The sequence below is a fragment of the Notothenia rossii genome (genome assembly GCF_949606895.1).
Source record: "Notothenia rossii genome assembly, chromosome: 11".
Taxonomy (NCBI): domain Eukaryota; kingdom Metazoa; phylum Chordata; class Actinopteri; order Perciformes; family Nototheniidae; genus Notothenia; species Notothenia rossii.
The window spans coordinates 47,440,761-47,512,849 of record NC_136910.1 but is presented as its reverse complement, the minus strand read 5'-3'; the positions used below and the strand labels follow the sequence as shown (position 1 = coordinate 47,512,849).

The 72,089-nt window shown below is 40.4% G+C and overlaps 1 protein-coding gene across 1 annotated transcript; it reads right to left on the bottom strand.

Moving 5' to 3' along the window:
* Nucleotides 1-34,043: 34,043 nt before the first annotated feature.
* Nucleotides 34,044-65,520, bottom strand: LOC307024680 (transmembrane protein 132D-like). Its single transcript, XM_079659005.1, has 10 exons — nt 65,135-65,520; nt 60,254-61,175; nt 53,420-53,566; nt 48,919-49,090; nt 47,012-47,155; nt 43,840-44,048; nt 41,038-41,218; nt 40,401-40,514; nt 40,095-40,286; nt 34,044-36,384 (listed from the first exon to the last, which is right to left on the bottom strand). The coding sequence occupies exons 1-10, from the start codon at nt 65,202-65,204 to the stop codon at nt 34,900-34,902; spliced, it is 3,636 nt and encodes a 1,211-aa protein (XP_079515131.1). The 5' UTR covers nt 65,205-65,520; the 3' UTR covers nt 34,044-34,899.
* Nucleotides 65,521-72,089: the final 6,569 nt, after the last annotated feature.

The window sequence follows — 72,089 nt, the reverse complement described above, 5'->3', positions numbered from 1 at the left end:
TTGACTTTTGACTAAATGCCTGTGGACTGAAAGGGATCAAATGCATTGATAACGTATTACATATAAGCACAACAAAGACAGAACATCACAGCCTCTACATCAACCAGCTGATAACCAATTCCTCTCTACACTCTTCCCTGCCTCAGCCCTTTTGGGATTACCTGACAAAATGGAAGGGCTGGTTAATACTGGCCCTAAACTCACCTCCCCCAAACTCTGCCGCGTTGTATGCCTTAACCTAACCAAGAACCTTCTGTGACACTAACCTTGGAAAGAAAGAGAAAACAGCTCTCTCCCGCCTGTTCTGGTTAGCCTGATAAGGACGGTGAAGTCACCAAAGGTTTGCTCATGTCCCCTACCTCCCATCTTGGTGATTTCTGTAAGAAGCTGAGATCATTGATTAGGGATCTGGATGAGATGCTACAGGATGCTTTTGGAAATGCAGTGCCACATTTATAAAAGTCGGCAGTTCAATCAACATCCCTTATCTTTCCTCTATTTGGCATGGAATTACTGTATGGTAGACCCCATCAATGCCAAGGAATATGCTCAACAAGATTGCTAGAATGTAAGGTCCAGAGGGGAGGGAGGGGGGAGGCTCTGCCGTAAGCTCTGCTGTGATTGGTTGATAGGTCATCAGTTGCCTCACTTTGTCCTCCTTATCTTAACCTTATATTTGTGGCCAGAGAAAAGGCGAAAGGAAATGCAGACTTATTTAATGATTATATCAATATGAAGAACAGAGAAGCACTGCACAAGTGTTGCTTGCTTGCATCTGAATTCCTTTCCACTGAGAAATTCCATGAGCCATATTTAAGGTTTAAGACAAGCCATTAAAAACCCATGCCATTCCAAAACAATGAATTCCCATCTGCAATCACATGGAAACAATAACAGCATAACTGGACAGAACTCTGAAAGAAGTTCTGCATGCATTCTTTTTTATAGTCTGAGGCCTTTTGGTGGTATTTATTATGAATTTCAATTGGAATTCATACCGAGTCTGAGAGTGTATAGGCTGAAGCTGAGAGTCTGGATGGCTCAGATTAAGTCTGTTGGATTCTGTGTACTATGATTGAGACGCCAGCCCTACGCTCATTATTAAATACATGTTGTTGTGACTCAGACTTGTTCTCTCCAATCTCTACAGATAAAGTCCAACAGCTTGCCTTCCTCCAGCAGGGTCAACACTATTCTTCCTGTAAACCCTTAAATTACTCCACTAACCTATGACTTTTTGTCCTTTCTTTTTTCTCTAAACTTTGATAAACTCCACCCTGACATAAGGATGCAACCTATCGACTGTACTTATTACCTTACATTTTTGAAAATATAAACTTGATTGACTTAAACCTCAGCTTTGTGTTGCGTCTTTTATTCCTTTCCAAAAATCCTAACATCTTACCACCATCTCAGTGGACATTCTTATCACACAGCCCACTCTGCTCCATTGAGATTTTTCTCCCTACCACTGAGGCACTCCAAACTGCCCTTCACTTCTCATTCTTGACCCATTAGACTGGTGCCTGCATTATAGGCACACTACGAACTGCCAGGTGCTCGTCTGGCAGAGAGGAGGATCTCTGGATCTGCACTCGTACTCACTAACCAACTGACAGCTGCTGTCAGGTATAATGAAATGGACTCCTGTAACCATTACAAACCATCTCCAGTGACATTCCCCATGCAATACATCACTAGTTATCCTATTTCACAAATTTCCTATATCGTTGCCATGCCATCAATACTCAACACACCCTTTACTTCTTGCCATTTATTTCCTTTGACAGGCTTGGGCGAGCATCACCAATTATACTGCAATGTCACCTATCACCCTTCCACCTGACAGTTGCCCTTCTTCTAGGGTTTACACTGCTCTCATTACCCTAAGGGTTTGCACTCCACAAAAATGATTCTCAAAGAAGAGTCTGTGGAAGCGACAGCAGGGTGTCAATGAGAAACTCAACTCGAGAAAGGTCAATTGCAGATCAATTGTGGCTACAAGTTTGAAAATATACAATGACAGATGTAGCTGTGACCATAATTTCTTCATATTCAGAATGTGTGTGTGTGTGTGTGTGTGTGTGTGTGTGTGTGTGTGTGTGTGTGTGTGTGTGTGTGTGTGTGTGTGTGTGTGTGTGTGTGTGTGTGTGTGTGTGTGTGTGTGTGTGTGTGTGTGTGTGTGTGTGTGTGTGTGTGTGTGTGTGTGTGTGTGTGTGTGTGTGTGTGTGTGTGTGTGTGTGTGTGATGTATGGGTTGGACTGGTGCAATTAAAAGAGGTTTGAATATGGTATTGTTTTCTTTATTCTGCTGACATTGAAACATTGCTTTTGGTGAGGATGAAGAAGGCAGCAGAGGAAAATCTTTGTTTTCTTTTTAAAGAAGGCTTTGACCTGGCTGTTTGTACAAATGTAAACAATTCAGAGGGATGAATCAGACCTTAGAGAATGTCACTATGAGACCTTATGCAGCCCTGAAAAACAACAAATAGTTCATTAAGGGAAAGAATCAAGGCATTGTCAGCTGGCTGATCATTGGAAGTCCCTGTGGTCATGGCCTTATGAGCTCAGAGCGTACACAGGGCTGTATCTGTTGCTATTCCCCCATCCACCAAACATAAAGCTGCACTTCTAGCCTCTTCTGGAATTTCTGTGTTGCTCTTTTTATCTCTGAAGGTATTTTTGTTTTTAGGTCTGTGTTTTCAAGCGTCCTTGGGGGAATGTGTATTCTGGTTCCCTGAAGTGATAATGATGGCTTGCTTGCTGGTTTCTTTGTTCTGCAGCACAATGCCACACTGACAGGGCCAGGGTAAGGGAACGGCTGCTGGAAATAGTCATGTAGAGAGAAAAAGTTCAGGAATCAAGGAAACTACCAAAAAGCTGTGAAGTGCTAAACAGCATACTTTAGTAGACAGTGTTTATGTTTAAATCCATTACTTTTATAAGTTTAAATTATGAAAATGGAGGATGCAATCCCTAAAGTTGACATACACTGTGCGGTAGAGAGAAGACATATCACTCTTCTGGATTTGTTGAAGCTACAGAAAGACTAAGGTGGCTTCACGGAGTAGAGGTTCTTCCATCACAAAACATTTCTGTCCGAGCAAAGACACTAGCTTGCAGCGAGCACAAACATCCAACATTGTTTACCGTCCTTTGGGTTTTCTTACGTAATTAATGATCAACAGCTAACGTAAACTACCAGTGAAAACAATGGTAAGTGAATCAAACACCAGCTTAAATGACAAGCTGCTACCTAACCGGTTTTTAAACTGCTCATTGATTAGGTTGCTAATTAGCGTCATAGCTCATCAAATGTGTGCATTTTTGCAACAATATTTTAAATTTTTCACATTAACACATTCTGCAAAGAATCTGTGCATGCTACAGTCCAGGTAACATTGTTGGGTTTTTTACTTTCCTGGCCTGCGTTCAAACCCCAGATGGCCTGCCTTTGCACAAGTGACACCATCACCTGCTCATGATGCCTGAGCCCTGGCACTTGGCTCAGTTAATCCTACACACACCCCTTGTGCACATGACAATATGTGGATGAAGGAGTGAGGCAAGGTTTAGAAATGCCATGTCAAACTTTTCAAATAAATACACATTAAACCAAATTAAAGTCATCTGCCTAATTATTGGGATAATGTATTTTCAGAGAGCAGAGAATCATTTCGAAAATTCGATTTTTCGATTAATCATTCCCATCCCTAATAGGAGTAGGCTTTTAGGTTTTTTTGTTTATCGGGTCCATCTATCTGTTTGGCACAGTGTCTGTGGAAAGACTTGTGTTCATGAAACCAGCTACAGCAACCAACAGAGCTAAGCCCTTGGAAACCCAGTGCACTGCACCTGGCTGTTTGGATTACAAGAGACAGTGACTGTACTCAATGACTGTAGCACACCAAAAACAAAAGTCTGGAAATATGTGTCTTATTCATTCATTGTTGCAAAGAAAACGTGTTTCCCTTTGTTTGTTATTTAAGAATATTTCATGGCTTAATAACAGAATTACTGACAAAGCAGATAAAATATGTTTTTATGCAAATTGGTTAGTTCTAATGAAGCCACCAGAGAAGCTGCATTCGGGTTCCAATCCTACATTTTAATAGGCAGCAGACAAATAGTTAAGATTTTATTTTATAAGTGGGTTTGGTACTTTATGGCTACAAACATTCATCCTACATTTCTTTGCCGTCTGTCAAAATGTATTTTTCTCTAACACTATTGGCAGTTATGTTATAGGTGTCACGATTCTTGTGTTATGTCACATTTTTAGTTTTGTATGTGTGGTAATGGGTGTTTTGCGGTTCCCCTTGTCATGTTTTCCTCCCTGTGTATTGTCTGGTCTTTCTCCCTGTGTTTTCCTCTCTGTCATTAGTTTCCCTTGTGTTTCTAATTTCCTGATTGTTTTCACCTGTTTCCCTTGTGTGTCTCCTGTGCTCATCAGCGTCAGCCCCGCCCCTGATTGTTTTCACCTGTGTCTTGTTGTCATGTGTTTAAATTCCCCTGTCTCCCAGTGTTCAGTGTCAGTTCGTCTTGTCTTTTGCCTTGGTCAGGTCTATGCTCTTTTGTGCTCAAGAAAAGTCTTGTTCCTCACCACGTGAGCGATTATCATTTTGTTCTCAATTTTTTGTTATCTCAATCTGAGATGAGTTAGTGACCATTTTTTGTTCATCGTGTTTTTGGAAAACATAAAGTATCTTACCAATACTTTACCTCTGTCTCCCGGGTCGTGCAATTGGGTCCTACCTCCTAAGTGTCGGAGTTCTTAACAATAGGAAGTGAACATTCTAAATACTATCACCTTAAGAATATATCTAGGAATAAAGGATTAATGTGACAGCAGGATTTGGAAAAACTTGCTTTTATCTTCAGTAGACTCAACCACTGAAATGGTGTCTTTACAGGTCTCACTAAAAAATCTATTAGAAAGCTGCAGCTAATTCAGAACGCCACTGCTCGAGTCCTCACTAAGTAAGTGGATCACATCACTCCAGTTCTGAAGTCTTTACACTGGCTTCCTGTCCGTCAAATAATTTATTTCAAAAATACTGCTGCTGGTTTATAAAGCATTGAATGTTTTAGGGCCAAAATACATTTCTGATCTCCTGATAAATGATGACCCATCCAAATTGCTCAGGTCTTCTGGGAAGGGTCTGCTTTCCAGAACTTGGAGAAGAAGCGTTCAGTTGTTATGCTCCAAATATCTGGAACAAACTCCCAGAAACCTGCAGGTCCGCTGCGACTCTCACTACTTTTAAATCCAGGATGAAAGCGTTTATTTTTGTCGATGCTTTTAATTGAACCGTTCATTATCTTACACTGCAATGTAACTTCTATTCATAATTTTTACGTATTTCATTCTTGTTGCTTTTTAATGACTTTTTTTAAATGCCATTTTATAATGTGTTTCAACAAAACTATTTCTTAATGCTCTTAATGTCATTCATTTTTGTAAAGCACTTTGAATTGCCTCGTGTTGAAAGGTGTTATATAAATATACTTGCCTTGCCTATCATGTGAAATCATTCTTTTTTAAATATATAACTTTCAAACGGTTTTGCAGAAGACAATATTTTAAACCCTGTATTTGCAGTGTCATCCCATTTGGCACCAGATGTTATAAAGTAGTGTTATTCCCCTGTCTCTGTTTTTATTTAAAATCTTAAGAAAAAGAACTGTCTTTTTACTACCTGTCAAACACTTGTTAATACAAATGAAAGAACATACAGTTTCATATAGTCAGTTGCGCTGTCAGATGCCAAGAACCAACACAACGTGTGAGTTATTTATGGATAGCAGCAGCAAAGTTAAAAAGTATACTGATAAAACATATATTGCTTTTCAGTATTTGCCATTTAAATGTGGACACAAATATTTATAAACCTGATACTTATTTCATTTCTATAGATACAACCTCTGCGGTGCTTTTTAGTCAGGCTTCCCAGGATGAATAAAAGGTTCAAAGTAGTGAAATTGAACTGCAAACAGGTATTTATTTTCCTTCATAGTCTGTCAAAAAGTTGAAATACACTTTTCAGGTTACAGTTTGTGTTGTATGCTATTTAGCATGGTAATTTAGGAATATTTTAAGATATATGAAATATTATTATTATTTAATGTTAAGCAAAAATGGCAAAAAATGCTGTGTTCTGCAGCCTCTCAAATATTGTGTTTTCCTGCTTTTCATTGGTATATACAACAAAAAACTCTATAGGGTTAAGTTCTCTGAGAAACTTGGATGTACATTTATAACTAATTTCTAAAATTGTATAGATGAATCTAGAGCAGAATGATTCATTACAGAAAGGTATACAATGACGTGTATACAAGGATGTCCTGAAAATATTCAGACCAATTTAGCCTCTGCTTAAAGGCCTGCACTTGTCCTTTAATTCTGTAGTGACAATCACAGCCTCTTGCTTTTTAATCCCATGCACTCTTTTCCTGGCAACACAAATTGTTAGAGTGTCTTTTAACATGAAGCCATGAGAGAAAGGGGCTCTATATTGCTGTTAAAAGAAATCAGATGATTGCTGTTGGAGGATAGGAGGCCCCCGCACTGTCAAGCCTATTCTCACTTCATCTCAGACCAGCGATTTATCAAATTACAGAGCTGGCAGGGGAGATTACCAGTAAATGGAGAGGGAGTGGTGTTTCTTCCAAAAAGCCTGAGCCTCTAATCAATGAAGCATCCTTTCCTCACACCTATCCAACTCCCTGTCTTACTCTGAGGCGTCCATTTCTTTAAAAGCTAAATACAAATCTTAAGAGGGTAAGCATGTGGTACACCGGTTAATGCTTGTGTGCGCATTTGTGCAAAGGAGTATTTCTGCATTTCCAAGGGTTTTCTTGTGATTGTGTTTTGGTGAAGTGAGATGTAATAAGGGAGAGGCTCTGGCAGCTCCATTATCCCGCTGGTGTCAGCCTGTCTGCCTGTGTGCACGCTTCCTTTCTTTGGACCCACTCTCCCATTCAACAGTTTGTTTGCTGGGTTGGCGTACCCTGTCAAGCCCCTTCCGCCTCTCTGTCAGTGAGCTGGGCATGCTAACTCTGCAACTTCAAGGCAACCTGCACCTGTATTCCTCTCTTTTCTAGCAACACAAATTACGTTTTCCCCTCAACATTTAAAGGGGACCTATCATGCAAAATGCACTTTTTGATGTATTTTATACATGAATATGTGTCTCCGGTGTGTCAGAGAACTCACAAAGTGTCAGAAAACAAAACCTTCTCTCTTTTCCTCTGTACCCAAATCTCTAAAAACGGGGGTACAACGGAGCTGATCCAGATTTGCGTCCGATATGACGTAACATCGGAAATGTGGGCTGGCTTTACACCTACGGCCCAATCAGAAACGTTGCCATCAGAAACAATGCCCGACGTGTTTTGGACATAATAGTCTTTGTTTACATTAGCAAGCATCGCTAACACTCAGAGCTAACCTGTACTGGAGAGAATATGTGTAAAAAAGCAGGATATAAAAAAGGAACTCACCTTGTGGTAAACCCGCAAGAGAAAAAGCATTTGAGCTCCATACTGTTTCAGAAATAATCCTTGATGTGCTATGGAACATGATATGGCATTTAATCATGGCAGCATTTAGCTGAGTATCTCGTAGAATTCTGAGCAGGCACAAGCTCCAAAGCTTCTTTTTTTTCAAGCTAAGGACCCAGATCCGCCATTCTCTAACAGGGCTTAAACAGAGGGATATGAGGGATGTCTAAAATGCATGATCTGTTGATGATACCTAATCCCAAATTGCTCCCAATGGCATGGCCAACGGTTTGTAAATGAGTGTGAATGTTAGTCTCCCTGGTCAAGTGGCACCTCGTATTGGCAGCCTCTTCCTCTGTATGAATCTGTTTGAGTTGGGGAATGCTAACATATGTATGTAAAAATGCTTGTTTAAAAGACTGGAAGAATTAAATGCAGTCCATTAGCCTGTTTGTAAAATGTAAGCTTATTATACCTATAAGAGTGAGATAGATTGCCTCATGTGCAGCAAATGTTGGTATTCCACTGCCAGTAACTGGGCTGTGATAGCAATAAGTGGTACCTTTCTGCCCGACTTCCACAGTGACTCAGCATTTGATTAAGTCAGTAATTGAGGGCAAAGTGTAAATGGATTACTGATTAAATTAACCCCATTACACGACGAAGTTCAGATCACAGCCAGACGTTTAGCCTTTCCAGTGAAAGCCTAACAAAGCTGCGGACAGCCTTGGATTACAGATGGATGACCAAGACGGAGCCTCAGCGGAAGACGGGAGAAACGCTTTCTGGAGCAAATGGCAGCTCAATTAAAAGTGTTAAATATGGAAATAATTCTGGGTGCCATTTTACCAGCCGCTTGGGAGGAAGCAGCAGCAGAGAAATGTCATTTTACTTATGCAGCAAATGAGAGCATGATTAAGTGACTCTAGAGGCCGAAACAACTCCCTGCATAGCTTGCAAAATGAATAAGGTGCCCAACACTTGCCAGTTGTGGCTTTCAGATAAAGCACTTTTTCAACTTGGCAATATTCAGCAACTTGGCAATATTCAGCAACTTGAACTAGTATTATCGATGGCCCATATAGGCCTGGGTATTAATTCTAGGAAAAGTCTTGCAGGCAATTTCTGTACTTCCACCTTAGTATTCCTTTCACGGTCATTGTGTTTGAGGGTACTAAAGTGCTTCAGCACATGATAATGCGCCTCATATTGCAGCATTAGATTAACTGCTTATTTGAATGTCTAACCCGATGATATAACTGTATTGCCATTGGCAGAATGTTTAAATCATCTCCTGATACACAAAAAAGATTCTGACTATTTTGTGATATATTTAGACATCTACCTGGCACAACATTTGGTACAAAAATCCATGGTGCCAAGATAATTTATCATTATGACTTCATTTCAATCAGGAGAGACTTCATTTTGTACAAGAACATTTATTGACACATGTCACGTGATAAATGTTAAGTCTTTGGTGATTAGACCCCGATCCTGAAATCGTATATCTAAAGGGGGAAATGCAGCTGTGAGCATATAGGGAACCCCCAAAAAAGAGGAAAGTGAATGAAATATAAGGAGATTGGGCCACTTGACGAAGGATCTTAACTTACCAGGTGGCATTTCATTTCATCTCAAACCTTTATTTAACCAGGTGGTCCCATTGAGATCATCGATCTCTTTTCCGACAGGATACGACATGAAAACATGAACGACAGAAACAATAAAGGACATCAAACATCGTATTTACAGGGCTATATTTACATACCTATCGACATGACAAGTACCAACAATATCAAATGGCATTGCACCTATCCGAGCTTAAAGCGTGCAGTGGACCAAATTGCTCGGTTTCAGCAGAGGAGCTGCGCATGTAAAGCTTTCGAGCCTAACTCAGCCCTTGCAACTGGCACGTCTAACAAAATCACATGTGATATCAGCAATAGCTTACCTGCAACTCTCTGTGATCAGAGAGCAGATATAGATGGGAGTTACCCAACGTGGATTATCGATGAACATGTGCCAATGGCTGAGCCTCCGTACAGTTAGTGAAGAAAACCTGCCCTGCAACGGGTTACGGTGACGAGTAAGTGCTTTACAATTAGTAACAAATCTCGGTGCACTGTGATAGGCAGCATCTAACTTGTTCAGGTAATGGGCAGTGCATTCATAAAAATCAGATCACCATAGTCCAGCACGGCGTGGATTCTGCCGAGACATGATTGATCCTTCACTCTCTCCTCCGGAGTATAACTATCTTGATACTTGTGATTAGACCTCATGTGACTCGATGATTAAAAGGGGAGGAGATGCTAGCAAAGTGAACCCGTCGAAATAGTAAATGTTGATAATATGATGATACGAGAAATACATTAGTGAGGTGAGCCAGTTGTTTTACCAGAGTGAAACAAGCCTTGTAAATGAACGTAGGACTTTACCTACGTGATGGCAAATACATCTGATGAACTAATTAATCGAGTGTTAGACAGAGCTTATGCAGAGAGAGCAGGGTATAGAAATAATATAAATAAGGAGCTTGACTGCAGCCGGTATGAAGGCTACTGGACATGAAGATGCAAATCCGAATCCTTTACTGACTTTACTGTCTTCTGAGTTAGTCATTGAGGAGATCCGGATCATACGGGTCCTTGAGTCGTATGAGTCAGCATTGGCAAGCGTAAGATTCTACCGGTGAGATGGGGCTCATAGTATCCAAATTAAAACGTACAGTACATACTGCATAGCGCAACTAGTGAGGGCGGCAGTCCACTCTTTGTGTATTGTGATTTGAATTGCATTTCACGAGCATATTAAACCAGCGTTACATTAACCTCTGCTACGCAAACATGATCTAGCGATGTTTGTATCTTATTGCTTGTTAATTGCAGTATTGCTTCTTTGACTTGACTGAGAAGTCGTCGAATGATCTGTGTACAGAACGCTAACGCTCACTGGGTCTGAAAACCATGACGAGACCACCCGACAAGTTTGCTGTTCCGCGCTGAGTGGAGTAATCCGCTCATTCGGTCCGCTCGGCGAATCTGTGTCTGTGAGTTCCACTGACTCACTCGTCGCTCAAGTAATTAGTTGGTATCGTTGATTCAGAGACTGCTATGTTAGCACAATGAAGGAAGTTACCTTGATTCAGTCAGGATTGCGAATCTGAGTCTGCTGTTGACTCGTGTATGATGAGTCTGAATCTCTAGATCTGCTACGGTACAGTCTGCAGAAGTTCACTGATCTGCATCCCCTGAATCGAACAACACTTATGCAGCTCCTACTGCTGAAGCTAGGCAGATGACTGGGGTACACGGAAAAATGATTTACATGTTATAGGGAGAGTAGCGAGTGACACGATAATTGTTTAATTTGTACGACCCGTGTAGGACTCAAGGACTCAGGTTAGAGAGGGGAGACTCGTTACTCCCAGGTCATACTAGGATCCGGGTTAATGATCCGGATGAATCAGACTCACCCGACTCTAGTGGACATTAGCTGAGGAAGATGTTCCCTGACAGCTCACTATGGAAGAGCTGGAAGGGGGAATCTCTATCCTCAAACCAGGAAAGGCAATTGGACTGGATAATATCGCAACGGAACAGATCAAGCACTTCGGTCACAAGGCAAAGACGTGGCTCCTACAGCTCTACAATGAGTGCTTAACAACACACAAGCTCCCTAACATCTGGAAGAAAGCCCACATTATAGCACTGCTGAAACCTGGGAAAGATCCATCCGCTCCCAAGAACTTCAGAGCAATCTCACTTTTGAGCCACACCTACAAACTCTTTGAACGTCTGATCCTCAACAGAATTGGTGCCTTTGTTGACGAACACCTCATCCCTGAACAAGCAGGTTTCCGCCCTGGCAAGTCGACAACTAGCCAAGTACTCAACCTCACCCAGTACATCGAAGACGGATATGAGGAAGGGATGGTAACTGGTGCGGTGTTTGTCGACCTCTCAGCTGCCTATGACACAGTCAACCACAGACGTCTCCTCAGTAAGATCCTGGAGACCACAAGAGACACCCGCCTGACAGAGCTGATTGAAAGCATGCTTGAAAATAGGCACTTTTTTGTTGAGCTAGGAGGAAAGAAAAGCAGGTGGTGAAGACTCAGGAATGGCCTCCCACAGGGAAGTGTGCTTGCACCACTTCTCTTTAACATCTACACCAACGACCAACCAAAAAGTGTAGACACCCACCGCTTCATCTATGCAGATGATCTTGGCATAGGTGCACAAGCCACTGATTTCAGAATTGTGGAAGACAGACTCTCTAACGCTCTGGCAGAGCTAACACCTTACTATGAAGAGAACCACCTACGTGCAAACCCATCTAAGACACAGGTGTGTGCCTTCCACCTGAGAAACCGTGAAGCCAAGCGCCAACTGAAGGTCAGCTGGTCAGGAACCTCCCTTGAACACTGTGAGCACCCAGTCTACCTAGGGGTAACCCTGGACAGATGCCTCTCTTTTAAGACCCACACTGAGAAGACCAAGTGCAAAGTGAGTGCAAGGAATAACATCATCCGCAAGCTCACCGGCACGACCTGGGGTGCAAACCCACAGACTCTGAAGTCAACCGCACTAGCCCTCTGCTACTCAGCTGCCGAGTATGCCTGCCCAGTATGGGAACGAGCTGCCCATGCCAAGAAGCTGGATCCCGCCCTCAATGCTAGCTGCCGCATTATCACAGGCTGCCTGAAATCAACACCTAAAGACCGTCTGTACATCCTGGCAGGCATAGCCCCACCAGAGATACGACGAAATGCAGCAAGAAAGAAAGAGCGCCAACAACAGTCTGCTGACCAAAGACATCCTCTCTTTGGCCATGTGCCAGCCAAAAGCCGCCTTAAATCCAGGAAAAGTTTCCTGAAGAGCATCCCACCCCTCGGAACACCGAGAACAAGCAGTGAAAGAGTCACTCGGTGGGAAAAAAGACTTGAGAACCTCCCATCAGCAACAACAATGAAGCTAAAGGCGAGCGAGGCACTGCCCCCTGGAGCAGACACCAACTACGCAGTGTGGAAATGCCTAAACAGAATAAGATCTGGTGTTGGACGTGCAAAAGCCACTCTCGCCAAATGGGGATACCTAAATGACGGGGACGTTGTGTGTGACTGCGGCATTGAACCACAAACCATGCAACACCTCCTGATATGCCCCCTGCTGGAGCAACCCTGCACAACATCGGACTTGGCAGAGTTTAATGAGAAGGGACAGCAATGTGTTCAGTTGTGGCTGAACCACATCTAACCAAGCCCTGTACCTGACTGCCTTGTGGACACGATAAGAAAAAATACTTCTATAATCATGTTTGCATGAATGAACTACTGTTCGCTTGTATTGTCTGATGACGCTGACAGGGTAGACATGGAAAGAGAGTGTAAGAGACGTACTTCCTGAAGTGCTTGCGCTGATTTCATTAATCAGAACTTAGTTCGCTAGTGTAAAACATATGTGTTGCCGTGTGAACGAGGGGAAATATATATGTTGAAGATTAGACCCCATCATGTGATGATTTAGGGGAGGAGGAGCCTATTAGGAGAGAGAAACCCCCCCAAAAAAATGATGAATGATCGATGCAATGAATCATTACGATAATATCCGTGAGGTGTTATGATAGTGGAGCTGCACTGAACGTGATATACCTTACCTTGTATGATGCAGCGAGTGTAGGAAAACAACGAGGGTTAGACGGGAATTATGCAGTGAGAGAGAAGGGAAACCGTTAGAATGAAAGTGAGCTGCGGCCAGTATGAGGTGCTGCTGACGCATCTGTTAAGTGTTCTCTGGCCTGATCTTACTGACAATGAAGTTGAGCCGTGTTTAGAGAGAGCTTCTCCCAGCCCGCCTGTGTTACTGATGGAATACTACTAACCTGATACTAACGAGAGAACTTTGGGCCACGTTGGGGAGTACATACTCCTGTTAGCTTGGCTGTGTTGCTGAGGCGTGTTTATAGGGTCTGCCTCCCTGCCCCCTGATGCTTATGTGGCAAGGAGTATAGCTCACTGAGCTTCTGGGCTGTGTTATAGGGTCTGATCTCCCTGCCCCCCCTTGATGCTATGTTGCATGGAGAATAACTTCTGTTAACTTGGCTGATGCTGGGGCATATGTTATAGGGTCTGATCTCCCTGCCCCCTGATGTTGCATGGAGTAAAACCTCTAAGAGAAGCATTGTAACTTGAAGCATACGTCCAAGAAGCCGTGATGAGGTAGGCAGAAATAAGCATACCATATAAACACAAATATGTGTAGGGATACGATTAGTAGTGATGTTACGTACTGTGCCGAGGCTTCGGAGCGTGGTTCGAGTAATCCAGTGAAGCGTGTATCAAGGCTTGTATCGTTAGAAGCCTCGCTGTCCGTCTACGCCACGTGACTGCTTCAGATAGTGCTCAGATCTGTGAACCACTGACGCTTCACCTTTTAAAACACTCATGTTACCCCTCGTGTAGAGCTCAGACCCTCACGTATAGAGGAAGGAACATTCCGCATGTATAACTAAATAAATGCATAAATGAATGTATGAATACCAACGTTAATAATAAGGCGATGAATAAATAAGGCAATGAATAAATAAAATAAGTAATAAATAGACGAATAAATAATGCGTACGATATTGATACACATGTGAATATGAATTTGTGTTCATTGTCGAGGGTTATTATAAGGCTTACTCATTGGGAACTTAGTACGAGAAGATCACGCTGTTGAGATATATCTGCCTGATTTACGCGTGTCGACCAGCAGGGGGATAGTGTTCAAGTGAAGCCTCGTGAGATACCCTTTTGCAAGCCAATTGCTGGAAAGCTTCATCTCGTCATCGCTACGATTAGATTAGGGGTCGGCAACCTTTTTGATACAAAGTGCCATTTTAAAAAAAAAATTGTTATCAGCGTGCCAACGATTGAGAATTATCAACAGGGGGGGGGGGGGGGTTGAGGAGCTTGACGCTCGGGGAAGCAGTGTGTGGACCTGTCAGCGCAACTTACATGATGCCGAATTTAGAAAACACATTTAAATAATTGGTTTAAACGGCATAATAAGGACGATCGTCCGTTCTGTGATTCTCCAGAGCACACATGTTATGATATTAGGGTCATGCAGAGTGAGATGAGATCGCTGTCCCTTTAAGAGAGAGAGAGAGAGAGAGAGAGAGAGAGAGAGAGAGAGAGAGAGAGAGGTGGCTTGTGCATGTGTGTTTGTGAATGGTAGAGCGACAGTAAGAGAAAGTGTGTATGTTTCTGGAAGTGAAACGAGGAAGCAGAAAAACAGAGGCCTGTGATGTATTTTGTGAAACGGAAGAACAGCTAAATAAATGCAACGGCCTCCCAAGAAGAGCTCGCCTCTCTCCAGTCATTTAAGCTAAAGTGGGTTATTGAACCTGAAGCTTGTTGCTTCTGCCCTCCTCGACTACGGTCTGGGAGCCGACAGGAAAGTTCAACACACAGATGGCCAGTCCGCCCCTTTGTAGCATATTGTAACGTTCACAGATGGAGTCGGAAACATGCTTCAAGTTATTAGGCTTTAATAACTCTTCTTAGCTTAGAGGAATACAGGTACAGGTACAGCTTGGGATTTCCACCTTACACTACTATAACTCCCACACACACCTATATATACCAGTGTCTACGTCACAACCTCCCCGCCCTCCCCCGTCCGCTTCCCCAACCACAGGCCCGCACCTAGACCAGCATCCTGTGCAGCTCTGTGATTGGCCAAGAGACGGGGGATGCCGGAGTGACACCCTCAGCCTCCTATACAGGGTCGCTACAATATTATTTCGATGAGAGATGAGCAGATCGCCACTGGGCTTTCAACTAAATACACAGCCACGCAAAAACTGCGGCATTTGTACAGCTCCTTATGGGTACTGCAATTAGTGAAGTGCATGCGTTGCGTGCATGGCTTCCTTCTGCAGGTAACGGGGAGACGCGCTCTGTCTCGTTCAGGATCCGAAAATACAATTTTAATATTTTGCACACTTATTCCACTTATTCCTAGTGTGCCACTAGTTACGGTGCCGCGTTCCAAAGCTGGCACGCGTGCCAGGGGTTGCCGACCCCTAAACCGTTCAAGGAATGCTGATTAATGAATATGTAATGCAAGAAGGTATTCTGCAGATGATTAAAACGAACGCGTGAACGAGTGAGTGACTCATTGTTGTGAGCGTGCACAGTAAGACCACATTGACGTGAGTTGTTATATTGCATCTATTCTTATGTGCTTGATGGAAAAGTGTGCACTGAGACATATTAAAGAACCAGATAGAGGGATCGTATGATCATGTAAAGCAAGAGCACGGTTTGCATCACCACCAGTTATATGCATGAAAGTATGAAGGAGAACCTGTGCATACTTTCTTCTTATATTTATTCATTTTTAAATATGTTATTATCTTATTCTATTCATTTCATTCATTTGATCTATTTTATCCATATTATTCGTAACCTATGAGAGAGGAGGGGACGCTTTAGAGAAACCTTTACAGAGGGAATCAGAGAGACTATGCGCCTCTATCAGAGAATACGGTAGTTGTTAACGAGGTGCAGCAAGACTAAACATGTCTGTAGGCTACCTGCATTTATCCGGAATGGCTCCAACCACGAAGGGGTGCGACTGTGCCTAACGTTACCGAGAAAAGGATAAACGTCACTTATCTGCTGTTTGAATTTTCCCGGGAGGGATTGAATGCGGCGTAGAGGGCCTGCTCGCGTCGGCTTGTGCGTAATGCAACTTCCGTGTTCGCGGATCAGCTGATCCGAGAGCCTCGACTCCGTTCTGATGCCGGATCGGCTCGTTTCACTATGCCGAGACGGCCGGACTGTACCCGTGTTTCTGCCGATGGAGGTCTTCTCCTCTCGCTCTTGAGAGGTTGCTGAGGCTTAGAGATGAGTATATTTTCCCCATTATTTCCGGAGCCACGCTGGCTGCGCATGGACATTATTGAGCATCAGAGAATTATGGTGACCCGGTTTAACCACACGCTGGGTTTTGAATGTTGCTGCGAGGGCTGGACGAGACTTGATATCTGCTACGAAGATCTAGAACGGTTATGGCGGCAGCATGACAACCTGAAATCACAGCTGACTGCAGTAGAGAGGAGAACCATTTTAAAGGTTGGCTGCAGCACGGTGATTGGCTGCTGGAGAAAGAGGTGAATGTAATAGGTTAAAGAGAACGCCCGTGATGAGCTGATTATAAGCAGCTGCGGACTGAATGTATACCAGTCTTCCTGAAAGAACTTACGCTAAGCTTAATTTCTTGTCTTGTTGACTTTTTGGGGTAAAGAATGTTGGCAGGAGATATGAACGAACAATCAGGTTTGATCAATACTGAGAGAAAGTTCATATTATACATGCCTTATTCCAATGTGAAACAATACCAGGGTGAAAGACCTGAAATGTCAGCAAAACAAATGGATGCATGTTGTACATAACAAAAAACATGGAAGTTAAAACTGAAAATGTCGACTTAAATTCAAAGCAGTTAGTCTTGTGTTAGTTTGCTTTGTCCTAAAGTTTAGTATGGAAAGAAAAAACGTTACACCAACTACTTCCTGCTTTTTCACAAAACGTTATCATCAACCATGTGCTACAGGATTGTCCAATATACAGTAAATGTCATTTCTAAGGTATGACAGGAAGTAAAAAAAGATAAATTTGTTGTGGATGATTAAAAATATCTTCCGTCTCCAACAATTCAAGAGATGTTCTACTTTTTTCATGAGGTTTACCGTTATGGCTGTGTGTTCCTAAATTAAAGGATGTCTAACAGTGAGCCCTGGATTCAGAAAATAATCTCTTCACTTTTTTCTATTCCTCTCCCACTGCCCTCCCACTTTTTTCATTCCCCGCTACCCTCCGTCTCCCTCCTGGCTCCAAAAGAAATCTGCTTTGAACCATCTGTCTCCCGGCGCAACACATGCCTCCTCTTGTCACAGGAGGGAGGGAAAAGAGCATGTGAGGACACAATAGCCCCGTTACAGGAGCAAATTGTCTGCCTTCTGCCTCTCAGGCTTCTCCTCCCTTCATCCATCCAGATGCCTGTGCTCCACAAGTTGGGTACTTTCAGAGCAAGTGGGATAAAGAGAACCAGCTGGTGGCAACAAAGACATAATTGAAGTGGAATGTCATTGTACTGTATGGCACCAATAGAGAACCGCAGTGACGCGTCCTAAAACCCGGAAGTAAGTTAGCATTTTTACCACTTCCGGTTCCTTCTACAAAAAGCAATGCAATTTCTCCATAGGATTTTGGAAAATAGCTGTAAATAAGGTCTGTGTTTGACTGTGACGAAGCGAACTTCGTCACTATGGACTGACGGCTTTGGGCCGGGTGATATTGCACTTTATTAGCGTGATTGCACAGGACAGTTAACATTGTATTGGTATTTGCACATCATTTATACGAATGATTGAATTAGTATTTTTTTAACTGATTAAACCGTATTTATTGAAATGTTGTCTGGATGCTGGTATAAGGATGACAGCGGGTGAGTGTAATCAGGGTGCAAATAATATGTTGAATGTCTGTGGCTAATGATTGTGTGCACCTGGGGCCCTGGGTTGTCTCCTCCCCCCCTCATCTGTGTTTAATTGCTCCCCCTCACCTGTGTCTAATTAGTCTGTATATTTAAGTGCTGTTTCTTGTTGTGCTGAGGGTGTGTGTGTGAGGGATCCTTGTGGCTGCAGGATATGAGGAAGGAGAACAGCATGATTGAGGCTGTGAACTTTGTACACATATTTGAATAAATGCCCACGTCGGGTTATATTTTTGGACATTCTGCCTCTGCCTCCTTGCTTGGTCTGGGCCGCTCAACGGTCAGTCTCACATTGACATAAATTGAAGAGACAGATCACGTTTTGTTCTACGACATTAAATACATCAGCAGTGACCCCACTGGTGATTTTTGAAGAGTGTACGTGTCTGAAAAACGATGGTTGGCTGAATAGGACTACAGAAGTTGTCGAGGCCGTTTTACGTCATTACTGTACACTGAATACGTAAACACTCCCGCTAAGTTTGTTTGCCCTGTTCTGCTTGAAAACAATTACCTGCGCTCTTGCAAACTGTTAAAACAAACGCTTCAACTTGTATAATTTTGAATCTGTAGTTTTGAATATGGATCTTACAGTAAGTTGGCGTGACGTTGAAGCAGCGACCCTGCTGTAGTTTGTTTATAGCATAACGTTAGCATTTTGCTTCTGGCGACTAGATTTATGATTAGAAAATTATAAAAGTAGGTAGACATGTGGATATTATCCGGCTGAACAAAACGTGATCCGTCTCTTCAATGTGTCTCAACCACAGACCTTATTTCCAGCTATTTTCCCAAATTCTATTGAGAAATTGCATTGGTTTTTGACGAAGGAACCGGAAGAAGTTTTCTTCCGGGTTTTAAGACACGTCACTGCGGTTCTCTATTGAACATAAGCGCCGGTAATCTTAAAGGTCACCTATTTTTGAAAAATCCACTTTTTCATGTCTTTTATACATAAACATGTGTCTCCTCTGTGTAAAGAGATTCTGACATTTTCAGGAACAAAGATTCACACTTTTTGTCCTGATCCATTTATCTAAAAACCTTTCTGAAATTGCGCTGATCAGATTTTGGCCACTTTGTGATGTCATAAAGATGTTTTGGCTTGTGTAACCATTAGCCAATAACCAACCAAGGTAACCCCCCCCCCACACCTTATCACCTGAATCTCCTCCTAGAGCGCCATTGTGTTTTTTTTAACCAAATATCTTTCAGAGGGGCGTGGGGATTGGCTCCTTATTTTCATCTAAAGTAACAGACAGACAATCAGTACTTTTGAAACAGGGCTGAAACAGAGGGGATTATGGGATGCTACAATGATCTGTTTGGTATTTGGAGCCAAACACTTCAGAGACCTGGGGCCGTATTCACAAAGGATCTTAGGGCTAAAAGTAGCTCCTAACTGGCGAATTTAGGAGAAACTCCTAAACATAATGGGCGTGTCAGTCTTAAATTTAGGACTCCTAATTTCATTCACTAAGAGCAATTCACAAAGTATTTTAGGCCTAAAAGTAGCACCTAAGTTTAGGAGAGCTTAAAAGTCCTCGAGAGGACTCCTAACTCAGTAAGACCTATTCACAAAGAATCTGAAAATGGCTGCGAGACTAAATGTTTTGGAGACAATGGAAGACTGTGAATTGATCAAGAGATATAGGCTAAATCGTGAGGGTATCAAACTTGTTGTGGAATTAGTGCGGGATGCAATAACATCCCCGACTAACAGGAATAACCCGATTAGTCCGGAAATAAAATGTTTGGCAACACAACGATTTAGCAATGTGGGAAAATGCAACTTTGCAATGCCGACGATTTAGGAATATCGCAACCATCAGTCAGCCGTGCCATAAACCAAACCATCAACGCGCTCTCTAGACCACATATCATCCAACAGTTTATCCGGTTTCCTTTGGACAATCAACAACTATCCAGGATCAAAGCCAACTTCATGGCAATTGCAGGTATGCCCCGGTGTGGTCGGTGCTATTGACGGGACGCACATAAAAATAATTGCGCCATCAAAAGATGAGGACGTGTTCGTCAATAGAAAGAAAGTACATTCCATCAACACGCAGATTGTTTTCATTCATCATGATAGGGGGACTTGAACGGCGGTATGGGCTGTTATTGAAAGTGTTTAAGTGCTGGAAATATGCTCATTGGATAATAGTTTGCAGGGTGCTTATAATTGCCGTCTTGATCTAATGCAATTTACGTATTTTTATTGTTTGCTCTCTCTCTTTAACGTGCATATACAACGTCATTATCGTGGTCTGCACAAACTTGTCATCATGCGTGTATTCTGCACTGTCCATAACTATTTGATAGGAATACATTTCTAGCCTAGGCTATTTCCTTGTTTTTCGGTGATTTAGTGGGCTCGTTTGTGGGATGTTGCGGATGAGTTTCACCGAGACCGCCTACTCTGAACAACCAATCACCGTACTGACCGCTTCTAAACTCATGCACGAGAATCGACGTAATCCATAGCAACGGCGCGTCACTCTTAGTTCACTCTTAGTGATTTATCCTTAGTATGAGTAGGTCTCAGCGGCTTTGTGAATAACTTTTAAGAAAAAACTCCTACGTAAAATGTTTTAGCGCGAGTTAGGAGCACTCCTAGCGGTAAGATAAAATGCTTTGTGAATACGGCCCCTGTTTTGTATAGGTTTAGAATACGAGTTCTCACTTCTTCTGTAGTGTAACAGAAGGTGAGTTTGTCGGTGTGTGGACCCTCATTTCTTATTTCAAAAGTGTCTTGATCTCTCTCACCATGGCTCCTTTGATTGTCTGGTGGAATTCAGAACCCTAGACGAGCGGGTCGGCGATCTCAGCAGGACGTTCTTAGGCTGAGATAGAGGATGAAGTCAGTGTGATCAGGCCATGGGGCCACAAGCATGAAAACAGACTCTACAGAGAGACTAGGGTTTGCATGGGTGCTTATTTTTGACTTTGTGATTGTTCTTGGGTAGGGGGTCCTACAGTTTTACATATCAAAATTGTATTACTCTTGTGGCTCCAATTGCCCTGGTGAGTGTCTGGGAACATACAATCAGAGGTTTGCAAAAGTTATTTAGACAACGAATAAAAGGAAGTCTAAAGAAAATATGGAAAATAGGGATTTACTATTTGTGGGGACTTAATGTTTTTGCGGTATATACTAAAATAATTCATACTGAGCATTTACAATGTCATTATTATAAAATTAAAAAAGGACAGTGCCATATGTCCCAGAATCAGAAATCCTTTATTTGTATTGATAAAGCCAATGGGTATTTGTTGCCCTTTTGCACCATACAGTAGATCTTATGAAATAGAACAAATGTTGAGTATATAATGTAGAGGACTCAAAGTAACAGGTAACAATAGTGACTAGGTTTATCACTTCGCTGTCGTATGATATCCCAGCAAGTTGTTTATAACACAAAACTGTCATAAACCGTTTTTGAATGCAATTATTTTCTTATCTCACTACAGTTGACTGAACAAATGCAGAATTGATGGATTTTATATCTGGAGTTATAGAACACCTTTGAAAGTAATCAAATAACTCCAAAAACAAGTATGACATAGGTAAAGAAATAGCTGCAGCTTTAAAATATTGATTAAAAAGAAAACTTACATTTCTTTCCTTCATGACTAAGAAATAAACTGCACTAATTCTAGATGCGCTTACATATTCCTTCAAGTAGTCCTATTTGAACAATTGTGTCATGTGCAGGCAAAAATATAAGCTGCTCAATGTACTGCACAGTAAGCTTCATTACATATCCTGTTATGTTGGTGGCTACCTAGCAACCAAACAAAAATGTCCCTTTGGACTTTCAAAACAAGGAAAGGTGATTATAGTGAGTGGAAAGAGAAAAAACATTAATTTGCAAACTGGTAAGATGTCTGTGTTAACTATGCAGTGACAATGTTTCTGTGAGGAACATATCCTCCATGAATGCTCAAATAAACCATACATTATAATTATATATCATCTAAGGGTTTAGAGCACATGGGGCAAACAAGACTGTGAATGCACAATAAAACTGGACTATGATAAAATACTAAAGCATTTACAAAAGTGATGCAGAGTTAATTTTATCAAGTGAAATGTGTACAATAGCTTAATGACATATAATGATTTTCTTTAGAGTATCGTTTTTGAAAAGGCTTTTCACATCAACACAGGTGTGGTCAGCCATACTCGTTAAAAATGGTAAGAACTAGTCGGTCAAGAAGTCACTTATCTTAAGGCAGTGATTGGAAAAATGTCAAAAGGAAAATGCTACAAGAAAGTGAGGCCTATACCAATCAATATGACTATGTACATCATTATACAGCAGTATCAAATATAGACTAAAGTGTAATGATGACCTTTTTAAATTCATAAGACTAGCTTTAAAAATATTATTGTGTAATATCTCCGGTAATGGTATTAACTTCTACAGTGCTGTTATCTTGCCATCCCTACTTATTATGTATGTGCCTCAACTTTTTGTGCTCCTAGGATGCAATTAAGATGATTATTCACATCAGTACTTAAAAGTATTTTCATAAGACTTGTTTTCCTGTTAAGAACAACAGCCCTCCCACCCACTCTGATGTCACATGTTAAGAATATGGTGTAAATGTGTCCTCCTGTGTAAAGAAATGTCACAATCCAGAGGAACACATTTTTCTTTTAGGCATTTGGCTGACATTGTGATCCACAGTGAACAATTTGGACAAACATGGCTGGCTGCTGTGAAATCAAGACCACCGCTGGTGCGACATGAAGCCCACCTCCTCCTTTGAAATCTGCATCAAATGTACATTCAGCTGCTCTCAATTATCACACAGAGACAGCCATGGTGAATTAAAAGACTGCAGAGAAATGTGGCATAGAATATGAAGAAAAGCAGCAATTACTATCAGTTTTTTCTGTGTTCTCGTTACGTGAACCTCCTATTTCAGCAAGAGAAAAAGAACACTTCCAACTGAAGAAAGCAAAGCAGTTACACAACTAAAGTCAGCTTTATTTCTGACATTCATCGCAAAAACTATACTGCTCCCACTTATCGAGCTTACGAATCCCAAAGTACTAAAGTACATACTGACACACTAAACTTCATAGACTGTTTCGTATGAATATATCCTTGGTACCATTTCTTTTTCTAATTAAGTGCCAAACAAGGTCGACAGCTATACAACTTACTTCTGTTCCAATTCCAAACTTCGCTTTGCCCAAATCCCCAGGAAACATAATGGATGCAGGTTCAGTGGAAGACACATTTCTAGCTTGAATGAATTTGTCAATTATATACCTCAAGTTTATACAAGGTAATTTATATGAAAGCCATCAGACATCAGACTCTTTTAAGTCAGGATGTTTCCAAACATTCACAGTGTTAGTCAATTAACTGAACAAACGGAGCTCTTTATGAGTACACATGAGCAGATGGAGAAAGTCAAAAACGTTCATGAGTGATTTTGCATATTATAACACCTGCCAGCTTGATTCATGTGTTGATCCACAAACATAAATGCAAACGCTGATAATTACAGCTCCCTTCTTACTTTTACAATACTGTGTTTGAGAAGAAAATTAAAACCAATTAAAACCAATATATGATAAGCATTTTCTTAAAAGGGTACAAAATGTGATTTCAATGTAAATACATGAATAAAAGAGTAGTCCACCCACAATAAAATATGACTAAAAACACAGGACTGCTTGTCTTGTGTCATTTTTCACAAATGACAGGCAGATATTTTTTAGTAATTCATGCACAGAAGAAATACTTAGAAGTGGATGTCTTTTGAAGCAGGAACGGAAAACATATGGCAGTCTTAAAAGTAGATTTGGGATTTTAAAAGTTGTTTTTGTTGATAGAAAGTTAGCTGCTGAAGGGGCATGTCGATGTCGAGTTTGATTGAAAACAGCTGGCAGGCTAAGCTCTAACAGGGGAACTATACACAAAGTAAACAAACTTTTGCCTTCAACATTTACACATAGGAGAAAGACTTACACAGGAAACGGTTGCTGTTCCAAGCCTGTGGATGCTGTCTGTCTGTTAGACAGTGTGGCCGCCTAGAAAGCTGCCAACAATATGACTTCTTGTATGCAGAAAAGGACCCCATATAAAATAGAATACTAATTATATTTTTGTTCAATTAAACATATCATTTAGAGAAAGAAAATACAAAATATAAATTCCTACTTTTTGGTTTCAAATTAGGCACTAATATACAATTAACTGAATTTTCCTAAACGCTCAAATGTGTGTATTTGAGAAGAGAACAAGCAGTAATTTCTTTAAACCTCGGCAAAAGAGCAACAAGACACAGGGGACACAGAGAACAGAGAGCACATTTATGTGATGACTTATTTCTCTTTAGCTGTAAAACCTGAAACAATGGCAAATAAAAGCAATTATATCAGGAGGAATTTAACCGCTATTCAAGCCTAAGGCAAGCAATACAAATAACTCAGCCATCCAGCAAGCATTAGAGATGTAGACTCATGAATAAATGATCCTCAGATCTGCAATTTGACATCACAGAGATACACACTGAGCCCACCATCAAAGGCACCCCCATCTCTGCCACTGTGTTGTCACCGCAAAGGTAATAACTTTGAATTCTCTCCCTCCCTGTCCTTCTCTCAAACTCAATGTAATTACATCTCTCTGCCGCTGCATCCAGGGTAGCAACGTTTGATTCTGAAACGCCAGACTCACAGACGTCCTGTGAGTGTCAAGACATCAGACGGCAGTGGAAGCAGACCACCTGCTGGGCGCACCCCCACACGTCGCCGCTCGATCGAAGCAACGATTTCAGATATGTAGTAACAGAGACAATCAAAGTCCCGTGTTTTGGAATGACACCGTTTTGATCTGAAAGCTGTCATGGACGGCGCACCCATCAGTTCTGGTGACAAGTGCACTGATGCAAATACTGCCATATGGAAGCCTGAGGAGGTTATATTGAGGGCTTCTGAATAAAATCTTCTGAGGACGTTTTAGAAGCAGTAATAAGTTATAGAAGTTAGTTATAAACAAAGTGATTGGCATTAATGAATGCATGGAAAGGCATTTAAAGTGACGGCAGCTTTTCACGACTTCAACATGTGTGTACGTCATACTGACAAGCGTTTAAATGTTGACTGCTGAACTATTTTGTTGGCATTTTTCACCTTTATTAGACAGATGGCAGCGTAGAGGCAGACAGGATATAGTGGAAGAGAAAGAGAACAGGAGAGAAGTATGACACAAGGCTGGAATCAAACCTGGGACTTTTCTGTAACCACTTGCTATCAAAGAGCTCCTTAAAGTCTTTTTCTGAGCTATCATTCTTGGCTTTGAAGAACCCATCAGTCAAGTCAAAAAGTCTTACCTGGCTGAATCACATTGATCTGATGTTCCCATAAACTGAATTACATTTTGGCCTTGTCTTTATATCCTATTCCAAACCCTATTAAACTTTATCACTCTTGTTACCTCCTCAATTACATTTGACATTGTTTTTGTCCCTCTGAGGCACCAAGAAATGTAATCAAGACATCAAAAGACACATTTAGTTGTTATGCAGATATGAACCTCAATCTGAGCAGCAGATGGTGCAAAGATGGAGGATCCCACTTCTGGAGTTATTAAATCAAAACCAATATACAATAACCAACTTCAAAGAGGAACGTTTTTAGGGCTTTTTTAAAGAGCATTTATTGGTGTTTATGACATGAAACAAGCAGGGAATTTTCACATTAATCCGACACATTTTACTAACCCAAAATGTTACCAAAGATAATGCTTTTTGGATCCTATATGGAGCATGGATCCACTATTGTGCCCAGCATCGAACACAAGTCCACCATCAATGTGAGAGAGTTTCAACGCCTATAACCCTCACACTGTGTAACACGGGGTCACTATATCAAAGCCATGAGAAATGACATCAAAAGAGGTAAACAGGTCATGAGAAATGAACTGGATGCCTGACCACTGACCCGGCAGACCACATGATGAACTGCCTGATTCAAAGCTTTTTACAGTAGCTCCCATCTTGTGTAAATGGTGTGACACAGAAAAAAAAATGGGGTTATCGAGTTTATTGCAAAATAGATCCACATAGATCAGCCCTTTGTTGGAAAATGAAAGTTTAACACGGCCCAGATGCCAGCGTTACCCAAAGAAATATAATGCAGCATGTGAACATGCCTGAGTTTGATTGACAGATTGATTTAATTATCTACTGTGTAGGTATGGAGATAGTGTACATGTACCTTTTGTAACTTTGATAAGAAATTCATAAAATGCATGTCAGCCAATACAGGAGCAGTGATGCATGTCTGCTATTACAATGGTGCAAAAGATGTTGTCAACGCCACTTTACTTATTTTTCTATGAGCTAAACTGATGGAGCTGCAGTGCACAGGTGGGGTCTGACACTCGCTGTTCGCCCCACAGAGCTGTGCTGCAAACCTCAAAGCAGCAGAACAAAATGAATCAAGACGACTGCTGCGGTAAACACCCCACTGCTGAATTAGTATTATCTAAATAGAATCACCTTCTCTCCTTGGCCTGGATAAGACAAGTTTAGCACGTGCCACAATTAACATAGTGGCCTGCAGTCGGAGAAAGTAAGAGATAAAGCACGAGAGAAAAGTGAGACAGAGCAGCAATGAACCAACAAATCAACTTTATGCGCTCCTGCCTCCTGGTAAGTAGCACACAACAAGATCAGATGCATAATGCTTAAATATGAGTACTATATATTCCCAGCTTTCTTTCAGCACAATAGCTCATTTATGACAAGCCAACTTACATGGAACAGATGTTCTGTGTGGAAAGACAGTGCAGTATAATAAACACAAGTGTAGGAATGATCTGGCGTCTTGGCTTTGACCTCATCACCACCCACAAGCAAGCTCGGCACAATAGTAAATGTTCTCCTGCAAACTGCATTATATCCAGAGCCCAACACATTATTTAATCTGAAATAGCATTAGAAACCAACCAAGGTGTGTGCCAAGCCACCTGCTAAGCACCGCAGACAACAAAGGGAGCATGCTATCCAGCGGCCTGACATGGATAAATCTAAAAGCAATGCATCTGCACTGCAGCAGAAGCAGGAGCATCAGTTATGCAGCAGAACATTATTAACATAGCATATCACAACAAAAGCAAAACAGACAATCTCTTTGCAAAGCAGCAGGTTTGTGATTAAAGTTGGATGTGAGTGCAGCTCAGAGTAAAACACAGCAGGGTATCAGCATGTATAACCAAATATGACAAACATTAAAGCAAGTTGTCAAATAATCATTTCTTAAAACAGGGGGAAGACATCAAACTTAGCTCAAAATATCAAGTGTGTAAAGTGAATGTGATCATCTATCCTTTGAGAAACATGTTGAAATAGAAATGTAGTTTGTATAACAGGGAACAGTTCAGCCATAGACTGCATTGATGTTTACAGCCCTATAGCAAATAAACAAAATCAACAACCAAGACGGAAATATGCCATCATGAACTCAATACAGCACACTGAAAGCATAACAACACGCCAAACAAAACAAAACGGTGGAAATCAGCTCGTCCACGACAATAATTGGATTCATATTTAGCTATGCAAGCACTTCACATAGCCTAGGTGCATGATTGACAGAAAAGAAATTAGCAGCCAGCATGCAAAAGACACACAACACAAGCACAGATGGCAGAGCAATATCAGCCAGCACTGATTCGCAAAACACATAAATGACAACAACTGAGCAGAGCCAAGGCATCTCAGATCATAGTAGGCAAGGACTTAGCTTACAGTTAGCTGTCATCCCTGGCATGTTAGCTGGAGTCCAGGCTTGAGGCTCGACGTGTCTTTGACTTTCCAAACGTGGTTTTCTCATTATGAAGACCGCAATAAATGACATTGTTACAAACGGGTTTCAGCAAAGTAAGCCACGACCGTTGTAAAGAACTAGCCTTTTTGCTAACAAAGTGTAGCCTTCATTAACAGTGGGCATGGCCTTGATACCTTATGGTAGTTTAAGCAACACTCCATTTTGAAAAGGGTTCTATTACTTTTTTTTCTTATTAAATGTTTTTAAAGAAACTGGTATGAACCATTAACAGTGTATGCAAAACTGTGCATACCTTGCATGGGTAATACAGTTAACACATTTAAAAAGTAAGATAAAAGTTTGTTAGAAAACTACTAATTCAAAACAATGCAGGCCTATCAAACACATAATTTAGTTTAAGTGGCTTCCTTTTCTTTGGTTTGTAAATGGAATGTCCAAACAAATTCTAAGAAATGCCTTGAACACAGTTAAATTAATAAAAAAGAGAGAAAACAGCCTAAATATAGAGCCACACATTTTGCGTGGTTTATACGATATAGAGGGATTGTTTTGTGACTTTATGAGGGTTTATACATTGTTTTTTGTTATTTAAGAAAATCCTTCTCATTGTGCATTTAAAGATTTAAAGGGAATGGATTCTAAATCCTGTGGTTTCTGTAGTTTCACCTTGTGTCTGACACTGATATTCCGCACACAGAGGGGAAAACACAGTGTCAGCAAAAAACTTGAGGGGGGGAAACAAATCAAGAGGATACAGTGAGAGTGGCAGGTGTGAGGAAAGGGAATGGAGTGAGGAAAAATACAAATACAGACAGTCTTTGTTTAAGGGCTGCACAAGATGAATGCAGCATGTGTATAAAGTGTGAAGCAAGTTGGGAATCAAGTCAAGGCAGAAGGAGGTAGAGAGGCAGAGAGGCAAAGAACGAATGGGAGGAAAATAATGGTCTAGGATTAAATGGATATAGAGAACTGTCTGCTGGGTACAAGACAAGACCACATTTCCCAAAGTAATGGGCAGACTGCAGATGAAACATTGATGCTCACTGCTGCTTCAAAATGTCTGTCAGCTAAAAATAAGATGTATTTTAAACATCTGTGTGAGCGCTAAAAAACTCTTCCGTATACCAACCTGTTATATGTTTCCCTTACTTTCTGCTATGTCTGAAAGACCATCTCTGTCTTCTATACCTTCATCCTTAAACCACACCTACACACACATGCAGTCAAAAAGAGGCATGAGTATGTGCATGTCTCTCTCTCTCACACACACACACACACACACACACACACACACACACACACACACACTCTACTTTTCAGATCTGAAATGAGGTGCAAAAGTAACTGCGAAGCCAGACGGGAGCCTGCAGCTATCTCAGGGATGAATACAACTATTTCATTACAAACACCTTTAATGTCGCCATGGTGCATCTCACTTGCTATGCAGTCCCATCATTTAATTTTTCTTGAAGGTCTTCAACAACACCATTTTTCTTCAACAACACCATTATTTCGGGTTAGAATAGAATAGAAAGGGATAAACCCCTCTTTAATGGTCACACATGCAGAGCACACAGCACACACAGTGAAATTTGGCCTCCTCATTTAATCCATCCTAGTACCAGGAGTAGTACTAGGAGCAGTGTGCAGCTATTGTACAGTGCCCGGGGAGCAATGGGAGTGAGGGGGGGAAGGGGGGTGTCCGGTGCCTTGCTCAAGGGCACCAAGGGACCTCTCCGTGTAGCATTCCACACTCCATATTTTAGGTCTGGTTGGGGACTTGAACCGGCGACCCTACAGCTCCCAGTCCAAGCCCCTACTGACTGAGCCACTGCCGGGCCAAACCCTTGTGTCCTTAATGAGAGTCCATCTTGTTGTGTGCAACACATTAGAACCGTGGAAAATAAATTCATATTACAGAAACAAGTTGCTGGGAGTGAAAGAAGGCAACTTTGCTGTGATGTGTGAAAGCCTTGTGACATCTGTGGAGGCAGGATTACTATAAATGCGACACTCCTAGTTCCCGCAGACTATTTTAATCCGCGTTTCACAGATGTGTAATCTAACGTGAAGTTTGTGGTAGACTTCATCAGGGTTTTTTTTTGCAAATGATATTCCTTTAAACCCTCTGTTTTTTTGTTGTTTTTTAATCAACCTTACCCATTGTGAATTGAGCCTGTTGTAGTTGTGGTTTGCACAGAGATGATTAATATCATAATAAAATCCAAACATGTCTCAATAAATTAATTTATGGCCTACTTTGCATCAACACAAATGTTTTTTAAAATGCACAAATTCTTATTTTATGGCGTAATTTTAACTCATGTTGATTGTTGTTGTTGTTCTTTACATAAAACATGTAATCCAATAATAAAATAATGGAAAATGATGTTTGATCCTACAGAAAAAATGCTTTCTCTGAGCCAGCCAGGTTTCGATCATACATGCACAGGAATGCTAATATAAAGTAAGCAGAAGGTCAAATGTGAAGTTTTGTCCTTGTTAGCAATTCAGACCTAAACCTGAACCAATGTTGGCCTTGCAGCTTGTTTGGTGTTATCTTTGCTTTGCCTCTTCGCCATCTCCCTCTTTCTTTTTACATTGCTGTTTCAGTTACACGTTCCTGTTTTTTTTTTCAAATAATATGAATTCATTAATTTTTAATGTTTTACTATTTGGTACTGCACATTAGTGATCTTGGCTGTCATTTCGCCACTTTGGTCCAAATTGAACTACAGACAATTTTCTGATTGATTTTCATGAAATATTTAAAGTCCCCTTCGGCCTCAAACTGGCATAGAACACAAGGATCTGGCTTGTTGAAAACATACTTTAAAAAAAGCATTGCTAAGTCCTCACCAAGGACCATAACTGGGATAATTTCATGCATGCGGCGATGAGTCATCCCGTTGTTCTGTTGTTCGCCCAGTCTCTCTTTCCTTCCTTACCATTTTGCAGTTGTATCATACTTGCACACTTAATGTGTTTTAGATCGTCTCCCTACTGAAATAAATACAAAATATTACAACTATTGTAGCAACGATCATTTACCCGTTGCGTTCACACTGTGTCATCTTGTTTAGATTCTTCTTTAGTCAATTAAAGCTGTTTCATCTTCTGTTCTCACAAAGCTGTTATCCTTCATTTGTATTATTAATACACATAACTTTCCCACTGTATTTTTTCCTTTTCTTTGTAAAAATGTGTGACATTATCTTTTGATTCTCTGAGCACTGACAATGTTCTGACAAGCAATGCCATCGACGAGTGCAGCGGGGAAGCAAGAGGTATTTTGTCTTAATGAGCTGCCATACAGTCTGAGTTCCCCTCCACCTGTGATATGAGAATAACCTCTCATCTCCTGAAATATCATGAGACTAACTACTTTGTGTCTTCTACAATCGGTCTTTACACTATCTGTTTTTGATGTTCTCTTTTACAAATCAGGTTACAATTCTTTTTTATATTCATTCAGTTGAATATACAACGCGATATATAGCATCTCAACTATTGCGCATTTTCACAACTGAGTTTATCCATTTGCAGATACACCTATCCACAAAACACCTGAATACCTCTGTGACCAGTTAGTGTCCAACCTGTCTGAAAGCTGCCTTATGCAAGAAGTGACCTTGTCTCTTTCGGCCTACATTACGAGGAGTATGCCATGGAGAGGGTCCACTAATGCACTCTAATCCTCCAACACAATGACCCCAATCCCTTAAATCTGTCAATAGGGAAGCTGATGCTCCAGATTAGAGATGCTGCTGTAATGATACTGTGGGGCTCTACTCCTATCTTGTTGTTTGCAAGAAAAACACACGATATGATTTGCATACTTCATTATATGCAAAGTATTCCCTACTGCTATGTTTTTCAACCTGTATTGAAGTATTTTTTTTATTCAAACAATAATAAAGAATGTGTCTTGTTTGGTATGTTCAACTGACTTAAAACCTTGTGTCAGTAGCCTCTGAATTTCTATCCACCAGAGCCTTGCCTCGCTCATCACTGAAACAAATCAGAATATCAGACAAGCAGTCAGTGCCTCCATATCAGTTACAGGAAATGTGTGGTCCCCATGTCCGAATAAAATTAACTCAAATAGCATGGCACAATTCCATCCAATCAAACATGAATAGGACATGACTTTATACAACATCTGAAACGCTGCCAACAGGCTGTTAAATAATGCTTAATATTGCATGCAATTAGAACTTCAACAAATTGTAAACATTCTGTCAGCTGTCTTCTCACAGGCTCTGAATACTGCAGGCATCAAGTCTTTCTAAATAAAGAACAATCTCGACATATAATTAATGAAGTATAATTTGCCTTTACAGAACCTCCCATTTTGCACAATAAATTAAAATAGCAATTTTTTTCCAAAAGCTGAATAACTTGGCACTTAGCAATTGTTATGTCATTTCGACCACACCGACCTCAGCCGTTAGACTTGTTAAAGTCTTCAATGACATCCATTTAAACACTGATGCTGGCAGAATTTCAGTTCAGTTATATTCCAGGTCCTATTCTGTTAAACATCTACATGCTTCCTCCGGCTCATTCATTATAATTATGGAAAGCAACCTCAATATGTCACCACATCTATGCTGAACACACACATGTATGTAATCATATCAACAGGGGACTATGGTGCTGTATCACACGCACCGAGAATCGTTTGAATGTTGTTCAGTTTACATATGGAACACCAAGGGATGAATCTGAGTTATAAAGATTGTCTTTGAAATAAAAAAGCAACAGAAGTTCATTTAAAGCACATATTGTGTTCCTCTCTTGTTGTAATATCTGTGTTGCTTTTACATGTAAATGTCTAAACTTTTGAGTTTTGAATTCTTCATCTTGTATAATACAGCTGGTCAAATCAAAGATGCCGGGCCATGATGCAATGCAGAGACAGCTTTGAATCAATGCTTATCTCAAAGGCGAGTTTGTTTACTTTTCCTACCGCTGCTGGACAGATAAATCGACTGGAAAGCAAAGAGAGTTTATACACATACAAAGAGGCTGGGCCTCTAGGTAGAGCATTTGGGAGAAAGTTATTAAAATTGCTTTTATCAACACTTTAAATCCACCCGATGCTGTTGTGCAGCAGGGAGAGACGAGGTTTGCTGTCATATCCACAACTGCCAATTCCTGAGGTGCAGGGCATCAGATTATTCTTAAAGCTGGGGACGCTGTTTATGGTTCACAGCTCAGAAAATGTAATTTTGAGAAGTGTAGCAGTGCACCTCTGAGACACAGGAAGGGGGACGGAGAAAAAAGAGACAAATGAGCCATGAGTTATCATGTGAAGCCTCCACCATTGATAAAATACCTGTAAATCTTTGGGGACACTGTCACAATACACACAAAAAGAGTCGTTTTTCTCTTTCCCATCTTTCGCTCTCTGTGTAACTGTTTTTTTGTTTTACAGCAAAGAATCCCAATATTGGCAGGCACATCAAATACATCAAATTTCCTGAATGACATCAGACATAAGTCACGTTCAATGGTGATTACAAATAATCAAATCCCACTGATTCATAGCAGAGCTTTAGCCTATAATCCAAACCATTCACTGTGCTTTTCCATGAATGATACTTTACTATGTTTAAAGCTTTATAAACAACAATCGTAGGTCATTTCAATCAGGAGGGACTTCATTTTGTTTAAAGAACATTTATTGACACATGTCATATGATAAATGTTAAGTCTTCGGGGATTAGACCCCAATCCTGAAATTGTATCTAAAGGGGAAATGCAGCCGTGAGCCTATAGGGAAACCCCCAGGGGTCTAGACACTGGTGATGATGCTGAGGATCTGGATTTGATGAGGAGATGGGATGAAGAGGGGATGTGATGAGGTCTTTGGATTAACTCTCCTGGCACTGGGTATGATGAAAGGAGGTGGATGGGGAGGAGGCGGACGGCAGCATGAAAACCTGAAATCACAGCTGACTGCATGAGAGAGCAGAACCATTTTAAAGTTTGGCTGCAGCACAGTGATTGGCTGCTGGAGAATGAGGTGAATGTAATGAGGTTATAGACAGCGCCCGTGATGTGCTGATTATATGCAGCTGCGGAGTGAATGTATATACACAGTCTTCCTGAAAGAACATGCGCTGAGCTTCATTTAATTTCAACTATAACCGTTTGTTCTTTATTGATAGGGTCTCATAGGATCACATCACATTTTGGTTTAAAAATAAGAGGATGTTACATTTGGAAAAAGGCATCGTCATTTGCATTTACACATGAAAAATCTTACAGTTGCATATTGCTCTGTGTCGAGACTGAGAGACAAAGATTAGACATTTTTACAAATTGTAGAAGCAGCCCCCAGGAGAAACTTAAAACCAAAAGTAATTTTTTTTAAAAGAATTCAGAAACTATGTCCACTTTAAACTCTGTATTTGCATAGGTTGCATTAGATTTAAATAAATATCCAGTGAAGACTCCCGTGCATATTTCTCAAAATAACTTGACAAACGTTGCATTCTCTGACAAATTGCACAAACTCTTCAGGTATTCCTCTGAGGAATCTAAAAATGTTTTTACAAAGGCTTGTAAATAATAGAATTGCAAGAAATAATCCCTCTCGTACTGCATTCACCCGAACAAGTTGCAATATCTGGAGCTGTTTCTATAGCGACAACATAATTATACAAAAGTATTAGGAGATGAAAATGCATTTGTTATGAGTTACAAAAGTAAAAATAAGAAATAGTATAGATATATTTATATTTACAACATCAGATTTGCAGAGTGCATCCTTTTCAAATACAAGAATATTGCAATTTCTTCATGGGGTCACCATTGCACTATGTATTAAGAGGCTTTCCATCAGCATGTAGTTTCATATAAAAAGTCCTTTATCTAATCTCAATAAATACATCCTATAAAGGGACTTATCTTTTATCAAAACAAGAGCCAGCTTCTTTCTACAACAGGACTTGCTGTGTATGAATACTATTATTTTCTTCTTGTTTTTCACCCACATAACAATACCCCAATAAACTCACTTGGGCTCTCCTATAGGTTTGACCACAGGCCACGGAATGTCAGGTAGAGGTGACTGTGGCTCAGCGTGGGTCTGCTGTAGCTGCAGGGCCTGCTGGTTAGCCCAGTTCAAGTCCACCCCATTCTTCTTCAGTGCAGCCAAGTGCTTGACGTCCAGCGTTGTGAAGGTGGTGAACTGGACCTGGTTCCTCTTACTGGTGGGGGAATGAAGTGGCTCGCTTCGTTGTGGCCTGGCCAACAAGGTGGCAGAACGGTTCGCCATGGGCTCAATTGCAATTCCCGGAAAATGCTGCTGCTGGGAGGTGTTCCTGCTGCGGCCCAGAGTGGCAGTTCTTTCGGGGACAGGGGGGCCGCTCACTGTGGGCAGGGCGACCTCAAGGCTGTGGGGCCCGATGGAATCTACGGAGTGACGAGACTCCAGAGAGCGGTGAGCCTCGCGTTTTAATGTGGACACTTGAGCCTGGATACCTGGAGCGGGGTGGCCATCGTTGCCCAGCCACACCCAGTCGTGCTTGTGATCCTTTGGGTCCCCTATGGGTGCCGGGGCTGCCTTCATTGCGGTCTTTTTATTCCGGAAACAAAGGTTATACGAAAGACAGTTGACCAAAAAGGCCAAAATAGCTACACAGGCCAGACCCACCAAGGCATACATGCCGATTTCAATCTGCGACAAGGCTCTGAATGTCCTAATGAGGTCACTCTCAATAACCTTCGGAGTTTTCTTCTTTGGCGTCACTTCTGCTTTCCGGATGTCTTTGTTGGGGGTTGAATTGGGGTTGTCAATCATGTTTCCAAAGCTTCTTTTCTGCTCTTCACCTTTACTTACTAACCCCACTGTTGTATACAGGGGTATGGCAGTGCTCAGCAGTGTATTGAAACTCATTGTGCTGATATTTGTAGTCGCCGTTGTTTTGGGAATAGCAGTGGTTGTGGTACCTCTTGTAGCTCTGGTTGTGTTTCTAACTCTAAAGACAGGCCGCACAATAGCTCTTGTTGAAACTGTGGTTGAGGTGGTGGGTTCTGCTGTGGTGGTCTCTTTCTGGGCAGGGGGTGTGCTTCTGTATAACCAGTTATCCACGTCGGCGACAACACGCTTGGTTGTTTTGGGATCACCTACCAATTCTAATGCACCGCCATCAAGATCTGTCAATCTGCCATTGCCACCACCACCACCACCTTCTCCTCCTGACACTCTGCTGCTACTCTGGAGGTTGATCCTGAGTAGACCGGTGCCCACCGCCAACTTGCCCTTCCTTTTGGACTTCTGGCATTCCTCGCAGATCCTCAGCTCCACTCTCACTAGCGCTCCCTGGCTTTTCCCTTCACCTTGCATTACTATGAATGTGGACTGCTGGGTTCGGCGCACCGTGGCAACCTTCTCATCTGGGGTGGAGACAGTCAGAGAGTAGATATTGCGGTCAAAAAGCTCCAGTGGTGTCACTGCGCCATCGCTGAACTGAACCCAACAGCTAACCACTGCTTCCTGAGAAAGAAAAAAAGAAAAAACGATTATGATAACTGAGCAATACAGTTCATATGTACAAAAGCAGGTCAACAAATCAATATTCTCCTCTCTGCTTTCCGTGAGTGCTATATTCACATGATTGTTAATAGCACTAAATTGCTTATGCTAATTTCTTTATGATTACACTCAGTAGGGTGCTATTGTTCCATAGATTATAGTCTAATGAAGTCAGAGTACGGCATACAATTAACCAAAGTGGTTGTAATGAAAGCAATTTTAACAAGGACAAAAATTACAGCAAAAGGGGTCGTGTTAAGAGCCGATCCAATCACATGAATACACAATGACCTATTTCCTGTGGCTGATGTGAAACACTGCGGTACCACAGACCTAACCTATATTTTGGGTTTGAGTACATAATGAATCACCCTGAGCAAAGCATTAACAGGTTGCCACCACAGACACCATTGGTTGGTCATCTGTACTGGCATGGTTCCAACAGTTTGTTATTGACAGGGGCCGACCAGCCACAGCAACAGCGCGCTGTAGGTAAATTGAGCTGTCGCTACAACAGATATGGAACCGCTAATTGCTGCCCCGTGCCTGTGTCGGGAGCCTGGTTTGATGTGGGCAGGATGCCATGGCTAAATGTGCGAGTGAGCTTTTTAAATGATCATCTGTGCACCCTGTCTGCCTCTTCCGCTCTCTCACACAGCATGGTTACTGCAGATGGTGGTCTCAATGAGTTCACATTCTGAGAGGCAGAGAGAAAACACAAATATTATTACACCCTTAAGGTGATTGTTTTTGTGCAAATGTGTTCTGCCGTGGCAATTTATATAATTCAAATCTTATCTGTAGGAGCCCATTATGTCTTTGGTGGAAAATATATATTTAGGATACGTTAATACCACACTATTTACCATAGAAAGTGTGATTTTAAGCCGCCCCTGACAGGGTTTAGAATTAAGTTGTTTTGAATGATATTGTTTGTGGTCTGCAGCAATATCTTCACTGGAGAACACTTAAATAAATGTGGAATAGTGTGGTTTCCACTGAAAATAGGATTTTTTTTTATCAGATTGTGGTCCTTCAAATGTGGGTTTAAAGCATTTGAAAAACATGTTCTGATCCTGCAGTACTTTCACAATTAAATGACACAATATATCTAACAATGCTGATAAGTGCCACATCCCACCTACAGATTGTTTGATTTTCCAATGTTTAGGGGGTACCAAACTGAATAACACTATCTGTTCAGATCAAAATCTCAGACATTTTTATTTCTTACCTGTTAAACTCACACAAAACGTTTCCATCGTGCAAAACAAAGTGGCTTTTGAGAACTTTAAAAGTGCATATGACCAATTTAGCATTGATCTCCCTTAAATCAGTGCAGCAGAAACAAAGAAGTTTATCCCAAACATTATTTTCTTTTTTTGTGCCTATTTATCAAGCTTGATTTGTTTTTGTGCATGCATCAGCCTTAGAGATGGCTGCTTTCTCTTGAATATCATTTCTAAATCAATGCCACTAGACACAATGGGAACGTGGGGCTCAATGCGCCAACAATGTTTTAAAGGGGCCTTATTATGCTTTTTGTGAGTTCCCTTTCCTATAGTGTGTTATATGTTTTTTTCTGCATGTAAAAGCTTGGGTTTCTCTCCCACACCGTTTGTTTTCCACTGTTGCAGTTCCTCTTTGATTGATAAATAGCACTAATTGTTAGAGCAGGGGTGCCCACACTTTTTCAGCTTGGGAGATACTTTTAAAATGACCAAGTCAAAATGATCTAACTAGGTTAAAAATGCTAAACATATATTTATTTATATACATACTGAGTATACCTTATGTTGGTGTACCTTGCATAACTGCATGAACCCGTATGGCACAATAGAACTCAGTACATTTTTGGTCATTCCGTCAATTTTATACCCTTTCTTTAGTAGAATTGTATAAATTGGAAGGCTGACCATGCATGCGTGGTGAACTGCTTGTTAGAAAAGGTGAGATCTCAGACTGGCTTACCTGTAGGTCAATCAAGTGGCAAATGCCATAGTAAGGATGGATGATAGGCTAACTTTTTTTTCCTTTTTTTTTCAATGCCATGCGATCTACCCACACTACCTTTGGGATCGAGGTATACACAGGTATAGACAGGTACTCTAACACAGGTACCCCTGTGTTAGAGGATGTTAGAGGATGAAAATTATCATCACCCTCGTTTCATGTAAAGTTTCAATTCAGGACTCCTTTGTGGACCCTACAAGGATAAGTGTCTTTTAAATAATCTATTACTTCAACAGATATCGGTACTACATCAATTGCCGATATGAGATAACAAAATGTACCTGTATAAGTCATAATGCATCTTCTATCCTTTACATTTCTATTCACAACTTTTGATTCTTCCATTGACACGTTCACCTTCTAGGAAACACTTTATCCTGATGTATCAAATTAAATGTTGCAATCAACAGCTCTGTCCCCACAGATGTCTTGCTAATCACTTTATGTAGTTGTAGTTCAATTACTGCTGCCTAAATAAAGTGTGATGCAAGCAAGTTGTCTCCCTGCTGGTCACAGCTACTGCTATACATTCTGAACAGGCATACAACCAAGTAGATTTGTGGTCAAATCTAATTAAATCAATATATCAATTAATCAGTTAATCACAGTTAACTACACCTGCAATGTTGGTGATTTCCTTGCCATAAGCCAAACTATTATGAAATGCTGATTCCTGAATCCAAGCACTAGGATTAATACCCAAGTCTTGTGAACAAGGTTTGATTTACATGCGATATCATAGAGCATCAAAACAAACAAAAGTTTTCCAATCTGTTCACAGTGCAAGGACATGTTAGTCTTTAAACGCAAATCTGTGAGGATTCATGCTGTTCCTTTATTGCACATGCATCTGTGAGTGATTCTATGCTGGTAATAAAAGGAGAACATTGTCATTGGAATGAATGCCAGGGGCCTTGCTCGTTAAATGCCCACACTTTAAAAGAACAAGAAAAAAGGGATGTTTTAAGACTTTGCACACATTGGCAAAAGCAGAGCTGCAATGTTAGCAGCTCACTGCCAAAGAGGGAAATAGCTTACTTGTTGCAAAGCCAATAAATAATTACATGTTGAGAGTAAATGCAGACAAAAACACATTACGGGCTCTCACCTTTGATATTTAATCGCAGCCTATAGCAATCGGAATTCTGCATGTGTTTTTCTGCTCTTATGTAAGTCCTCTGATGAAACCTTGTCTACGGGGGAGACACTGACAGTTTCAAAAGATGTGAGTTACAAAGGAGAGTGAGTGATTAAAAGAACGTGGGCATCGTTCAGTGTACTTTCCGTTCAAGACAAATGAGGTCTCATATATTTTTAAATACATTTTACAGCGTGTTACCATCCTTATTTTTTTAATCATTTTGTAAAAGAAAAAGTGTTGTTCTGTGTCACATGGAAATCTATAAATCAATTATTTTCTGTTTTATAATCTGAATAAAATAAAATAAATGGTCGACTCATAATTATAAAGAAAACACTTTTTTATTCTCTCACAGTCTTTTAGTTTATTTCCCGCTCTTTTAGATTTTCACACTCAAGGTCTAAAACGAGAATCTGTAAAACTAATAGCAATAAAAAGAGAGAAGCAGAATCGAGAGAAGCTAAGCGAATCCAAACCCTTTCTATGCTTTCAGTGTTATAATTTTCCAGTTTCTTACCTGTTCGAGCTGTGTGATCGTCTCCCGTGTGGTTGCCGTGGCGACGATGGCCCCATTGCTCCCTGGGCTGAGCTGCAGGGACAGCGAGAGTCCAGAAACCAACTGCACCCCCAACTCCGTCACACTCACTTTATCATCCACCACACTGATGCTCCTCTCAGCCAGCACGGACCAGGTCAGAGGGGACAGCACCTGCAACGAGGAAAACCTCATGCAACTTTCAGATGGAAGCACAACAGCATGCCCAGCACCTGCTAAGACCCGTCTGACATACACACATACACAAACACACACGCAATGGCTTACCTGAACAGTAGTAGTGCCCACAGCCCGTCCCTGGACGACCACCCCATCCTGAACCCTGGCTACTTCAGGATCTGACACTTTTAGAAATGAGCGCACAATATTGGTCACATCCACCTAAAAACAGAGAAAATGTTGATTGTATTAAATCCTTATAAAGCTATTGCAATAATGTGATGATTACTATTGTTTCAACTTTTGGAAAAATGCTATTTATTTATAAATGTACTCAAGAACTGAACTTAAGTTGAGTTCTAAAATACTTTAAAAGAGTATTTCCATTTTCCGTTACTCTATTCTTAAACTCCACAACATCTCAGAGGTTTTACTTTTTACTCCATCACATTTTTATGAAAAACTTTCCTTACCAGACTCAGAGTAATGATCATTTTAAATATTGTAATATTTTACTGCACATTAAGAAGACTTTATTGATTCACAAGATATTTAATGGGCAAAATAGCCACAATAGATCCTATTGACGCAATGCAAACATTAATGCATCATTAATCAAAATTCAATAAAACAAGATATTCTGTATAATTACTTCATTGAGTTGTGATACTTTAAGTATAACCTAATGTTAATACTTATACTCCTAGTAATTGATATACAAATATGAATGTATATACTTTTTTACCTGCCAATCAGGACCCATGAAGTACTCCACAGGCTCCGCCCCCGTTAGCGGGTCAGACGGCGCCTCAGCGTCAGCCTGGGCTATAAATGGTGTTAGCACCGTGAGCCTAGAGTGCTGGTACTGCAGCATGCAACCCCTGCCCTTCCTCACGTCCTCTTCTTCCTCGCTGTCCCATGTCGACCTAACACACAAAAGGGAATCAGACACAATTAGTCGTCGACTTTATTTCTAAAATATTTGTTAATCAAACTTTAGTTCTGTTTCCAAAAGTTAGAAGATAAGATCTGAATTATGTTCAGATCTGTGTTGTAAATATGAAGGCATCAAGAGCAGATATCTTAGCTTAGCATAAAGACTGCAAGAAGAGGGCGACATGATAACAGGTTATTAGCTACAGTCAGAATAAAGCTCACAAATGTAAATGTTATATATCCTTTTCAAATAAAACAACAAAAGAAAGGTAAAAACATCAAGATGTGGTTTTAAAAGGGATTTTCCAGAATGGCTATCTCCTCTGTCTTTATGCTAAGCTAATCGCCGACCGACTGTATTTTCATATTTACATATAAGTTATTGCGATATTTCACAAAAATGTGTTAATTTATTCTAAGTAACAAACATGACATTCAATAAGTTGCAGTTAATATGTGATGTGAACTCTTAAATGGTGTTTTCTAGCCAGCAGAGAGACCACAGGCTCATAAACAAAATACTGAAGACCAGCAGTGTTTGTTGATGCCATAAAAGGGACAACACATTTGCGGACTGACCTTTCCTTCTAAATGAATTTAAGTTAAATTAACCAGGATCCCACGGCTGGCTGGTTTGTTTGTGCGCGATAGAGGTTAAGCTGTGAACTATCCTCAACCCCCTCAGCAATGATCATTCTGTATAATTATCGTAAGCACAGCTGGTGCGCCATGCACCGCACCACAGTTGAGCTGCGGGGCTGGTGGCTATGCTTTTACACTGCAGGCACCGCGCTAGTGTCAGGAGCTACATTCCAAATAAACATCATTATTATATAGCCTTAGGTCAGAACTTAACAGGTGATGGAGATGCTGCTTGAATTAACACCACACGGCAAACGTAATCTCCCATAAATGATTGAGTCTAAACTCATAGCGGTTAGAAATGCCTCTAGGCTTCCGCCTGCAGAGAATGAACGGTACTTATTTAAAGTTGAATCTGTATTTTTAATTTGTTTTAAATATCAGCATTCATAGTATCATTAATTTGTTTAATTGCATGTTTGTGCGTACTAACACACTGATTTCCCAAAGTTTAGTTTATTTGGCATAGTAATTCAACTTTTCTATTTGTTCTTTGATTAACCTTTAGTCATTATGCCTTTTATTGGCTTGCCAGGTAGCTAATCAACGCCAACAAATACAACATTAATATCAGTATTATTTAAAGATGGAGTGTTAACTGATTTTGTGTTTATTTCATATTCTATTTTAAATCAATAGGGATTTAGAGCAAATCATAATCACATAATCACAATCTGAAGAAAAAGAATGACAAAACAAAGCAGGGGTGAGAATCTTTCATGAATCCACAGTACGTTAACAGTAAGTTAACAGTATTACTCTTTTGTTTATGAAGCCCAAAGTTTATTACCAATCAGTTCTGATGCTACAATTGGACAGCTATTCTTTATTCCATAGACATACATGGCATATACAATTCATCCCTAACATGAGCTGAGACTCGTCATTACAATCACGATAGGAGTTTCCCATTGATGACCTACTATCCGTTTGTGGGTATTGAATGTTTTGGGAAATGAAAGCCTCAAAGGGTTTTTACCCTGAAGAGAACTAATAGCCCATCAGTCAGCCATCATCATTAGTATTGAGTGAAGAGTAATGACTTCACTGTAAGTATCGAGTGAAAAATCAACTAACCTTTGTCTCTAGGGCAACTGTGTTACATCTACAGTGTCCTACCCACTAATGCACCTAACACAAATGTTATGCTTTTATGATGGCCTGTATTTGCAGTAGGCCGATATTAGAAACACACCTCTCAGTATGCTATAATCCATTTTAATATCCCAACTAACGGCAGACTCAAAAATGACAATACAGCTGAATTATCAAGTCAACAAAACTGATTATAATCAACTTCAAAGAATCACAATAGGGTTTCTTGCTACAGTAAAACAATACACAAAAAGGTTCATCCTATTATTTATTTCAGAAAATTCTTACATTTAGCACTTTTACCCAAATTACTGCATCCCTACTGTACTGGCCCACTCAGAATCAAGATAAAGGGACTATAGCAACCAGGGGCGGTTCTATGAGTGGCCAACAGGGGCCAGTGCCCCCGTAACACTGACCAGGGACCCTGTGGCCCCCCTCCAAAAAAAAGGTTACAATATTACAATTTATTGGAACTAAATAAAATCAGAGACCCGGATGTCCAGCGGAGATCTAACTGTTCATTACCTAATAAAAGTAAATACCGTTTATGTTTTTTAATTACATTGTCACTTAAAGTTACTAAAACAAATACTCTTAAATGAAAAAAACTACTGAAACAAAGGATTGTAACTTAAATTTACTGAAACAAATACCTTTACAAAAACAAATACCAGTTACTGTATTTTATGTTTATTTTAAACAATTACTTTATACTGTCTTTGTCTTTTTAACCCGCTTTTATTGTACCCCTCATGAAATAACTGGCTCCAGCCTGGCTCCAGCCTGTCCCCCCTCCCCCCCAGTGAAATTGGTCTAGAACCGCCACTGATAGCAACCACATGTGTATAGCAATGCAAGTGATGGGCCTTACCTCCTGTTGCCAGAAGTAACAGGGACTCTCCAGCCTTTGATCTGGCTGAGCTCGGGGTCGGCCACATCGATTAGCAAAGGCAGGCGGGGAATCCATACACTCAGCTCCAGCTGAGCACTCAGGAAACCGTAGGTGAAGTCCAGCACTACCCTCCTCTTCCCTCGTGTTTCATTCCCATTTACATAAACGTAATCACATCGCTCTGACACCTGGAAAATGGAGAGAAGAAAAGAAAAAAGGTGAATATATGGCTCGGCTGTATCTGGCCAGAACATTTAAAAAGTTCAGAATTACTTGAGAATCGCTGGACTAGAGGTAGGACTGTGCTGTGATTTGGATTATAACTTTTCTTGATAGCACCAGCAAGGTTTTTTCTATGTATGTCCCCATCGAAAATAAATAAGAAAGTTTGAACAACTGACAGAGAGGAGAGGCACCAATACAAATAAGCTGAAACCACACAACCACAAACATTTTTATCCATTTCGAAAGACTTCCAAAGTCTGGCCGGGGAACCACACAATGTTTCTGTTTATGTCATGTAAACTTACAACCTTGGTCTCCATGAAACCTTAACAGAATATAAATTAGGTCAACCTTACGACTGTTCCTGTAGTGCAGTACGGTAGGAGGGAGCATTGCATTTCCCCACCAGTGAGGGCAATGAGGTGAAACACAGCAGTTGGTGTGTTTTATGTAAGATTGGAGGCCTATCTCCACTGCAGACTCACTTATCTTAGCAAACCAGTGGCTCCACAGCGGTAATTGGAGGGCACTAGACTGGAGAGTAGACCATAGCACTGGAGAGGGGGTGGTATAAAGGGGGAGGCGTAAAAAGTGAGGAAAAAACGGAAGGAGGAATGACGTCCGGAGGGAGGAATGACGTCCAAGGTAAGTCAACTGTGAAGACATTTTCCCATCATGCCACAGGTCCATAACAAACTCTCTGATGTGTGTTAGAGTTCTACAAGACAACTACATGTACTGTAGGTGGGCTAATGGACAAAAAATAAACTATATAAGCACCTACATCATGTGTTTGTTAGATTTTAGCAAAATAATGACGCATGTTGATAGACATCAAAACAATCAAAAACTTTAAAGGCGATTCTATAACTTGAAATTTGAATTCTTATTTTCAAATAATCAGCCTCTTTTCCAAATGATCTGTTGTAGGCCTAAAAAAGAATGCATCTTAAAATACCAGAACTTACACATTTTGCAAATCATCCTGCCCAGTTTCAACATTTCAGAATGTTTTACTTTCCAAGCTATAGTTTTCTATTCATTTCTCTTCATTATAGAAATCCATGAGCAGACTTGTGAAACTTTAATCATGCACCCATTATAGTAAACATCACGTCGGTGTCCCTTTTTGTCAAAGTTAAAAAATATATATATGAGAGCAGAAGCACAGTGAATACTTTTTAACTCAATATGCATTTATAATTTCCATGACAATGCATCTATCTTTTATTTTATTTGAAGAAGTAATCTCCTTGAGATCAAGATATCTTTTTGAAGCAAGACCTATGCTCAATACATTATACTGTATAAGCACGGACAAAACATAGACATTTTTACAAATATACATACATATTGTGAAAGCATAAAATAAGTGAATCTATTACGAGTAGTATTCAAGAGCCCAAGTATAATAGGTTCAAAGTCAATATAGTTTTAAGTATTGATCATTTGCAGTTAAAGGTGAACCATTTATTAATCAAATATGGGTCAATTGACAATGAGTATAGTTCAAGTAAGAGACCCAACTCTGCCATCCCTTTATCAATGAAACTTTGATTTGATTTCTTTTGGCAGGTGTTTCCAGGAAGCTAACTCACATAATTACTAGCTAGCCTGTGGACATGGTGAAGCATTTAGCTTCCAAAGAGACAGATTCGGAGATGGTGGAGACCAAATCAGAGCTAAAAGTAGGTTGGATTTTAAACGTATTATAACAAGAGTTGCCTGTTTGCAGTTTCAACAGATGGCTACCTGTTAAATGTATGTTCAACTGTCATCAAAGACCAAGAATTATCAAACTGGAAACCACAAAACATTTCACAAACTTGTTCATGGAACAGAAAGACGACCGATCTTATGTTGGCTAAATCAAACAGTTTGTGTGCTGTGTGTGAATACAGTCACCCTTGTGGAAGTTATATAGATGATAAGGTTTTTGTTTTCAAGCTTTCCCTTCACCTGGCAGTACTTTAAAAAAGGGGTCAGAGACATCAGGAAGCAAAAGAGACCATTCAGAGACACAATAATAACTGGATTAAGTTCTCCTCTACTGATACAGAAAATCATTACAAACACAGGCTCCCTCTTTTTGGCTCTTTCCCACTCTCCTAAGCTTTCACACTTACTGTAAGCACATCGACTCAAACTCACAAAGCCAGTGGCTTCCGTGTCGGCTAATGAAAAATCAAATAACTCCTTTTTGTTCCTTTTCTGGTATTCTGTTCTGTGTCTCTCTCCCATTCTCTCTTTCTGCTCCAACTGTTCCAGTAACATGGATCCATTACACAAAGGTCAAACCACTGTGCTTATGAACTGAGTGCTGGGATCATGCAGCTCAGTCTGTAATACCATATGGAAGAACTGCTTTTATCCACCATGTGTTGACACACACTCACACACACAGGCTGGAGCTGGCGAGTTGAGTATGATGGCAAAGTGACAGGGAATGTTTTGGAGTTAGAGACCTGTATAAATAATGTTTTGTATGCGCATTAGGGCCTGGATTATATATACAAATTACACTGGAATTTAATATGAGATTAAAGAAGGCTGCAAACGTTTTTGTATCTTGAAATAGGTGATTTTAGGTTTGTTAGAGTCATTAATGCACACTGTTGAGTGTGCTTACACACAAGTCAGCATTATAACTACATCCTAGATTTTCATGAAACTTGGTGAAAGGTTTACTAATGGGAAAAACCCAATATATTTTGGAGTGGACTCACATCACAGGGCGGATAAATGAACAAAGTTTCATTTTTGTTAACACTGACAGCTTGCGCATTTGCAGCCAGTGGTGTTAGAATACAGGAAAATGAATTATTACATATAGTGCGGACAAAAAAGGAAGACATTTACAAGCAACAGATTCTTGCTTGTAAATGTCCAATCCAAGTCAAATAAACTTGTTGTTGTAATGACTTACCTTGAGCACATCCTCCTCTGTAGACCTACATCTGGTGTAGTTTGTCACATCAGTGACGGAGCCATTAGCCTCAACTGCCAGAGTTTTCACAGGTACAGACACCGTTACACCCATCAGCTTAGCAGTATTCAATATATCAGTTTTCTGTGTAGAAAGGAGGACATTAATAGAGTAAAGAAAAATGTGTATTTTTTTTTATAGCAATTGCAAAGGTCAAATAGTAATACACTTCTTCCTCTTTGTCTTCTTCACACCAGCAGCTTATTCAATAGTATAGAGGAGTCTTTGATCTTAATTTAATGCTCGCTCCCTTTAAAGCTGAAGAATATTGATCTAAATACTTTTTCACTAACGATCATCACTATTTGTATGGGGGCAGGGATAATAGGCAGAGGGTGTTAGCAAGACTAACAGAGATTAAAACACTTGCAGGCTCACAAACTCGATTCATTTAAATCACAATGATGCAACGCGTACACACAAACTACACAGATGAGCTAAAAAGAAATCTCTCTGTGATGATATTATACAACAGAATACATGTTGTTCTGTCTCTCTCAAACTCACACACCTGGATTACAACAAATCACCTATTAAACGTTGATTTCCCCACCCTGTTGTGCACATCTGCGTCAATGCTTAGCAACTGCTTAGCTTTTCATACATCAAGACTGGTACTTTACAGTTTACAAGATCTCTGATAAGGTCTTTTTAACCTATTATAGGTGATGGCAGTGTGTGTGTAAGGAGCTCTGGGTGATCAGCAGGGTTTTTTTCCCCCTCCTGATGCTTGTGGATCAGAAAACCCTCGGCAGATGTTCCCCGGCAGCTTCACATTCTGAACTCCGTCGGCCTGACAGCTGCTGACCGCAATTCAAAAGGGACATGCTCCAGTTCAGACCGAAACACTGACCCATACATAACGCCACTGGATCAAGGTTAGCGCAAACCCGGAAAGCAATATCATCGCTCTGTGGTTCTGGCAGCGCCACACCGAGAGAGCTCCATTTCCGATGTTTCCGCAGTAATCTGTCTGGCAGTGATCTGGTTCAGTTCAAGTGGTTCAGCTCTGTTTTAAATCTGCCTCTTTTGGGAATACAGTCTTATATTTACACTTCCTTCATTTACATGTTCATTCAGTCAGTGTAAGTGCTAAATCCTTTAGAGGGCTACATGTCAATGAGATGGACATAAGAAGAACATGTAGAAAGAAAATCTAACAGCCAACCTTCTTTGCTGTGACGCAACATCCCCCATGCCTTCCCTTCACTGTTAACAGTTTTGTATTAAACGTGCATTTTCTGGTGTAGTGCAGTTTTTATTTTAATAACCACCATGTTTGGCTATCAACAAAATAATTAATTGAATAATAATTCAATATAGTTAATGTCTTATTCATGCTATTGCAGCATGAAATAGCTTTCCGAGTCTCCTTTTCGAAGACAGTAATGAACCTATTATACATTGTCATTTCTTACAGTTTGTTTTAAAAAGGTAAACATCGCATAGCAGCATGAAATCAGTCTAGGCATCACAAATAATATTAATGCATTGCAAGAAACTGCTGTTCCAGAAAATAAAATGTCCCTTTCCATACAGGTGATCCGAAGCATATCAAAATCTGCAGTCCAGACACACACAGACAACCCAACTCTTGACCTCCATGCCAGATTTCAGCCTCCTTGAGAAGTCTACTCATATTGTTTGTAATTAAATGATATCATCAGGATGTTTAATGCATGAAACTGTGTTTTATTAAGGCAATTATTATCAATTTCCTTAAAAGTGAGGTGTTGGGAATCACTCTCATGCTTTGCCGTAATGTTCGAAGCCAAGTAACTAGGTGTGGGGCATGACTAAAAACACATTTTAAACAGTAGATAAATGGATACAGATATTGTCCTCACCATGACCAGAGGTGCCAGCCCCACATAGTCTCTCTGAGTTGTGTAGATGCGCATTATGCCCACATCCTTGAGGTTTCCTGGCATCTCCAGACGCCAGGAGATCGTCTGACTCTCTGCCTGCTCTGAAACATCCTTTGGCACAAAGTCCAGTTGGAAGACTTCCAGAAGACCCCTGTTTAGAGACAAAATTTGAAAAACACATAGCGGTTGGACAAGTAAATGCAAGCCTCTGTAAACTCCGCTGAACAGCAACCATGACAGCTGCATGTGGCATCTAAAGATTGCTTACTTAAATTAGCAACTGCCGCCATAAGTTACTGGTCATAGCCGACTAGAAGCAAGGCTGTAACAACAACACCTGTTGACTGATTAAAAAAACGATATTATAATTTGGGTTGGAAAACTGAAACACTTGTCCTTGTATTCCTCATACATGTTGTTTCTAGAGCCTAATATTCTGTGCCTGTATTGTAAACATAGACCATGCTGTTCACTGTCTTTTAAATGTACTATAAATTCAGTCGTAGTGTATTATATAAAGATGAATAATCCAAGTGTAACTAAATTGGATTTCAAGAGTTTTTACAGGGTTTAATTGAGAGATAAAAATAGGAAATAACACTTAGCCTGTGCTCACATAGTTTGATCACAATCTCAACTAAATAAGTTCCAATGGTGTTCAATTGGAACATTATGTTTGTAAGTACTAAAGTTTAATTAGTGTCAGGATTATTTTGTTCAATCTACTGTTAAATTACTAGAAGTGATGCAGGTAAATAACCAAAGCAAGCAGGAGTCATTTCACTCTGATATTTTCTTATCAAACCTCTGGAAGCTGGGATATATATTGGGTTTTTTTTTGTGTCAAGAGACAAATATGCTTCGGTGCAAAAAGGAGATGAGATGAGCTGTGTGCTCTCTTGTTCCATGAGGGAGGAAAAGTAAATATCTGTATAAAGAAGCTGCCAATGAAAACGAAAAAGATAGAAAATTACTTTGAAATTTGTGAAAAATAAACTCCGGAGTTTAAACTCAAAATGTGTAATACACAGGAGGACTCATTTATATCAGCTTAAGGAAGAATAAGGTGAGACTGTGGAAGGAAGATTAACTGAGCTGGCAGAGACTTGAGCCAAGTATTCTGGTCAAAGGCTTGTCAAAGAAATGACGTGATGTTATTTGATGCTGCAAAGAGTGTGTAGGCATACCTGCCAGTAGGAACAGATCAAAGGGAAAATGGAGCCCAACGTAAATGGGGCTGTGGCACTTTGAAGTGAGGCAACACTTTGCATAAAGCGAAACAATCAACGTCTAGCTCATAAACTTGCATTATAAAAATACATATAATTATGTGCAGTGACAAGGTCATAACTACATGTACACAGAGATGGGGTCATTACTAAAAAAAAGTAATATATTACATATTACATATTACTTTTTTAAAAAAGTAATATATTACACTACTTCGTTACTCTCTACATAAAGTAACTCGTTACTTTACTCGTTACTTTACTCGTTACTTTACTCGCAGGGCCGGTCCGCCCCTCCCTTCAGGCAGATCACGCAGACTGTGGCGAACCTACAGTGTAAGCGCGCCACAGTTTTGCCTCTGCGAGACTCCACTTGCACCCCCAATTACTATTGCATTAAGGAAGACATAACACAAGTCTTTCTTTTGATATGCTCTTTAATAAAATAGGCTACCATCCGAACACAACAAGCTAACAGTCTGTGAAACGTAAAGACACTAATTAATGAAACCAGTTCAAAACGCATTATTCTTATTCTTATCATTCTTTATGAGCACAGTAACGGTAAGGTATCTAATTACTTATTTATTTAGTTTTCCATAACTTAGTAACAGAGATGGTCAAACTAAAGTGGTAGAGACATGGCAGAATTCCTATAATGAAGCGGGACATTGAACTGTTCACCCGTGAGAGGGCAATCAAGAAAAGAGAGCGAGCGGCCCTGTTGAGGAAGTTTACAGATGAAAAGACTCAGCCATGTTTATGCAGCACTGCACGTGGAGATGTGGATGGGCAAATCGCGCAGATTACGTAGGCCTACATGTATACAAACCTGCGGCGGCGGAAACCCCTCTTGTCTGTCAGTGAGTGTGATTATTTTATAAAAGTAACGAAGTAGCGCGTGTCGTGGCAATGTTAGTAACTGTAGCGTGATTACTGAATTATAAAACGCGTTACACTACTCTGTTACCGACAAAAGTAATATTATATAGTAATATACCACACCCAACTCTGCATGTACATATATAAATATTTACACTTACACTATGTTGAAGCTTGGCAGAAAAGAGAAAACTTCCGCTGAGTCATTTCAAAGACCTCACAAGCAGGAAATGGAAACCAGGGAGCACATCAGAGATGAAGCAAGTCTTGTGCCATTATACAGTGTAAGAAGTTACCAAATTAAACTAAAGCAGCTATGGCCAGTATCCTGCTTCTAAAAAGGAAAGTTTTACATTTTGAAAAAATATGTTTATTAGCTTTTTCAGCGAGAACAATGTGAGAAATGTACTACTGATCTTCGTAAGTTTGTATGCGTTAGTATGAAAATACCACCAACAGTGAGCAAAGTTAGCTTAGCATAAAGACTACAAATAGCGGGAAGAACTTGATCTGTAGAGCTACAAATCGTCAGTTTGTAGGCAGTTTTCTTTTATCTTAGAGAAAAGCCAGGCTAGCTGCTTCTATTCTGTATGCTAAGCTATTGCTAAGCTAACCAACTGTTGGCCATAGCTTCACAATTAATATACACACATTATATCAATGTGGGAGTCATTCTCTCATCTTACTCTTTGCCAAAAAAAGAAATGAACGTTTTCTACGAAGTGTCAAACAATTTTTTTAACAACCTCCATAAAGGGTTATTGATTTATGCCAAATGTCCAGTGCGATATTAATAGAAATAAGTGATTATTTTGAGATAATGGAATTTAAGCATGTTAATGTCTAATCTGACTGTGTTCCTCTACAACACAAGGTCATGTGTGTGTGAAACAAATTAACCTTAAAGTATACATACTGAACTCCACACTAAAAAGTATTTTCTTAAAATGTTTTACGAAGACTGAGATTATTTTTTAAAGGATCAGAAAATACTGCGAGAGTGTACGTAAGAGCGAGGAAGAGAAACATAGAAGGGGTTTATGCCCCTATTTCCTCGATAGCCATGCATAAGGGGGGGTGTAAACCCCTGGACGTATCATTACTTCAAAGCACAGTTGTGTGTGTGTGTGTGTGTGTGTGTGTGTGTGTGTGTGTGTGTGTGTGTGTGTGTGTGTGTGTGTGTGTGTGTGTGTGTGTGTGTGTGTGTGTGTGTGTGTGTGTGTGTGTGTGTGTGTGTGTGTGTGTGTGTGTGTGTGTGTGTGTGTGTGTGTGTGTGTGTCCTTGTGGGAGCTCAGAACTAGGGACACACGACTTGAAATATCTCTCCGTCCTAATCTCCCCTTCTGAACGTGCAAGCGCTTAAGCCCGGATAACGTAGCCGTGATTATGGACGATTACGGATAAGTGAGTCGGGCGGACGGCGGGTGCTTTGTGTCTGTGTGGGCGGAGGGTTGCTGGGCAGAGGTGACTGTGGGTGTGTGTCACTAGCAGCATCTGGCAAAACTGCTGTAATCAACTGGTGTGTGTCATGTAAATCAGGCATTGAAAGGGCAGTGAAATTAATATTCATTTAAGTAAAAGCACTTCAACTGATTTATTTTCTGCCACGGTTTACACTGTTTACACTTCTCATTTACACTTCATTTCCATCAACTCAAAGCCATTTGGAAAGTAAAACTGGTGATTCAACATAGTTAAAATAAAACAATAATTCCGTTTTTAAGGTTAATAAAGTAAACGTATGTAAGGTAAGATAATAAGCATTGCTGAATGAATAAATAAAACTAAACACTAATAGGAATTTAAAAAAAAATGTTTTATCACAACTGTATACAGTATATGATGTTTTACATTTATTTCTTCCATTGCTGTTTCACAATGTTTTGTTTCTGCAGGATCATTATTATATTTTATCGAAAAATAATGTGCCTGGGGATGTTGTCAGTTAGTCTTTAAAGGAGGACCACATAAATGGTTTGAAACCAATTGAAAAGGGTATTTCTTTTCTAGAACTCTTTGTTCAAATGATTTCTGGAACTATAAACGTGTGGTTCATCATTGAAACAGACTTAGATAAACACAATTGTATGTATTTGACTTGAACTTGAAATCCTATATCTTCAATGTTACATTTTGCAGTGGAAGTAATTATTGTATTGCTTTTTCTTTAATGATGTAGTCTGAGGCTACCAATGATTAATTTTCCTGTAAGCGCTGAATATGTTTCTTCCTTGAAAACAAATTGATTTTCTTTTATAGTAGCAGAGAGGTTTATTGAAATCTTAGAAAAATAAAGAGAACAAAGACAATAACAAATCACAAAAGATGAAGATTGTTTTTTTATTGTAAGCAGAAAGAACATGACTGACCTCTTTGCGGTGACAGCAACTTTCCTCTGGCAGACGACGGAGACAGTGTTGGGAGTCGCTCCTCTGCCGGGCTCCACTATGATGTCCCAAAGTGCTGAGTCACTGGGCCGCGCCGCACTGAATGACAGGCCCGATTTCACTGTTGCCCTGCGGTAAACGCATACAAGAATACATAAACAAGCCAGTGCAAAGGGTGAATTTTAATCACTACTATCCATACACTCTTAGGCTAGCAACATGTCTTATTTACTAACTAAGGTGATATGTGAGTTGTTTGACTGTAGAAGACATTTACATGTTTTTCCAACTCTTTTAATATCAACAAGAGTTGTACAGCTGCAAACACAACACCTACATTAGAATGTTGTACGTCCACTAAGCATTCAGCAAAATCCCCCAATTAGATGGGCAGAAAAGATATCATTCTGGGCTTGATTTTGGACTTCCTCACAAACACACCCCAAGTTGTTCTGGTATAGGGTCAAAACTACTCCACTCTATTATTGAATATTGGCGCACCCCAGGGCTACAGGCTCAGCACCCTTCTGTTCACACAGTTTGCCCATAACCACAAACAATATGATAAATTATTTTCTGTTTCTGTCTGCAGATACACAACCATACTCAGCCGGATTACAAACAAGATCATTCATATCAGAGAGTAAATCAACAATCTTGCAGAGTGCTGCACAGACAAGCAAAGCCAAGATTACGATCGTTGATTTAAGCAAAAAAAGGGCAAAGAAACAAACCCTGCTCTCATTCAGGGGAGCTGAGGACGAGACAGTGACAGTTTTAAGTTCCTGGAAATCACAAACAAAATAACATAATATCTCGAAGATCAGCTTCAAATAAATAACACTCCATGTCGAAATAGACTAATCAGAATCAAGTATTCACAAAGCCATTCAAAAAGGTATATGTGTGTTCATTCATGTCGTGTCTAACAAGCCGAGTCAGACAGACTGATGTGTTGCAGGCTGCTGGCAGACTGAGAATTAGCGGCAGTATTTATTCCTATTTGCCCTGGGGACAACTGGGAATAAGTTAATCAGATGTCTGATTCAGACTCACATAAGAGTCTGCTGGGAGAGAACACTTATTATGAATAATGTGAATGGACCAGATAGTCCTGGAGGTTCAACAAACACCAAGACTTTGTGTTTATAAAGCAAAGATCTCTCTGCTATTATTGTCAAATGTCACAGGACAGGGTCATAGAGCAGTTATTTAAGGTTGAAAGTGATATGAGACGCAAACTGCCTCTAATCAATGTTTAAAATGCAATGATTCACTAATCTGCACTCACACAGACACAATGCTACAGGGTGTGTTTCCAAAACAGGCCAATTTCCTTGTGGCAGGGATTCAACGAGGTGCTGGAAACTTTCCAGATAGAATTCAACTCCAAGAGCATCCTGCAGTTTGTCAGTAGGATATTCACAGCGAGAATAATTAGAAAAACCTCAACCTTGATAAGGTGCTGTATTTGGTTTGGAGAATGTGAAAGCCTCTGGTTTCAATTTGCTGAAACTATCTTGAAATGGAGTGTAACATCCCTGTGTTAATGAGTAGACTGCAGCTGTGAGAGGAACGAAACAGAAAGCAAAACGAAAGCTTAAATAAACATATTCAAAACACCATTAAACTACTGTCACTTTTCCCATATGTTGATCCAAGGAAGGAGACATTAAAACTTCCATTATGTCTCCCACAAATTTGGTTCCTGCCATCAGTATTTATGATTTATACGAGGTCTCCATTTTCTGCTTTCTAACAGCAGCTCTGTACCCAACCCACTTCATGGTCTGGTAGTGATACTAGGGGTGCACCGAATGGGAATTTCTTGGCCGAAACCGATACCGAAAATAGGAAACAGTTGGCCGAAAACCGAATGCCGAAAGGCCGAAAATGATTAATAGAAAATGTATACATTTTTTACCAATGTTGTTCAGCTAGCTGATTATGGAAAAAGACATGATTATGGCAAAACTTAACTTAAATAATAATCACTATTATGGGTCCATAAAACATTTATTCAGCACTTTTGAATGCATACAGTACATTAATTCCAAGTCAAGTGCATTTTCTTTTCTCTTTAGGATAACTACAACAAAGTGCATTCAGAACAAAGCCAAGGTGCTTTAAAACTGCATAAACATCTAGGCCAGTAGACCTACAATAAAATAGTGTAAATAAAGACTGTAACAGCCAGGCCTTCAACAACAACAAATGCACCTATAAGTTTGGTAACCTAACGTGTTGTTGTGATGACGTAATCAAAACGCGGCGACAAGCACGGCGCGCGACCATGCTCTCGGCTGGCTCACAGCCAACATGTCTGCCGCTTGGAGATATTTAAAAATATCAGAGAAAGAGGCCCGGATTGCGATTTGTAAAACGTGTTCAGCTGACATTTCTCGAGGGGGTTTAACTGCAAAGACTTTCACCACTTCGGGATTACTCCACCACTTGAAATCAAAACACCCGGACAAATATGCGGAGTATGATCAACGTAACCCTGTTCTCTGACATTCGGTGATATTTTTTCGGTGCTAAAACCCTTTCGGCCAAAAGCCGAAAGTGCCTTTTTAACCATTTCAGCCGATAATTTTCGGTGGCCAAATATTCGGTGCATCCCTAAGTGATACATTTAATGAATATACCACCAACCAAAAAGTGAAGCATAGAAAGGAAGATAATATACTTAGGACACATTGTAGAAAGGCTTCTTTTTTTTTACTTATAAACGCTCAGTAATGATTCAGAGGCAACCTGCAATTTTACTGAAATCAATCTGTCTGTTTTAACAAGCTGTAGTTTTATCCTTTTTATCATCAAATTGCTGAATAATATTTTAAATTACATAACAGATGGACCTGTCAAATGTATTCCTGCTACGTCCAAATGAGGGTCAGTAAGCATGCACTCATGTTCAGCACACACTTTTACAAACACTGATTAGTAATCAAACAGCAGCAGACTGATCAATAACCATTGAGACAGGGTCAAGGACAGAGTTGTTTTGACAGGAAAAACACAGCAGGCAATCACACACACACATACACACACACACACACACACACACACACACACACACACACACACACACACACACACAATTCAACAAACTCTGGCTAAAGACATACTTTTGCAGAGATAATGTTGTGGTTTAAAAACCTTTTAGCCAAAGGGTAATCTCTATTAGATTTTCCATTTGAATGACTGAAATATAATAAATATAAACATTTATTTGGTTATGTATCAGGCAGGCAAATCAAGAAAACATTTTTTTTAAAGATCTATTATGCTTTTTGGGGTTTTACCTTTCCTGTTGTGTGATATATAGGTTTTTGTGCATGACATCACTGTGTAACACTTGCACTTCATTGGCTAGCACTCCAATACTTTGTACCTGATATGCTAAGGGTTAGGCATTTCAAAGTGGTTGACCAATCAAAACAGAGCCAGCCAGCTAACCAATCAGAGCAAACTGGGCTCTGGTTTCAGACAGAGGGTGAAAAGAGGTGCTGCATCACAGGCAGTATGGAAAAAATAAAGCACTTTTTTAAAAGCATGCAAACAGTAGAAGCACAAAATACATACATGAACCTGAACATTAGCAGAATATGTCCTCTTTAAACACAGACCTCATTTGATTCCTCATGTTCTGACTTAACTAACAGAATCATAAGGGAATTGTAACGTGCATTCATGTTTTTTCAAAGGTTTTAGACAATTTTCTGCATATCACAACCTAAGCAAGCTACCTATATCCATCAAGACCTTTTCTCTGCTGCTTGTCCAGATAAGCATCACAGTGACAGCAGCACCTGATGACCATCCTTCCCAGGGGTACAAAGCACTTCAGCGGGCTCCTATTGAGTGTGGAGGAGCAGTAACTCAATGCCAGAATCTCCCTGGATCACTGAGTTTCTCGCCCACTAGCAGACACAAGCCTCCCCATAGAGAAACCTAATTTCAGCCACTTCTGTCCCCTCTCTTTGTCTTTGTCAGTCACTACCCCGAGTTCATGACCACAGGTAGAGGGGGGGGCAGAATGGATATCGACCGGTAAAGTGAACAACTCTTCACTGCTGTTATACCTGACTCGGACCATCTCTTTGATTAAACATGTGAAAGCTGGAGTTTTTTGCCTGTTTATGTCATGGTGAAAAATAAATATATGTTCTCTTTGTAAATGTGATGCATTTTGTGTTTCTTCAATGCTGAATATTTTCTTTTTTGATGTGACTTCTTTTTATCTAAATGTGAGCAGAGAAAATGTTTTTATTTTCATTTTAAGAACTTTTTTATTTCATGAGAGGACAAATGTGAAAATACATCATTTTGAATTACAAGTTGTTGAACTTGTGCACTTAGCAGGTGGGTATGACGGAAAACTATAATCCCCCCCACACACACAGGTCGGTTAATCCTGGCCTTTTGCCCAGATCATCTCTACCCTAAAGGGTTAACCTCTTGATTCATTTTCTATCAGGGCCACAGATTATCTGGCCTAACCCTGTTGGAGTGGACTCAATCTTGGGCCAAAGAATGAAGTAATGCAGGGATTTCTCCCAGGAGGAATCAATCACTTTGCCAAGCTCCTCAGAGCTAGCCTTCAGTCGGACTTAACCGCACTGACTCTGCCCCCTCCTCTCGTCCAATCTCAATCTGGATGAGGCAGTAGGTCAAAAACACAAAAAATCACTGACCTGAGTGTAGGAACTTTATAAGGCATGGTCAGTGAGTCAGTGTTTAGAGTATTTCATGTGGGGAGGCTGTAAATCCCTCCAAATACTCCAAACAACAGCAGATTAAAGGGTCAGCGTCCCTATGACAAATCTTAATCACGTAATGTCAACAGTGTTAGCTGTTGAGCATTCAGCTCAATGTGGAGGAATGTTTGTGTCTGTGGATGGTAAGTCTGACGTGTTGTAAGGGATCGACTCACACACAGCCACAGTTTTACATGTAAATATGTGCCCTATGGATTAATACACACATCTAATTTCTCTGCATACCTCCACAGATTACTGCAGTGTTGGTATGTTGTTTGCAGCATGATATCACTTAATCATGGGATTAGAGAAAAATGTGTCTTGCGTTTCAAACAAAACCATTAAACCAAGTAAAGGCCGGAAACACAAACCTCGCTGCGATGGCTTCACACACTACTGATCTGAAGCATTCTGATAAAAATCAGCGATATGCATCAAAAGGCAACGAGCAGACATTTTGAAAACAGATTAAAGTGTGGGTGTCGGTGCGACAGGGCTGCTTTTATATTAACTTCACTTTTACCCACAGCAGTGAGGGAGATGTTAGTTATTTGTTTTCCTGCTCCATTAAATAGATGCATTATTTATGAAGACAAATACCCAGAGAAACTTGTTGAACTGTTAGGCGGGATATTGAGATATGGAAACCAGTGAATCATTTGCCAATTATTTCCCTGTTTATGGAAGAGTACCCTCCATAACTCCCCCACTAACTGAGAAGTTGAAGTAGACAGGATATAACATGTCAGTAATTTATGAAGCCTGAGAAACTGGCAGACAACACAAGTCGCGTTGGCGCTGAAGCATTTGACTGGATAACCTTGATGGCGATACCCTATCAGTATTCAAGTGCCTTAAGTAACCATTTAAATGCATGGAGCCTATCTTTCATGAAGACGCTCAATTATACTGTTCATCACTGCGATTCAACTTGGTTTCAGTCTCTTTTTCCGCTTCATAAGTTTCAGTGACAATTAATTTTGATGTCACTCCTATAAACCAAACTGTTACTGTATACCCTGCAGACTCAGCAACATAGTTAATAATGATAGTGTTTCCTCGGTATGACATTTGAAGCTAAACGCCCTCTTGCTGTATTTAGCTATGGAGGTCTAAAAAAAATCTTGGCATACCATAGTGTGTAATTGGGTTATCTTGGTTTCACTACAATATTAGTTTATTCTCTTTTTTCCGAAACAGCAGGTACAGCTGTAGCACTGAAACTAGCTACTTAGCTACTCAGTAATACAATTAAATTCAGGCAACCTTATCACCACTGTGTGCAAAACAACCAGCAGAATGTAACCAACTTAACAGAATAATACAGAAATGTTAAATTACATCCAAAACATTTGAAGAAATGATTCAGAACTGTAGACATGAGAGATAAATCCCAGAACTGATCTTGACAAGAGACTTGACTAGATTGAAGACTTGAGAGAAGACTATTTGTTCTAATTTATTTTACATAAATAACCAGTATAGCTCCCTGCATGCCTTGTGTAGGCATGTCATTATTGTATAGTCCTTTACAATTAAAAAAGTACTTGGTTAGGACTTGTACAGAATAAACACTATAAACACAACTTTGATTAAAAGGTTTCAAGAAAAAAGCCACCTTGACTTGCAACTTGTTCAAGAAGACTTCTGACTTGGCTCTGACTCCCCTTAAAGGACTTAAGACAGTGATGTAGTACCACTGACTAAAGAACTAACTTGGACTTGCATGAAAAAAAGACAAAGAAACAGCTCTGCAATGTACTATATCACTTTCAGCAGACAATGTAAAATCTAACACTAGAGGACAGGTCTGTAAGCAAACTGTGGTGCACGGTTCAAAACAGTGTTTAAACTCCTACAAAGAAATCCAAAGTACTTTCAACTTTCACCGTGAGGCTCAGCAAGTCGCTGCTCAAGGCCATAAACTGTCTGGCACAAAACCTGCAGTGAAAGTGTCTCTGCTCATCCAACTTGAATAAGGATATTTCCACACTTTGAAACAAGACCTTTAAGAACAGCCTGAAACAGAAAAAAGGTGAAGCTCCCTCACCTGAGAGTGAAAGTTTCCAGGGAAGATGTGCTAGGCAGGAACACGTAGAAAGTTGCAACGTCCGTGGCCTTCAGGGGCTTGGAAGAAGTCTGGACCACCACGGCGCCCCCTAGCCTCAGTCGGAAAAAGGTGGGGTTCCCTGGTGGAGTTTTGAGGAGATTGACACTTCCTATGCGCCTCATCGGTGTCCCTGAGCCCCCAGAGCCTCCCCCTCTTCCACCTCTGACCCGTTGCAAGCTATCCTGCGGGGCACACTGGCCTGTTGGATCCCTCCGACTCTGAAAGTAGACATCCACAAGGTTCCCCTGAAGCCCCTTAGCTCCTTCTGTTTTTCCTGCTTCCCTGCTGGAGCTTCCTGACCGGCTGCCTGAGCCAAACCAGACGGGTTCTGGCTTCAGCTGGGCCACACAGAACCCACCAGGAGACACCAGGCATGCCCCCCGGACCTCCTTCGTCTCCCAGAAGGCGTAGGCGGTCACACAGTGGCCTCCATCCTTCACTTTGGCTCTAGCGCTTTTACTGACATTATCCTCTCCTGACCCCATCCTTTCTTGCCCAACAGTGATGTCACTGCCTGTGGACATGTGGAAGAGGATCTTGACGACAGGGGATGATGATCGGACGTGACGGGCCAGAATGAATGGCAGGATGGTGCGCCCACTGAGGAGAAGGTCTGGAGGAACGGGGGCATCGACAGTTATGGGGCCGAATGAGGCGTTGACAGCTGGCTGGAGGAGCCCAGCACCTTTACCTGTGATGAGAAAAGTCTGAGCCTTTTGGCTAGAGTTCCGCGATGGGGTTGGACTGTTCCGCCTCAAAAAAACATGATCCACATTGAGAACCTTGAAGTTGACACTGGGATAAACTGGTGACGGGGTGGAGGACGCGTCGATGTCCACAGCAGCCTTCTGACTTTCAGCAACTGGCAAGGAGAGAAGTTAAAAAGACGGGTTAGTGCAATAACTGCTTGAAGGTTTACATTCTGCTATTGGGATACACACAGTTGCCACTTACAAGGTCAGGGATTTCAATTTAGAGCATGGCAGGATGACCAAGGGTTGACAAAGGGATCACAGTCAGAAGAACAGAGCAGAGGGTCAAGGACGGGGTGAGTTGGGGTGCTACGGGGATCGATACAAATGTATGCGGGCAGGTAGGTCATCTGGAGAAGCCGAGGGTGGTGAGACTCAGGGAAAAAGCAGTGACTCATTTCATCATGGAGTTCTTGAACTGAAAAGGGAGAGCAAAGGAGATCACACTGTTTATGGTGGAGTAATGTATAAATGGAGACTAACAGGAGAGAAGACAGTCAGTCTTAAGAAAAGGAGTGGCTTTGAATGTTGAATGAGTACTTGTTAAGCTGTGCGAGGAGTTATACCCTTTTTAACATGAAAGAATAGCTCTAGAAGTCATTACAGCAACGTTAAGATAATCATTCTTTACGACTATCATAACCGCTGTGTAACGAAAAAGAAATTAAAGGATTTTTAAACAGTTTTATGTCCGGCAAATTCTCGCTCAAACTGTCTTTCCTGTCTCTAAAAAGGTTAACTAGAGTATTTACATGACCTTCACAGACCCCATGAAATGCAACACTCCTCTTAAGTGAGTCCCCTCTGCGAAGGGCAGATATAACAGTCTAAGGTGGTAGGTGGACTGATGTGGAAATAACAAACAGTGTCTTTTTTTATTGCATACAATTTAACGAAATGGTAACATTTACAGTAAATCCACACGTTGCTTATTAAATGTCCAGCCAAATGGCACATTACGGCCAAATAGAATATTAAAGGGAATTAAACACATTATATTATCCATTGTAGTTATCATTTCTAGCACTAAAAAACAGGAATACTACGCGCATAACTCTTATGCATTATCCTTTGCACCAAAGTTGACTTTAATGTAATTAGAAAATGTAATTAGAAAATAAAACACGTACTCCATGTAATGCAATAAAGGGAATGCCAAATGCAGTGTCTGAGTGGTAAAAAGCCTCTCTCTCTCTCTGACTTCCATGAGATGACTGTTTGTCCCAAAAGGAAGCTTCATGTGACAGATCCCACCTCCTCCTGCCAAAGACACTTGGTATTTTGCCATCCTCACTCTGTGTTGAAGTGCTCCAAAATGAATGTGCAAATTTGACTTGCCCTAGCTCACAAAAGTACTTTATCAGAAGGCAAACGTAAGGAAAAGCTGAACCTCATTTTACAGCCCCCTAAATATCTAAGAAGTGTTTTATCTTTCCTTTCTGTTTTTTTTTTTTTAAAGGGACCCTACTATGCTTTTTGGGGATATTCCCTTTCCTGTAGTATGTTATATACGTTTTTCTCTCCCACACACTCACCACCCCACCATCACCCCCCCCCCCCCCCCCTGCCTGAAACGCCTCGTTTGACCTCCTTTGACATCACTATGTATACACGAGCGCTTCTATTGGCTAGCGCTTGTTCACTTTGCATGTGTTAGGCTAAGGGGCGGAATTTTTCTGAACAGTTGACCAATCAACAGATCCAGCCACCTAACCAGTCAGATCAGACTTGGCTCTGGTTTCAGACAGAGGGTGAAAAGAACAGGCAGTATGAAGACAATAAAGAGCTTTTTCAACATTAAAGCATGGAGACATGTCACACAATTAAATATGAACTCCCAATATGAGCATAATAATGCCCCTTTAACAATAGTTGAATATATCTGTATGTAAATCAATGTTCTTTCTGAAGGCATAGGAAAATCTAGTCTAATAATCCAATTAAAATAATTAGTGCGATAATATTAAACAAGTAGTATTCAGAAAAGCAGACAGGAAGTAATAGATTGCTGGGATCAAACATATCTGCTAATTAAAAGAGTAGATATTGGCTGGTATATACAGTCTATGGCTGGTACACGTCACATTTGCATGATTTCCCGTCGAACTATGGCTATCCAAAAGTCTAAATTAAAGCTTAGGCAAAGGTGGAATATGCATCAACGTTTTAATTTGCTGTCATAATCGTATTTGTTGAAATAAACTTGATTTAAATTGTACTCTTTCTCTTCTCCACTAAGGAGACAGAGTTTATCTATGAACAGACCTTTTCAAATGGGCCCGAGGCCAAGAAACAACTAATTAGATTTTGGTGATGATCCAGATCTGAGATTTCCACTTTGAGACGATTATTGGATTTTAGCCAGAAACAGGGATTAATAGTTAAAACATCATATCATGGGACTTCAATCCAAATCTTAGCACGTTTTTAGGATGAAAAAATCAATTACGTTTTATTAAATGCTGACTTCGGATAGAAGTTCGGGAATTAGCATTTGCCAGAGATTTTTTTCCCCTCTAGTTTATTTTATAGTAAATATTCTACTCACAGAAGTTCGAGAAAGATGTTGGTATACCTCCAGCTTTCATGTGAAATAGTAAAACGTGTTCACCTTCATTATGAGCCCATACTCAGTAATAGACCAACCGGTGCTGCCTTTAGGTTGTCGATCGATATTGTTAAAGTATATCTATATCCTGCAGGTGTATAATGCAGGTCAAAGCAATATATGGGAGGAAGAAAACATGAAGAGGAAAATATTCCTCAGTCTGGTTCAAAACAAGTCTGCAATATGTCTGACCATGAAGTGACAAGGAAGGGACATAGTTCATACTGAGATGATGATTAAAAATAATGCTCACATTGCTAGTAAACACTGGTCTGGGAGAAAAACATTCAAAATAAGCATTTGGAAGGATGCCTTCCCAAAATCCTTTGGTAAAAGTCATGCGATAAGATCACAGAGTTTTGAGTTGCAGCGTTTGATCTGCGGCTTAAAATTAGTCCACTGTTGATGATATGCACTGCTGTACCTCATTATTTAATAATCAAATATTCATTTTGGGGAGTCCTGGCACCAATCTTGACTCGTCAAATTAAAAGAAATATCTTAACTACTATTGTAAATGTTAGTTCAACCTCAGAGGGGCTCGCTGACACAACAGGCAACACATCTGTGACTGGACTGAGAGATAAGGCCGCCATGCATATTCATGGAGCCCATGCCGAGAAGATATGAAAGGCTGAACACTATCACTTAGACACGCATTAAGGGCACAGCTGCACAGCCGAGTCGTGCCTTATAGAAGAAATACAGCATTCCTACATACAGTACTTAATATGATGGGAAATACACACACGTGCAGATGTAAATCCAGGCAATCTCAGAAAGTAGACTTGTGCATGATATCGCTATCACATAGACACAGACAGCTTATACTGTGACTCCATAGCTCCCAATGCAGGTTATCTTTAAACAAGCAGAGAAACAGCTGTGCAACTGCAACCACAGCTTCAGGCCTCTTTAATCCCACAGATCAGTGTGCATCGTGCCTGCTGTCACTTTCATCGAGACAGAGGGACAAGGAAATGGACGGGGCATGGGCAGTAACCACAAACCTTGAAATAAAGGAAAAACACAATCCTAAATTCTTATAAAGACCACATCATTGCAACAAAATGAACATTTTATAAACTGGTTCTATACTTTCAAGGCTCACTTCTCATAAACTTCATCCTCTCAAATGTACTCAATAACTGCAGTCTTGTATTGGGCCCACTAAAGGTTTGTGCAGCACACTTTCCTGTTATGTGCATACTGTGAGGTTACACCAGAGCTTCAATGAGGGGGAGCAATCAAGCCCATCTTGTAAATTAAATTAAATCAAAGCATGGACAAAAGCATATTCTCATTGCATCACCAGTAATGTTCTCTAGTAAACACAGCTGGAGCATGCACTTCCAACCTCATTTACGTGAACACACGCACACGCGCGCACACACACACACACACACACACACACACACACACACACACACACACACACACACAGACAGTCATGGATCTCACCTTTAACAGCTGTAAATAGAGCCAATGCGACAACTGGAAGCCATGAACGGAGGGGAAAGTTGGGCATCATTTCTTCACAGTTGCAGGTAATCCTACTCCCTCCGGTTGGTTGAAATAAAGCGATGAGAGCAAATCACTACATTGTATGATGTCCTCTAATGTAACTTCCCCTGACTGAAGAGGATAACAAATGGCGGTTTACTTCCTTATCCACATCAATCTTAAATCGGAATAGTTTTGAAATGTGTTTCAATCTCCTTTCCTCCGGCTGATGAGAGGGATGTTTTCCTCCGGGAGCGCACTGCTCGAGCTGGCACGCTATGACAGCAACAGGCACGGCTATTCCCATGACAGAATCAGTAAACATGTGGCCTCCGTCAGATTAAGCGGACCCACGTGGGCAATCGCCGGTAGGGGAAGAGCTGTGAGCAAATTAAATGCACATGAGGTCAAGGGGGATCAGTGGTTCCTCCACCAGTCATTAAAAATGTAGAATTAACTAAATTATCATATTATTCTGGGCAGAAGGGCGGATTTGTCCACAGCAACTCGTAATAATAATAATAATAATAATAATAATAATAATAATAATAATAATAATAATACAATAACAAAATAAATTATAATAATAATAAAAAGTATGTATTTGTATTTGTTATAAGTAATTATATGATATTATTGACAATTGTGAAAAAAAGTTAAATAAAAAATGAAAAAGTTATAATTATTTTTTTATATTTAGAAAAAACGTATTTCCTCCCTTATTTATGCACTGTTGACATATTTATTTTGTATATGCTATTTTTTTTAAATGTCTAAAAAGTGCACAGATGTTCATAATAAACTCAGAAGGCCTTTGTATTAATCGCGACTTTACATAAGCCAGTTTTTGAGGGACAAAAAGTTTAAAGCAGGTTTTGCCAGCTGTCAGCTGCATACTCTCAGTTCACAGCGTCACGTGGATCATGCTGTGAAGGATGGAGCAGATGGGAGGAGGCACTATAACTGAAGCCTCTTGGTGTCACTGCACACTATTCGTTTGGTAATAACGGATAAGCAAACACTCGTGCTAATTCCACTTCAGCCTTGTATGAAACCCGCATACGTTTATGGACAATTTGAGATATCTTCACTCTTGGTCCACAGTTCAAATAAAGTAGAGTAGAACTATTTCTGGGCTACATCAGGCCTTCGGGCCACATTTAATTTCTTAACACCACTGGTTAATGATGTTTCTCTTTTTTTATATGTATCCCTTTATCTGCCTTGACCTAAAATCGCAAAGACTAATTATAAAGAGGTACACTGAGCATTAGTGTGACTTCAAAGCCAGTACTGAAATACTGTAGCATGGTGTCTTATTACAGTGTGCCCTCCCACCAGGGAGACATAATATGAGCAGTTTGATGTCTCAGAGCGGGTTTATGCATGCGGTTCTGAACAGCGACATCGGGGTACGTGTTCGTGCTGACATCAAATTTACAGTTGAAAAGTGTTTTACGAACTTGGTCAGACTAGTCTTCACTTCTCCACCCTCTAACATCCCCCTAAATACCTGTTCACTGACACTAATTTGCCAGCATGATGCATGCATGCATCATTGGCAAATAAACATTTCCTCTCCTGACAGCAGTGGCTGATTAAAACAAATGTGTGCCTTAGAGAGACATTCAGGGAATCTCTAAATGCCAATAAAACTTTGTAGAACTAATGGTATTATCTCAGGAGAGGAGCTGGATTTCACTGTACACATTTCTGTAGTGTTTACAGTTAGTACTTGCATTGCATTTTGAAGCCTCTGAGCTTTAATTTGAGCGGTGTATCTGCAGTTTTGGCTGGATGAGATTATTAAAGCTGACAGTGGCAGAGGCCACCGACTATTGAGTCTGGGAACCCTTCCAGATCTCAGTTTTTGTTCCAGATTTGCAACCTGCTGCTGCTGCTGCTGCTGCTGCTGCTGCTGAAGCTGCTATTAGAGATGATGGAGAGGTGGTCCACTGCACCATGTGTGACTACAATACTCAACATAAAGCAGGCGGCATGTGGCTCAAAGATTTTTGGAGGTCATTATATGTGTTGCAACATGGATCAAGACCTGAATCCATGTAGATAAGTTCATTTTTTTTACAAAACAGGTAGCAGTTCGCACAGAAATGACCTCAGTGGCAACTCCTTCAAGCTTTAGCTTAGTCCGAATTCAGGAAATAGACCATTGAGTCTTCTAAGAATCTAAGGCTCCTGCAGGGTGACTCTAGGGATGTCAGCCACTCTCTCCCAGACTGAAATATGTCAACAACTATTGGATGGATTGCCATGGAATTTGGTGCATCATGTCCCCCTCAGGATGAATTGTGATCACTTTGTTAAACCTTTTACTTTTGCTCTAGCGCCATCATCAGGTTTCAATCTGTCTAATACGTTGGTTTATAACCCCTGGATAGCTGTTTCCATTCCCATCATCTGATTCAATGATCCAAAGTGAAAACATTGATACGAATCATCATCCTTACGATATGCTTTTATTTTGAACTTCCCATGGCACAGTGTCATCATTACGTTCCAAGCCCTTCTCCTTTCTAAATATTTGAATGGTTTAAACATGAGACATATGTTTTTAGTAAACAGCAGGAGGTCTATTTGTTATCCACTTCATTAAAAATAATAGATTCATGTTTATTTAAATGACTGCAAGAGTCCAATAATAAAACATATTATATTAGAGTTGCTGTTTAGAAGTGGAAACCAGGACAGGTTACATCATACCTCCATCTGGAAGTTGACAGCTAGGTTATCCACGAGCTGACTCCTCGCTGCACACCTGGGCGATCACAGCTTTTAACCTTTGCTGACACTAATCCAGTTCAGTGATGGATATTGAACTCCAGCAATTTTCCATCTTAATAATCCCATTGTCCTAACTTCCATCAATCAATCAATCAATCACACAAGGATTAAATCAACTCTTCTCAATGCCATCCCCATGATGCTGCAGGTGTGGACAGGAATATAATATTAGAAGGAAAAAGGTGAATGAAGAATACTGTTGAAAAGCCCTCTGGGTGTAAATCATTAATAACTGCTTCTGTATTCTCTACTGTGGTCTCCAGGGTGTGATAGAGGCCAGTCTCTGAACATAAAGCTACTGATACGCCTGTGAAACTACAGCCAGACAGCAACACTAAGGTGCTGGAGCTCTGAGGGGCAACTTCCATGTGAGGGTCTCCAACTTCTGAGCAGCTGAAGACGAATCACCGAGGCAAGGCAAGTCAAGTTTATTTATATAGCACCTTTCAACACAAGGCATTTACAAAAATGTAAGACATTAAGAGCATTAAGAAACATACTATGAAATGACATTTAAAAACACTCATTTAAAAGCAAGGATATCAAATGGCATTTAAAAACACTAATTTAAAAGCAAAGATAATAAAACATGAATAACAAAGGTACAGTACATGAATTAAAGTTACAGTGCAGTGTGAGACACCCACATCTGAGATGTTTAGGTCTGACTCTCAATCCTTGCTAACTTTGTGGCAGAAATAGTTTTCTTTGACCTCACTTTCTTTCTACTTTCTTATTTCAAGTGTTTCATGCTAAACGAACCCTCCTTGTGAACATTCTAATCTGCAACCCAATATTCCGAAAATTCAACAGATCCTGGCCATATTTGTATAGCAAATACAATTAATTTGCTCCCAGAAATTCATGTGACTTGCTAGTTTTGGACCCCATCTGTAACCCGCACTAAGGCAATGCGGAGGCCCTGGGTTTCTTCTCTTCGCTGACGTCAGGCAACATTCCTCAGCTGGTGACGAACGACTGCTCTCCTCGGAGTTCGGCCACCATAAACATCGGTTTTCCATGCCGGCAGGGGGCTGCGAATGAGTTACCGGCCAGGTGGTACATCCTCCCCCCGGCAGCCTGCCCTCAGAGCGCGGGGTGAGCAGGTAAGAAGCTTGCTGCAAACCTCCTGCTGGGAAACACATTACTGTTGGAGTGGCTGCATGGACACACTTGTGAAGTACTCAGTGGGATCTATTTTTTTTTCGTGGAAATGCTGGAAAAAGTGCTGGAAAAAAGGGTTGATGTAGCTGTGGACAGCTCGAGGTTATTTTGAGAGAATAATGTTTGTGTCTCGCATATTTAGCATGCAAATACTTTTATTGTATTTTCCTAACTCAAGGCTGGATTTTTTTCATGCACAGCAGGTGGATTCTTGCCATATGTCATACAAATCTACATTGGCAAGCTTCAATTGTGTCTGTGTCAAATCAGGGTAAAGGTTATAGAATACAAACAGAAAGTCAACCACTTTAAAGAAACAAGGGGGTTAATAGGGGCCCAAAGGTTATTATTGCCCTCTGGCCATCAATCCAGTTAATCCGCCCCTGTAAGCATATAAGGAAGAGTATAAAACATGTAAAATGAAAAGCATACTATATTCAAATCATTTTACAGTGCCAGGCACATACGCTGTTACCTTCTCTACCACCTTGCTACTGTACAAGCTCAGGGAAGTTTTGAAAATGGTTCCCAGAGACTTCAAAAGAAATGTCCGACTCGCCTCTCGGTATATCAAAGTCAAATTAAAATATTTTACCTGAGAGATCCCTGCTGTGATTCTGGGGCAGAAGGGTCAAATGGATATTGAGTGTTTAACTGGCACTCTGGGGTTTTGTGAAATATTCAGAAAGGCCAGCAGAAGATGGATGTCTCCTTATGCCCCCCCTCTGGTGTCGCAGCAGGCGGGACAAAAGGGAGTGATAGAGAGGTTACAACTGGCAAGAATTTTAAACACCCATTAGCCCCCGGGAACTCCACAGACTTACAGCTCAATACAGATCTGTTGGATAGAGAGGGGAAATAAGGGCAAGGAGGAGAGGGAGAGGAAATGGTGGATAGGGGAGGGGGGAGGGAGAGGAAGGAGGGCAAATATATTAGAAGCAACAAAACAAATATTCATTGATTCACAATTTCAATCTCCTTTCTATGTCGCCTCCCTGAGAGCACCATGGGGGATTCATCATAACCCCACTGAAACACTGCAGTGTTCTCCCAGTGTCTCTCCTGCTTAAATTAACATCCATATTATGCATATGGTAAACACAATTATGTGTGTGCAATGAGGAGTGTATAAAAAGTAAGAGGAAGCTAACATTAAGGATGTGCTTTACAGCCCGACAGACTTTTTATTGTGTGGATTTTGTGTCTGTGTTCCTGTGTTGACATCAGCAAATGTTGAAATTAAGCAATTATAGACATCGATGAGAACTAGGTTTGCCACTTTCTGAATCACATCCCTTGTGTTTAGCTGCAGTTTTCAGATCAGAGACTCAGACAGAGAAGCACTGCTGCCCTCCAGAGGACTGAGGGGTACCAGCGCCCAACAGGCAGATGTGAATAAAAGTACTAAAATATATGGTGTTGTATTTTGGCTGGCTTTATCAGGGTTATTTGTTTTTGTGCACCCACAATCTGTTTGCCTTGATTTGAGTGTTTACTGCCTTTAACTACATTTTGTGGACATGATGTTTGGTGAAATGGAGAGAAAAAATGTACTAATTTACTTACTGTAGTGAGAGAATTGATGATTGATATGTCAGATGTATCATGACTGATCTAAAATGACATGAAGGAAATCCAAGAATCTTTGTTGGATGTCGGACTTTATGAAAACTCGTTAAAAAACTTGTTAAAAACAAATCCATTTGTTACTGACGGTCAGTGTTGTTGTTAATTAACTGAACATTGGCACCAGCATTTCAGCTTTTTCTCACGCATGTAATGACATGATTTGATGCGATTGATTTAGTGAATGACAGGCTAACACTAGACAGGTGGTAGAAAAAATATTACATTCCGAAAAACATGTTGTCGAGTAGATGGTGTACATGTAATTGGCTCCTACAGATGAGTATCAAATCACATTATTTGCCTTGTCCTATCATCAAAAGAATCCATTATTGTCATCTGTTAATGAGGATGAGGAAAGATTTTTTAAAAGCTGTTGGTATGTTTCCATACTTAATTTGTTGCAGCTGACCACAGTATGGGGTCATGACAAATAGTGGCTGCTCAATCAAGCCACCTATAAACCAATACTAAGTGAAGCTGCTGAAAATATTATCTATTTGTGGGCTGTTCTGAGTGTACTAGGTGCTGTAATTACTAGAACATCCACATATAAAGCTCTGGAATACATCGCCTCTGCATCCATTAGCACACTATTCACAAGCCTGTTACCTAAAAGAGCTGAGGAAAAGATATACTGTTTTCCACACGGCTAGGAAAAGATGAAACCTTGGCGATGGTGTCTGACGTTGATTGTAATATAAAAACACAGGTTACTAAAATATGCTCATCAAGGGATGTATGTACATACAGTATGATGATGTAACGTCAGCTCCATTTATATCAGTTGCTACAGTACATGTCTACCATCCTAAATATATTCGAATGCATATTTTTAAACATCAGATTTCATTAGTTTGTGTGACACTGTAATGATTAAACATTAAACCAAAATCCAGGATATCATTCAGTCATGTATATTTTCTCTGCAACTTTTAATATTTTTTATGAATTACTCATGAAGCTTTTAACAGTATTGATAATGTCATGGTGCGATGGTCTCTTAAAGCAGGACACTAATACTGTATATATCACCAAATACATTCCCCAGTCGATACAACATAAATACAATTATTTTTGTATTACAACTTTTCTGAAATGTTATGTTTAAGTCTTCATTTTAGAATGTGATAATTTTTGTAATTTCAAGAAAAAACGTTTAAATGGTGGATAAATTAAACTATTGTCATTAAGGCATATAAGAGTCAAAGGTTTTTCACTTTCTTAATCAGTAATACTGTAAACGGCCATACAAAAATAAAATGTTCATATATTTAGGAATAAAATGTTATTGAAAACCAGGCTATGAATATTATGTGAA

Excerpts from the sequence above, each read along its gene's own strand:
- LOC307024680 (XM_079659005.1), bottom strand. The coding sequence starts at position 65,204 with ATGATGCCCAACTTTCCCCTCCGTTCATGGCTTCCAGTTGTCGCATTG. Across the intron at positions 53,567-60,253 it reads CTGGAAACTTTCACTCTCAG|GGCAACAGTGAAATCGGGCC; the intron begins GTGAGGGAGCTT and ends CGTTTACCGCAG. Across the intron at positions 44,049-47,011 it reads CAGAGGAGGATGTGCTCAAG|GTGTCAGAGCGATGTGATTA; the intron begins GTAAGTCATTAC and ends TCCATTTTCCAG.